General features: G+C 40.4%; 2 protein-coding genes across 6 annotated transcripts; one reads left to right on the plus strand and one right to left on the minus strand.

The window, feature by feature from the left end:
• The first annotated feature begins 16,685 nt into the window (after positions 1-16,685).
• Ociad1 (OCIA domain containing 1) lies at positions 16,686-35,896 on the plus strand. 4 transcript variants are annotated; one of them, XM_048363868.1, is made up of 9 exons: positions 16,688-16,876; positions 18,145-18,207; positions 18,600-18,680; positions 22,896-22,949; positions 24,429-24,476; positions 26,151-26,286; positions 28,393-28,568; positions 32,247-32,399; positions 35,402-35,896. In XM_048363868.1, exons 2-9 carry the CDS (start codon positions 18,150-18,152, stop codon positions 35,437-35,439), a joined length of 744 nt encoding a protein of 247 aa, XP_048219825.1. In that variant the 5' UTR covers positions 16,688-16,876; positions 18,145-18,149; the 3' UTR covers positions 35,440-35,896. The 4 variants fall into 4 exon arrangements, with proteins under 4 accessions (XP_048219829.1, XP_048219825.1, XP_048219828.1 ...); XM_048363871.1 differs by lacking the exon at positions 16,688-16,876 and adding an exon at positions 17,237-17,258; XM_048363870.1 differs by lacking the exon at positions 16,688-16,876 and adding an exon at positions 17,298-17,317.
• Positions 35,897-42,602: 6,706 nt separating this feature from the next.
• Positions 42,603-56,919, minus strand: Ociad2 (OCIA domain containing 2). 2 transcript variants are annotated; one of them, XM_048363873.1, is made up of 7 exons: positions 56,806-56,919; positions 54,746-54,859; positions 53,522-53,618; positions 50,767-50,820; positions 47,728-47,775; positions 45,466-45,583; positions 42,603-43,190 (listed from the first exon to the last, which is right to left on the minus strand). In XM_048363873.1, exons 2-7 carry the CDS (start codon positions 54,809-54,811, stop codon positions 43,109-43,111), a joined length of 465 nt encoding a protein of 154 aa, XP_048219830.1. In that variant the 5' UTR covers positions 54,812-54,859; positions 56,806-56,919; the 3' UTR covers positions 42,603-43,108. The 2 variants fall into 2 exon arrangements, with proteins under 2 accessions (XP_048219830.1, XP_048219831.1); XM_048363874.1 differs by lacking the exons at positions 50,767-50,820; positions 56,806-56,919.
• Positions 56,920-71,646: the final 14,727 nt, after the last annotated feature.

The raw sequence follows: 71,646 nt of genomic DNA on the forward strand, positions 1-71,646 counted from the left end.
ATATGATAGTGTTCTAATTGCTTCTCTTTTCTTAGATAAGAATGGAAGGGATTATTATCTAAAGGTGAGATGATTATTATCTAAAGGTGAAAAGTGGGATAAGAATATTTGAGTTTTGAAGAAAGATGAAGACCTGTGAATTAATTATCTAGGAGAAGAAAAAGACCAAGGAATGTAGCAAGACTGTCAAACAAAATAAAGATTGGTTTAAAATGTATGAATAAAGCATATTTGGAGCCAAGGGTAGAGATGCAACCTGTAAACCCAGCACTTAGGAGGCTGAGGCATGAGATCATGAGTTTGAGGCCAGCCTACATAGACTTTGTCTCAAATAATCTTGCTTTTGTTTTTGTTTTGGTCAGGCTCTGTTGGGGTTGGGGTTCTGGTGGGAAGGGGGAGGGTTAAAGAAAGAGAATGAGGATGAATCTGGTGGAAGTATGTTTGTGTGTATGTAAATAGAAATAGGAAATTTGTTGAAATTATTTTGACAAGTGAGAAGGGGGTAAAGGAGAGTAATGGATGGTGAGCAGGAGGTTAAGCAGCGTACACTGTATATGTGTGAAAATGTTACAATAAAAACCCTTTTGTAAGCCAGATAATGGTGGCTCATCCTGTAATCCTAGCTACTCAGGAGGCTGAGAGCTGAAGATCATGGTTCAAAGCCAGCCCATGTAGTCTATGAGACTCTTATCTCCAATCAAAACCACAAAACCAGAAGTGATATTGTGGCTCAAAGTGGTAGAGCATGGGCCTTGAGCAAAAAGAGCTCAGAGACAGTGTCCAGGCCCAGAGTTCAAGCCCCATGACCACAAAGCAAACAAACAAACAAACAAAAAACCCTTTGTACAACTAATGAATGCTAATTTTAAAAAAGGGAAAACCTGAGTTGGAGGTGTGGCTCAGTTAGTAGAGTGCTAGCCAATGAGAAAGTGTCAGAGAAAGTGTACTGAGTTCCAATCCAGGTTTCAGACCTAAAAAGAAAAGAAAGAAAAGAAAAAAGGAAATCTTTTTTTTTTTTTTTGGCCAGTCCTGGGCCTTGGACTCAGGGCCTGAGCACTGTCCCTGGCTTCTTCCCGCTCAAGGCTAGCACTCTGCCACCTGAGCCACAGCACCCCTTCTGGCCGTTTTCCATATATGTGGTGCTGGGGAATCAAACTGAGAGCTTCATGTGTAGGAGGCAAGCGCTCTTGCCACTAGGCCATATTCCCAGCCCCCCCCCTTTTTTTTTTGGCCAGTCCTGGGGCTTGGACTCAGGGCCTGAGCACTGTCCCTGGCTTCTTTTTGCTCAAGGCTAGTACTCTGCCACTTGAGCCACAGCGCCACTTCTGGCCATTTTCTGTATATGTGGTGCTTGGGAATCGAACCCAGGGCCTCATGTATATGAGGCAGGCACTCTTGCCACTAGGCCATATCCCCAGCCTGGAAGTCATTTTTTAATGCTTATTTTCTGTTGCAACGTTCAGCTGCTTGGTGCTGATATGAGGTAGGTGGAGACTTTTATTTCACTTGTGGTTGGGTTTCTCTAGTAAGTGGGAAAATGAGAAGAGCAAGAGAGTTAAGAGCACATGTACAGGAATGATTGATTACAATAAGCTACATGAGAAAGTCAGTAAAAGAAGTCAGAAGATGGACTGGAAGAAGTGGTAAGCCATTATACTGGCTTTCCAAAAGGACTGATTGGGAGCAGAAATGATGGTAGAAGTAGAAAGCAGTGATTCCTCAAAAGAGTATGGAATTTTAGAAACCAAGATTTTGGGAATGGATATAGTTCTGTGGTAATAATTTCTCTAAAGTTTATGACCACGATAGTATTTTATTGAAAGAAAATAATGTACAAAATATAAAAATTAAGAGATTAAGGGATCAAAGTATAAAAACAAACAGGGAAGGGTATTTATAAGAGTAGTATTGTGGATTCTGAAGTCAACAAGTATAGGAGAATGGGAAAGTGATGAAGAGAGAGAAAACTAGACACTAAATCCTTTTTGAACTACGAAGAGTTAGCATGCAACTGGTCAATGACTCAATAAAGAATAGTAGTGAAGTTGGGTGTTAGTGACTCATGCCTGTAATCCTACCTACTCAGGAAGCTGAGATCACAGTTCAAAGCCAGCCCAGGCAGGAAACTGCATGAGAGAATCATCTCCAATTAAACACCAGAAAACTGGAAGTAGCACTGCTGCTTAAAGTGGTAATGTGCTAGCCTTGAGCACAAGAGCTCAGGGACAGCACCCGGGCCCTGAGTTCAAGCCCCACAACTGACCAAAAAAAAAAAGTAATACACAAGTGAAGGACCTAACCCGGTTAGTCATATCCAGTAGACATTAGTAATCAATGGTTTTTCTTATTATTATTATTGGGTACTTAGTTAATTTGAATTTTTAGGACATCATTTCTGAGGGTGCAGTAAACTAATTCTGAATTTTCTCTAGTGTATGTAATTTTTTATGCTGACTTAACCACTGTGAAAACTAAAGCTCATTTGTGGAGTGGGGAGAAAGCATATTGGCTTTTATGTGCAACTTCTTCCAGTTATTGGATGTATACTAAAATGGAAAAGATAAAGCTTTATGACCTCTTCTCTATGGTCCCTGAGACTCTTATCTCCAATTATCATCAGAAAACCAGAAGTAAAGCTATGGCTCACGGTGGTACTGTGCTAGCCTTGAGCAGAAATGCTTAGGGATAGTGCTCAGGCCCTGAGTTCAAGCCTCATGACAAAAACCAAAAAACAAACCAAAACAATAAAAACAAACTATAGTGGTCTGATTTCTCATATACTTTAGAAAAACTGAGTTTTGTGCATGTTGGTTTGTTTTTTGCCTGATTATCTCCATGCTTGCTTTTTCTGTAGTTACATTTTTTAGGGGGGAGAACAATGAAAATACCCAAAACCAGCAATGAGGAAATAAGGACACAGCCGGTCCTGTGCAAGTGAGATATGGAGAGGTTGAGGAAGAGGAGGAACCACAGATTCCAAACCACACAGCATAAAAGTTTATTTGGTTGGGGAAGAGTGAAAAGTGACTCTGATCAGTGGGTGCTGTAAACTTGATGTGTTACAGATTAGATCTGAAGTGTTCTCCAAAGGCTCATATGTGGAAGGCTTGGTCTCCAGCTAATGGCAATATGAGATCATGATACCCTGATACCAAACAAATCTTTCCTCCTTGAATTTGCCTTCCTCAGGCATTTGTTACAGGATGGAAAGCTGATTTATACACTGTGAATGACAAGGACGCAGGAGGCTTGGATTTTTTGGTATTTGGCTTAATAGGATTGTTTCAGGCAGTTACTTAAGGGAAGGTAGATCTGAGTCTTTATAGCCTCTGCTTTGCCCCTGATTACTGAAGTCCTTTGTAGCAGAGAGGCAGGTGGTTTAGTACTTGTGGACTAGTGGCAGCCTTGCTGACTATGTGGCCCTCTGTTTTATCTTGCTGCAGGTGGAATGACAGCAGGGAGAGGGCTGATTTTACCCAGGCCAGTGGAAATCTCATAGCTTTGTTTAAACCCTCTGAATCTTTTAGAGATAATTCCATTTAGCTATCAAGGACATATTCCCTTAGAAAAGTCTTTCTGTCAGTGCCCAACTGCATATGCTGTGGTTCCAAGCAGCTTACCCACTAGTTTAATGGGTTCTATTGTAGCCTGCATCCCCTAGGAATAAGTCAGTTGAGATGAAAATGTGTCAACCTAGAGATGACATTGGGCTTTCTTAGATTATATAAATGGAAGCTGATGATATAAGGACTCTGTCCTTAACGTCAAAACTAAAAACAGTCTCACAATTGATGTTTGTTAAGCTCCACAATAAAAAATAGCATCTACGAAAATGACTATTTGTTATATATTGTTTTCTTTTTGACAGTTGCAATCTTAATTCCCAGTATTACTGTCAAACCCGTATTAATATTCATAGTCTGTATATAGTTTAAAAATTCAAAGCGTATCAGTGCAAGTGAAATTTAGCAACTGTTTTGAAAAACAAAGCAAAACAAAGGAAGAAAACTTACAGGCTGCTAGATGTTTATCCAACAATGAACTGTGCTGGCTACATAGTCAGAAGAGTACAGTTCAAAAAATTGAAACTCATGTCCCAACAAGCTAAAAGCTTTTAAAAGACCTTGAGTAAGAGCCTTTCACCACTGCCCCAAGCTCTTAACATAAATTCATGACACAGAAGGGTGCCTGGAACAATGACTGTTTTATTTTAACATTTCAAGCCCAAGGTGTTAACGCTTATGACTGCAGTTTGGAATGCCCAGATGGTTGCACTTGAAAACTGATCAAACATGCCCAAATCTTGTCAGGACACAACATAAGGTTAATTCAAGCAATGAAAACAGGCAGTGCATTTCCAAATACACTATTGTTATCATGATTCTAAGTTCTTCATGAAAGCTACGTTCCAAGTATTGTAGGAAGTCAGCTGAAACATACGATTTGATTACAAGGACTTGAACAAGAAAAATTCCAGCACATTTAAAATAGATGACTCTTGTATGCTCAATCTTTTCTATCTTTGCAACTCCACCTATATGAGTTGTATAGGCATGACTCCCCTTGAGAAAAAGCCTCCTCAACATTTTTCCCCTCAAATCCTTTCCCAAAGCTGCTGCCAAAATCAACTTCCTCTGCTGCCATTCTAACAATGTCACTCCCTTTGGAACATTCCCTTTCATGGCGTCTGCTGCTCTTTGTGAGAGGCAGACTTGGTGCCCTGCCTTTAGGACAAACAAATTCCTGCCCAGATTTATTTAAGGCTCTTGCCTATTTTGGCAAATCTACACATCATTTCCCTCTCTATGTAGTCTGACCGCCTTTCAGCTGCTTGATTTCTTTGTGCTCATTAATGTTTCACCTGTAAACATTCATTCTATTTTAGCCAGTAAGAGTTCATTATTTTACCTAGATTTTTTCCTCTTCATTGTTATTATACATATGCCAACCCCACCAATACTAAACAGCCCTGGAGTTGTTTGTCTTACTTATATTTCACTGGAGGAAGTAAAGCTGTGTCCCCAATGGAAGAGTACCAGCCTTGAGCAAAAAAAAAAAGTGTAAAATTCAAGCGCCAGTACTAGCACCAGGAAGGAAAAAAAAAACTCCGGAAATTTCATTAATTTTGGAGAACTACACAAACAATCATCACATTAGATATTTCTGTCTAATACAAACTAAACACAAGCTTGGAGGTGTGGCTCAAGCAGTAGAGTGTTAGCCTAGCGAGCTTAGCCCCTGAGTTCAAAACACAGGTACCATCCCAAACAAATATCAAAACTAAAATACTCCTAAAGGACAAAAATAATTTCCCCAAGAAGTGGAAAGATTTTTCAAAAAGAGTTACAGGGGGCTGGAAATATGGCTTAGTGGTACACATGAAGCCCTGGGTTCAATTCCCCAGCACCACATATATAGAAAACAGCCAGAAGTGGCGCTGTGGCTCAAGTGGCAGAGTGCCAGCCTTGAGCAGAGAAGCCAGGGACAGTGCTCAGGCCCTAAGTCCAAGGCCCAAGACTGGCAAAATAAAATAAAGTAAAAATAAATAAATAAAATGAAATGAAATGCAACCAATTTTTAAAATAGAATCACAGGAAAAGTTAACTCATATTAACCTCCTCCTCCTCCTCCTCCTCCTCCTCCTCCTCCTCCTCCTCCTCCTCCTCCTCCTCTTCCTCCTCCTCCTCTTCCTCCTCCTCTTTCTCCTCCTCTTTCTCTTCCTTCTCCTTCCCTTCTTCTTCATCCTTCTTCAGCATTCTTGCTTGTTTGTTTTATATAGTATCTCACTTTGTGGCCTGCTATGAACTTGAGATCCTCTAGCCTCATCTTTCCAAGTACTAAGATTACAGGATTTCAACATCATGTATGCCCTTCTTTCTTTTTTTTAACCTAGAAGAATCAAATTCAGGCCTCACCTTGGTTATTTGAAAATTCTATGATTTTGTTCTTTATTCTGTTTGAGCATTGTCTTGATGAGAAAATGGATAAACAGTAGTTCTACGAGCCCTTCTGGCAATGCAATAGCATTTGTAGAGTAAAAAGGGCTTTGCAAATGCAAACTGTTACTACAACTTCCTTCAACTGCTCCCTTTAATGCCAAGATTTCTCCTTTCCCATGAATGTTTACCTGCAGGGAAAGATGGTGGCATAGTTATAGACCAACCTTCTAAATGAGAAACTGTGCAACCTTTCAGAGACATGAATACTATTGCTGCTAATGTCTTTTATTATTATAGTCACCCCTTGGTATCAGACTGGGATTGGGTGTAGGACCCCATATAGATACAGATCTGCAGATGCTCAAGTCATTTATATAAAATTGCATAATATCTTCATACAACCTACATATATCTTCCTGTATACTTTAAATCATCTCTAGATTTTCTTATAATACCTAATCCAATATAGCATGCGAGTAGTTCTTATCCTGTATTATTTAAGAAATAATGCTAACAAAAAGAAGGTATCTATGTGTTCAGTGCTGATGCAATTTTTTTTCTAGTCCTGGGGCTTGAACTCAGGACCTGAGCATTGTCCGTGGCTTCTTTTTGTTCAAGGCTAGCACTCTACCACTTGAGCCACAGCGCCACTTCTGGCTTTTTCTGTTTATGTGATGCTGAGGAGTCAAACCCAGAACTTTGTGCATGCTGGGCAAGCACTCTACCACTAAGCCATATTCTGAGGCCTCTGATGCAATTAAAAAATATATATATATATTTTACTATCTGTAGCTAGTGGAATACACAGATGTAGAACCTATAGATACTGAGAGTCAATTGTATTCCTCCAGGATTTAAAAAAAAATTTTGGCCAAAAACATAAAGACATCCTATCTGTAGCTTACATTTTGCTTTTTTGTCTATCTCATTAATGTCTTCCCAAGTCCATTCATTTGTTAGTTGGGATTCTTTCTGGAGCAATCATTAGATACTTGTTTAAAACTGATATTTTTCTTTATTTTTCCTTATATAACTTCAAGGCCATAGGTACATCTATGTTCATTGCAGTTTGCTCCAAGTCCTCTAAAGATAGCATTAACAAATCTGTCTTTTTCTATCTGGGCTCTGCTTTCCTCTACATGGCACCACAGTTTACAGCAAACCCAGGCTAAGGGGTGTGCCCCTGTCCTGATGTAATCTCAGTCTAAATCTCAGAATGGACAATCTTCAGACAGCTAGAGTTATGGACCTATGACTGTAAGCAGGGGGAGAGGGCTGTAGGACGTGCCTCATTCTCACCACATTAACTGAAAATGAACAAACTTGTTTCACCAAGGGAAATTTGGATCTCGTGGCAAAAAGGAGGAAGAAGCCTTCTGGTGGTTCACACGGATAATAGTGGCTATTTGGGAGACTGGGATTGGGAGGGTCACAGGTCCAGGTCACCCTAGGCATAAATGTTTGTAAGACTCCATCCCAATAGAAGGGACTGGGTGAGGTAGCATGTGCATGTCATCCCAACTATAGTAGGAAGCCTAAAATAAGCAGATAATGGTTCATGCATGTGCCTGAGCAGGAAATGAGACCCTATCTCACACCAGTCATCCTAGGGACTCAAGAGGCTGAGATCTGAAGATCATGGTTTGAAGCAATTCTGGGCAGAGTCTTATTTTCAATTAACCACCAAAAAGCTAAAAGTGGAGGTGTGACTCAAGTGGTAGAGCACTAATTTTTTTGTTTTTGTTGTTGTTGTTTTGGCCCTGGGGCTTGAACTCTGGGCGTGGACACTGTCTCTGAGCTTCTTTTGCTCAAAGCTAGCACCCTACCACTTGAGCCACACGCCACCTCTGGCTTTTTCTTTTTTTAGTAGTTTATTGGAGATAAGAGTCTCACAGACTTTCCTTCAAAGCGTGATCCTCAGATCTCAGCCTCCTGAGTAGCTAGGATTATAGGCCTGAGCCACCAGTGCCCTGCAAGAGCACTAGCCTTGACCAAAAACACCCTCAAGCACTCAGGCCCTGAATTCTAGTCCAAGGATTTGCATGCATGCGCGCGCGCGCACACACACACACACACATACACACACACACACACACACACACACACACACACACACACACAAAACAGGTGGGTTAGAGCATCCTCCTAGTTAATAGGAATCCCTGACTTCAAATCCTCATACTGCCAAAAGAAACAAAAGTAAGAGGGAGAAATGAAGCTTAGCAGATGCAGCAATGATAAATGTTTTCTATGGCACATATAGATTGGCTCATGCAGTGTGGTAGTTATTTTTTGAATTAGGCAATAATTTAATGCAGCTATTCTTATTAAATATTCTAAGCCACTGTATTTTATGCTTATGTTATATAATTTTTAAAATTTAAGCTTCTTTGTTATTCAACTGATTCCATATTCATAATAAATAAATCTATATAAATAAAACATCACAATATAATTTCATTATTTCCAATCTTATAAGCTGGCTCATTAATTGGGTAGTACTTTTTTTTTGGCCAGTCCTGGGGCTTGGACTCAGGGCCTGAGCACTGTCCCTGGCTTCTTTTTGCTCAAGGCTAGCACTCTGCCACTTGAGTCACAGCGCCACCTCTGGCCATTTTCTGTATATGTGGTGCTGGGGAATCGAACCCAGGGCCTCATGTATACGAGGCAAGCACTCTTGCCACTAGGCCATATCCCCAGCCCCTGGGTAGTACTTTTGGTGAAAGTAAATACAATTTCTATTGTTCTTTGAACTGTGTTCTCCAAAAAGATGAAATCTTAACCCTCATGACCACTGAATGTGACCTTATTTGCTAATCAAGTTAAATTAGGATTTTAGGATAGACCCTAATGTATTATGCCTGGTGTTCCATGAAAAAAAGAAATCTGGAGTCTGGTGCTGGTGGCTCACTCCTGTAATCCTAACTACCTGATATCTGATGATCTCGGTCTAAAACCAGACTGGGCAGGAAAGACTGTGAGACTCTCATCTCCAATTAACCACCAGAAAACTGGAAGTGGTCCTGTGGCTTCATGTAGTAGAGTGCTAGCCTTGAGGACAGAGAGTGTCAGGGACAGAGCCCAGGCCCTGAGTTCAAGCCCTAGGACTGGCAAAAAAAAAGAAAAAAAGAAAGAAAAAAGAAAAGAAGCCTAGGAAACAACAAGGCCAGTTTGAAAATACCAGAAGTTAGAAAAGGGAAAGGATTCTCCCTTTTCATCCATTCAAGAGAGGATGGTGGGGGCTGGGGATATGGCCTAGTGGCAAGAGTGCTTGCCTCATATACATGAAGCCCTGGGTTCAATTCCCCAGCACCAAATATAGAGATAACAGCCAGAAGTGGCAGCCAGGGACAGTGCTCAGGCCCTGAGTCCAAGGCACAGGACTGGCAAACAAACAAACAAAAAGAGAGGATGATGATGCTCCTCTGTTTCCTTGATTTTGAACTTCTTATCTCCAGAACTGTGAAACAATACATTTTTGGTACTTTGTTAAGTGTTCTTTCCTATCCTGGAGGACTCTACCTCAGCATACCAGTGAACTACAGATCGAAACAACAAGGCCAATGTTACAAAGATTGGCAAAAATTAGAAAGCTGGATAAATGCCAAGAGGTGTTTGGGATGTGGGACATATATAAGAGCCTGTTCTGGAGAACAATTTGGTAGTAGTCTAATAAAAATAGAAATAGCAATCCTTTTTCTAGGTACAAATATTCTAAAATATTCTCACCCAGGCCCACAGGGGAATGGATTTAAGGATGTTTGTTGTACTGTTAAATGTTAAGACACTTGTAATAGACTCAGTGCCCATGCCTGACTGAATTTAGAGGTAAAATGTGGCGCACAGTATGGAGTACTATGTGGTTATAAGACAGTATATTACATATTAAAAATACTGTGCATGGAATTCATAAGCATGCTGAATTAAAAAAGGAAAAAAAACAAAATTATAAATCACAAATTTGAAATGCCAACACATATGAGCAGGAGGATTGAGGACCCACTCTATGAATATATCACAACAGAAAACTAGGAAATGAAAGTCAGGTCAGGAGCCAAAAGAAAGACAACTTCCTATAGGAAGTAGTTGGCAGGGTTGACTATTACAGAGATATCAAGTAATATGTAAAAACTATCAACAACGAACCTTTAAAGAAGGTTAGGTGAGAAAGGGAGATGAAAGACACTAATTTAAAGAGTAAATGGGAAAAATAGATAGAGGAAGGAGATGCTTATTCCAGAAAAAAATTACTTTGTAGACTACCCTGAAGCTAGTTTTATATGATAGAGACAATAGTGAATTTAAAATCTGGCCATGAAGCTGGGTGAAGTAGCACAAGCCTTGGGTTGAAGAGGGATCCCAAGAGTTCAAAACCAGCCTAGAAGCATAGGAAGATACCATCTCAAAATAAAATATGTTCTCAAAGCCTTTGACTATTCCTCTCTTCAAGAGGGTAACTTAATTTTCTTCCAGTCCTCTTGAGTGTAGGTTGGGCTTACTGACTTGCTTCCCTTGATGGGGTGGTGGACAGTGATGGTTTGTGACCTCTAGTAGTAGGTCATAAAAGGCATAGCAGCTTCCTCTCCTCCTCTGTGTCTTGATTCACTCACTGCAGAACCCTGGTGCTCCATCCTATGGACTGTGGAGAGGAACATAGGCCCCTGCCACCAAATGGGTGAGTAAGCTGGTTCAGAAGTGCAGCCCTTAGCCTCAAGGGGAGTCTTTAGATGATGGAATTCCAGCTTCCATCTTGGCATAAAATGGTAAGAAAGCCTGAGACCGAACCATGAAGATGTAATCCACTGCCACACTCGTCACCCTTAGAAGTTGAGAGAAAATAAGTAAATGTTGTTTTAGGGATGATTTGTTATATGCCAATGGAATAAAACTACTGGGACTATTCAGATTGTAAACAATTTGGAATTGTGTGGCTAATACCATAACATACTTTGGATAGGTTCAAAAAAGACATGAAAGATTTATCTAAATCATTTGTCCCTTTTATCTACATTTGCCCATATATCTAAATATCCACAGCTTATGGTTGTTTAAAAGAAAGTAATATTGTTTGAATGAAAGTGATGATCAATTTATTTATTTTGATTGTGTGAGTGTATGGAGTACCATGACTTTATAAATTAATGATCTCCAGAAAAGGTGGTATGCCTTTCCTGTCTTCTAAAAAATTTTTTTTTCTTTTTTTTTTTTTTTTTTGCTGGTCCTGGGGCTTGGGACTCAGGGCCTGATCACTGTCCCTGCCTTCCTTTTGCTCAAGGCTAGCACTCTGTCTCTTGAGCCACAGTGCCACTTCAGTCTTTTTCTGTTTATGTGGTGCTGAAGAATGGAACTCAGGATTTCATGCATGCTAGGCAAGCACTCTACGGCTAAGCCACATTCCCAGACCCTGTCTAAAATTTAAACTCAACCAGTTTTATTCATTCATAGTTTCATGTCTGGCTTTAGCATTTATCATATAAATTTGGGAAAATATTCAAAAGAAAATAATTTATCCATTCCATCAAAATTTTCTCTCTCCAGTATTTTCTGTTAGTCACTGGTTCCACTTTTTGTTGTTGTTTTGTGGGGTGGTTTTTTTTTTTGCCAGTCCTGGGGCTTGAACTCAGGGCCTAGGCACTGTCTTTGAGCTCTTTTTGCTCAAGGCTAGCACCTGTTACTAGCATCACAACTTCACTTCTGGCTTTTTGGTGATGAAGTGGAAATAAGTCTCTCATACTTTCCTGCTTGGGCTGGCTTTGAACCTTGATCCTTAGATCTCAGCCTCCTGAGTAGCTAGGATTATAGGCTTGAGCCACTAGCGCCCAGCTGGAAGTCATTCTTGTCCTTTTCCCTTATTTAGTTGTGAATCCTGGTTTTGTTGTTGTTGTTGTCTGTTTTGGGTCCTTGTACTAGGGTTTGAATTCAGAGCCTTATGCTCTTATTGTGTCTCCTGAGTAGCTGGGATTATAGGTGTATTCTACCTTACTCAGTTTAGATATATAGTTTAAACTTTCAGAGAACAAAAATTTAAGACCTGGGCTGGGGATATGGCCTAGTGGCAAGAGTGCCTGCCTCATATATATGAGGCCCTGGGTTCGATTCCCCAGCACCACATATGCAGAAAATGGCCAGAAGTGGCGCTGTGGCTCAAGTGGCAGAGTGCTAGCCTTGAGCAAAAAGAAGCCAGGGACAGTGCTCAGGCCCTGAGTCCAAGCCCCAGGACTGCCAAAAAAAAAAAAATAATAATAAAAATTTAAGACCTATTCTCTTCAAGTTATTATTATGAAATGAATTGTTCACCTTGTGGTTCTAATTTGATTTTTTACAAATTCTGAATTGGGAAATTGAGCTATAGGACCCAGCTGCAAAAATTTTAAGTTAGATCTACACAGCTGTGTTCTAGTTCCCACAATGCATCTAACAGCTTTTAGTAGGTTCGCTAAGTGACATTAGAAAAGACACAGCAGATGTGCACGATGGCTCCTAAAATCTAAAGTGGGACAGATGGTTCTCTGGTTGATTGACAGCACGAAGAGCACTGTAGCCAGGGTCACCTCCTGTGGAGGATTTTTTTTTAATCTCTCCCTCTCTGCTTCTGCCTGAAAATAAAACTGTACACACAAAGAAAAGCAGGAAGAGCTATTTTAATGCTTTCTTTTCAACTATTTGTTGTAGTTAAAACGATATTCCACCATACAGACTCACCTAGATGTGGAAGAAGTTCTTTTTCTTTAACATTTGACAGTCACCTCTTTACAGTAGATTTGTTATCTGACCATACTAATCAGGATATTGAAGACAGAGCTGAGAGGAAAGAAAGAACAAACAACGTGCTACAATCCAACAAACAATATTTAAAAAAATCATTTCTAGTACTTCTAATCTCTAATAAAATAAAGAACTCATCTTTACTGCATGTAAACTAATGCTTTAAAAATAATTTTGATGCATCTCATAATTTAATCTTCTAAAACCCAAAAAAACATGAAACAAGGTACAAAATATGTCCTATGAGAATATATCCAAGACTAAGTTGAGATATCTTCTAGGGAGCTAGGATTTCTGAAGTCCTTCTAAATCATCTAGAAGAAACGAAGAATGGTTGACGACTCAGAAATGGCAAGATGATTGTAAGGAAAACCTGGGAGTAAGGGTCTAGAAACTTCATTTTCACAAACCTATGCTTATTTGGAATGATCTGCAAAACCCACCAAAGCACTCATATCCCTAGGGAAGCCTGGCTTTTGGAGGGTCAGCAAAAGGTTCTTCATTTTGACAAAAGTCTAGAAACTACAGCGGACCTTATAAGTGAATCAACTTAAATTTTATTCCTAAGGCTTACAAGATAAGGTTCTGACAAGGTACACTCTAATCTCCCAGTTGCTCATTTCCTTCCACTCTCAAGTAGTGTCAGTTCAGCTCTCATAAAATTGTCAAATCTCCAATGGTAGGGAGGAACTCAAATTGTAGAACCCCCAGAAGCCAAATAGCTGCTCTAGTTCTATCATCCCTCTAACTTCCATCACTAATGTTTCAATGATGCCTTTTGTGGCTATATTGTATATCCACTAAAGATAAAATATTTATTCTTGACCATCTAACAACTGTACTTTTCTATCTCTCTTGCATAGACATCCCCACACATACCTGTATTTTTGTTATTGTTGTTTATGCTTGCTTTGCTGGTCCTATGGCTTGAACTCAGGGTCTGGGCTTTGTTCTTGAGATTTTGTGTTTATGGCTAGCATATAACTACCTGTGTTTTTGTTTTATGCTTTGCATAACAGTGACTGTATGGATTTGATACTTGTCTTTAATCCTTATCTGATTGCTATTATTTCTTCCCTACCCAACTTTCAATCCATTGCCTGTGATTTCAATCATTCTTTTGCCAATATCCTCAGTTGCTTTGTCTTTCACAGATGTGTGTGATGTATCTGGACCTTTCATTACTTTCTTCCTCTTTGCTGCAAAAGATAGAAGCAGCCCATCTCCCATTTATCCTAATCTTTGCATCCTTGCACTATCTCATCTCTGCCTGCATGGATATTCTGTATATGTTGTAATATTCTTCTTTTTGTTTTTGGCCAGTGCTGGGGCTTGAACTCAGAGCCTGAGCACTGTCTCCGGCTTCTTTTTGCTCAAGGCTAGCACTCTGCCACTTGAGCCACAGCGCCACTTCTGGCCTTTTCTAAGTATGTGGTGCTGAGGAATCGAGCCCAGGCCTTCATATATATGAGGCAAGCACTCTTGCCACTAGGTCATGTCTCCAGCCCTGTTGTAATATTCTTAATATGTTATACAATGGCATACATAGAAAAATCACAATATTTAGGACTTGGGGCGGAGTTCAGTTCAGAGTGTACTTTTCTAGCATGTGCAACCTCCTGGATGTAACACCCTTCACTTCAAAAGAAAAAGTAAAAGGAAAAAGGAAGAAATAGAAAGAAAGGGAAGAAGGAAAAGAAAAAAATCAGAAAAAGGAAAAATGACAATATTTTGTGTAGTTTACTAGAATTATTGGAGGGGTTCAAGCATCTATATAAGGCTTAATTATATATGTGTACATATTTGCAATTAAAGATACAAAATACAAGGTGATAGATATAGAAGATATGGGACTATTTTTTTTTTGCCAGTCCTGGGCCTTGGACTCAGGGCCTGAGCACTGTCCCTGGCTTCTTTTTGCTCAAGGCTAGCACTCTGCCACTTGAGTCACAGTGCCACTTCTGGCCATTTTCTGTATATGTGGTGCTGGGGAATCGAACCCAGGGCTTGATATAGAAGATATTAGGAGCTGCCTTTTATTAAATAAATATTGTTTATATAAAACTTCCAAATAATGAGGGTTTTTTTTTGCATTTTGTTTTTTTTGCTTTGTTTTTGAGACAAGGTCTTTCTATAGAACCCAAGCTGCCCTTGAACTCTAAGTTACTCCCATTTCAGTCTCTAAGACTCATGTTTGGCTCTGACCAAGACCTTTTAGTGAAAATCTTGCAATATTACCCATCAAGAGAAATTTTGAATGCAATAACCACTTAGATGTTTACCAGTAAAGTATCCAATCTGTTGCAAACTTAGTTTTTCTAATATCAAACTAACAGAAATATAACAATCCATATGGGTTTTAAGAAAAAGTTCCAAAGAAATTTTTAATTAAAAAAAATCAAATAATGCAGCTCTAATTCCCATTGTTAATGCAGGCCCCTTGCATCTGCCCTGGCTATGTCAACAACACATCCACTACACTGAGCCAGATGTAGTTCATAATCCTAGAAGACATTATCTTAAAGACATATTTATATATAAAGACATTTATAAAGTGTCTTTTCTATAGGAACTATGTAATGGAAGCAGACAAGTAAAAATATACATATACATACACACACACACACACACACACACACACACATATATATATAACATAGCCCAGAACTACATTGCAGGGATAGAAATATGTACAAAGTGAAGAGTGATTCATTTTCTGGGACATGTTTTAGAGAAGAGGAGTTCATGAAGAGTGACATAAAGATAGAAATTTGAAATACTAATGCAATTGACATGGAAGGGAATAGGGGATCACAGGAAACTGAAAAGAAAATAGGCCCTTTTTATTTTTATTTTTTGCCAGTCCTGGGGCTTTAACTCAGGGCCTGAGCACTGTCCCTGACTTCTTTTTGTTCAAGGCTAGCATTCTACCACCTGAGCCACAGCACCACTTCCGGCTTTTTCTATATATGTGGTGCTAAGGAATCGAACCCAGGGCTTCGTGTATGCTAGGCAAGCACTCTACTACTAGGCCATATTCCCAGCCCCAGGCTTTCTTTTTCTTTCTTTCTTTTTTTTAAATTGATGTGAGGCTCTAGAGGCAAAGCCATGTTTCTGTGTATGGAAGGAGTTATCAAAAGGATCAAGGAAAGAAACGGTTGAATCTGTGTTTTCTATGGCTGTGTCTCTGAAACAGGTTTGCAGGAGAATGAAGCTGGAACAGCTCGAGAGTCAGTGAGAAAGATGGAACTATGGACAGGGCAAAGGGGTTGGTTGGTTGGGCTCTATCCTATTGTTGAATCAACAATAAACTTTCAGTTTACAGTACGCTCTCAATAAACATTCGTGGAATGAAAGAAAATGAATAAATCTGATGAATCAAAATCCAGAGGCCTGCAATCAAGTGTACTCTCCATCATCTGATTGTTAAATGCCTTTTCGGATGTGCTTATTTTAATCCTAACATCAGGTGTTGTTTTGATCGTGACAACCTCGAGGCAGGGGTCATTACCATGGAGATGAGCACTGAGGCTCGGAGCTCTGCTACTCTGGAACCGGTCAGAAAGTAGACTCAAGACGATCTAACATATTACCAAGTGCCTATGTTTAAGATTTACTTTCTATGGCTTAGTTCAGAGGCTTAAGGAGTGAAACGATCTATTGTGAAGCAGGGAAATCCAAAGAAGGCCGGAAATCTCAAAGAGGAGGTTCTAGGGGTGCCCACCAGCTGGGCACAGAAACTGGGGGAAGGGGCGTCACCAGAACACAATGCCTCCCGAAGCCTCCATGGAGGGGGGGGCGGGGCTTCTGCACAGCCGCAGTGTAACGCTCGAGCTCCGCGAGGCTCCAGTGTGAAGGGCGGGTGGGGCGGGGGGGACAAATAGAACTGTGAAGGGCCAGAAGACGCAGGCGCAAGGGTGTAAGGAGAGGCTGCGCGGTGACATACTCTGGCGGCGGGCTAACGTCATTTCCGTCCTCCGGGGCTACTGCTTCCGGGTCCCGGGAGCTTTTAGCCGTATCTGGGTGACTTCTCGGCTGGCGTGTCGTAGTCCGGCCCCTTTCTCCTGCCTCGGTTTCCCGCGGTCTTTTCTCCCTCACCGGGTTGCCCCCGGGTCTCGGACCCCGGATCTCTTGGGCTCGCCCGTGTTGTCGCCCGCCACTCCTGTTGGGAGGTGAGTCAGGTGGGGCCGAGGCCTCCCTTCCCGCTCTCCGGCCCCTTTGCGTGGCCCTCAGTATTTGGTGTCCTTCGCCATTTTCCCGCCCGAGGGTGGACGGAGCAGGGCCCGGCCCTCCCGTGAGTGGGTGAGGGCGGGAGGCTCGCGGGTCGGGCCCGGCCCTGTGTGTGCGGGTCATGGCGGGAGGCCCGCGGAGGGCTGCGGCCGTGGACTGTCGAGAATCCTGGGGGCGGGGACGGGCCGGTGTCCCTCGCGCCTGTCCCGCTGTCCTCAGGCGTGAGGCCGCACTTTGCACAGGGCGGGAACCGGCCCGCAGGCCTGCGGGTGTCGCAGCTTTGCCAGTAGTCGGTCCGCTCGTCTCTGGAATCAGCGTCCAGTGGTATTGTTTAGAGCGGCCTTGCCAGTCTCTATATGAGGGATGGAATCGTGGTAAATAAGGTTTCTTTTTTCTCGTATGGCTTTAAAATACGAGTGATTTGCTTATCCCCTAATTCATTTATCTTTTATTTATTTTCGAAAAGTAAATAAAAGGGTCGGCCCTCAGTGATGACCTTAATGGCTAACTGAATTTTGGAGGGTCCAGTTGCTATCCTCATATTGCGTATACTATTTTCTGTGTTCGTGCAGTATTAAACGTGGGAATCATCATTGCTCTGTGGTGTTATATAAGGTAGATATTTGATTTGCTGGTCTCTTAAATCCCGTGGCATAGGTTAAAAAAACCTCAAAGAGATAATAGAATACCGCTGCATATTTTAAAACCATGTATTCTTTTGATATTTGAAGATTATTTGAACTGACAGAGGAAGGAGATAGGAGATTTGCTGTCTGCCTTACACGACTGGGAGACGGATATGGCGTCGTTTATTTCACTTTTTTTGTTTTTGAGTACTGCTTTGTGGGAGAGGTGACATGTTTCCTAATTATTTCCTTCTAAAATGGAAGTCCGGAAATGACCATTTTTTTTCTACTTGGAAAATTAACCTGATCATTAAGCACAGATGAAAAAAAGCATCTTGTTTTATTATTTTTATATTTTAACCTTATATTAATCTAATCAGTTGGTGAATATCTACACCTTTTCCATCTAAGGGAGCTAACAGGAATAATTTAGTCCAAATTAATTAGACTTATGACTTGCATTTGGTTTTATTATGTCAAGTAAGATGTCATGGTATTTGTTGTCATGTAGACAAGTAATTTTATTATGTTATATTTTTTAACATATTGTGATAGTTTCTAATACTTAAATGTTTCTAACACAGGAAAGATGAATGGGAGGGCCGATTTTCGAGAGCCGAACACGGAAGTTCCAAGACCAATTCCCCGTAACTATCATATTAAGTATTTATAATTAGAAGCCTTTTCTGGATAAAGAACATTTTATTGCCTGAGTAACAGTAGCAGCTGGGCTAGTTTAATGGGTGTGCCACTTACATAGTCACACAGGGTTTCACACTTGGTTTAATGCTCCCTTGTTGCCAATTTGAAATGCTTAATGATTTGAACAACGGGTTCCACATTTCCATTAAGCACTGGGTCCAACTCCTGGTTCTGACTAGAACTAAATTCTGCTTGGATCAAAGTTTGTTAAATGTTTACAAGTCAATTGTTTTATGAAAAAAATACTAGGGTGTCTTTTGTTAATCTAATATTTCAGTCTTAGGGTTTTTTCTTTTTATGGGCATTTTATTATTTTTCAACTTTTCTTGGTGAAAAGACATAGGGGCTGATTACATTCCAACTGAGGAAGAAAGAAGAGTCTTCGCAGAATGCAATGATGAAAGCTTCTGGTTCAGATGTAAGTTCAGTTTTTGATGAACATGGTTTGCTCCAAAATTTGTACCTAAAATTTTGACCTGAGTTTGCATTTGAAATTATAATTCCATGTAGAACAAATTGCCATGTTACTGCCACAGTGGCTAGTGAGATGTTTTCAGCATGGTGTGGTTGTTGCTCACAAATGTTTTTAAAAAAATGGAATTGTGTACATTTTAAAGGAATTTCAGTATTTTTTTCAAAACCAGGAGACAGTTTTGTCAGTGATAATAATGATAATAATAATGGCATTTCCTGAGTGTACACTGGTATTATAAAAATTCCTAAAGGAATTATAAGGGATGATAAATATTACTATCATTTTAGAGATGAAGAAACTGAGGTTTAGAGATGTTAAATGAGTTAGGTAATGTTGTACAGTTCGTGAGTTATTGTGTCTGAACTTGAAGCCAGATATATCTGAAATACAAACTTGTATTTTAACCCTCACTTTTAACTGTAATAAAAGCTGGTTAGCTCCCATTTTATTATTGTGAAATATTACAGAATTATAGGCTTTGGATTTATCTCTGTTTTCTTTTTTTGCCAGTCATGGGGCTTGAACTCAGGGCCTGGGTGCTGTCCTTGAGCTTTTTTGCTCAAGCCTAGTGTTCTACCAAAAGTGCCACAGCTCTACTTACAGTTTTCTGGTTGTTAATTGGAAATGAGAGGCTCACATCTCACAGACTTTCCTGCCCAGGCTGGCTTTGAACCATGATCCTCAGATCTCAGCCTTCTGAGTAGCTAGGATTACAGGCGTGAGCCACCAGCACCTGGCTTGCATTGTTTTTTTTCAATGTAGGGTCTTACTGTATGCCCAGGCTGGCCTGGGCTTCTGTCCTTCTACTTGAGCTTACCTGTGCTACCATTATGCTACCCTTTGTGCTCCCCTCTATCTAAGGGTAATGGGTACACACCACTGTGCTTAGCCATTCATGGAATCTCATGAAATTTTATATTGATCTGGTCTTGAACCTGTATCTCCTGATGTCTACCTTTCAAGTAGCTAGGATCACTAATTCCTGTTACAAGTATTATTGTGAAGTCATGTTATTCTAGGTATTTAAAATTGTGGCTCAATGTACTGACTAGGATCTGATGTCTCTGATCCCAAATATGCAGGCAGTAAAGACTACATGAGCACATGACTTTTTCTTTTGGGATAGTCATTTGTTTGGATTAGGGTGAGGATTAGATAACCTCTTATGTTCCGTTCAATTTTACCATTATTTATGTGACACAAGTAGAATAATATCCAAGTTGGAAAGAGGGCTAATCTGTTCTTTTTTTTTTTTTGCCAGTCCTGGGGCTTAGACTCAGGGGCTGAGCACTGTCCCTGGCTGCTTTTTGCTGAAGGCTAGCACTCTGCCACTTGAGCCACAGCACCACTTCTGGCTGTTTTCTATATATGTGGTGCTGAGGAATCGAACCCAGGGCTTCATGTATACGAGGCAAGCACTCTTGCCACTAGGCACATTCCCAGCTCAATCTGTTATTTCTTTATTGCATGAGTAGAAGCTGTATGAAGGCATAATGGTGAATCTCATTAACATAACTGTTACTCTTAGCATTGAACAGAAAACCCTGTCTATTGTGGAGATGACTAACACATCACCTTTATCCTTATATAATTCTTCAGTGCTACGTTTTTCAGTGCTTGAGCCAAGGTGGACTGATGCTATAATTAAACAGGATTTGTCCTTTGAAAAACCTTAAATGATAATACAGAAGGCATTCTAACCAGCCAACAATAAAGAAACAGTTTTTCCAGCAAAGGTAAAATCTGTTAGTAGAGTAGTAAAGGGTCAAAATTTAGAATTTCTGCAAATTGTGCCTAGAGGCAAACTTAATGCCCTATCCAAAAGTTGCAGATTTTAATTACAAGGTTTCTCTAGTGACTTATATGTCTTAATTCATGTAAGGTCCGCCCTCCGGAGGCTTACTGAACAGACTTAAACAGGAAGGGGGAGGCGATCTGCACGTAGCCCTCCTGGGACAGACCTTACACTTTAGTTTTTGAATTGTCCATGTATAGGTTAGACCAGAGTTGTGCAAGCTCAGTCCTTGGGCCAAATTTGTTTTTGCAGAGGTAATTGTTTGTGCCAGTCCTATGGCTTGAACTTGGAGTTTGGGCATTGTCCCTGAGCTTTTTTGCTTAAGGATAGCGGTCTCCCACTTGAGCTACAGCACTACTTCCGGCTTCTTGGTGGTTAATTGGAGATAAGAGTTTCACAGACTTTAATGCCTGGGCTGGCTTTGAACCATAATTCTCAGATAATCAGCTTCCTCAGTAGCTAGGAATACAGGTATGAGTTACAGAGCACCCAGCTAATTTTACCTTTTTAAATGATTGAGGAGGAATAGAAGGAAAATCTTTATCATTCCATGCTAAAATGACTTGAAATACTTTTATGCCCATAAAGTTTTATTGAAACATACAAATAAGTTTTAAAAAATACATAGATGTTTTTGTATTAGTTCAGTCTACTTTTTCTTTAAAACAGCAGTTGAGAAGACTGGATAAAGACTAAATATTTACCTACCCTCTGGTTCTATAAAACATGTTTACTAATCCCTGGTCTGGAACAGAACTATTCAGTGTACATCATCAGCCACAAGGAACTACTTAAAATAACTTACAGTGAAAGAATATAAAGCAAAATCAGGAAAAGGATCATGAGGTAAAGTCCAGAGGAAGCTACACTCAGCTTCTAAAGTCTTCTCTCAATGTAATCAGACACAGAGGGCGTCTTTAATATCCTGGGTGTTGGTACCTATCTTGAAAGAGGGTAACTGGAGCCTAGCAGGTACCAAAATTCCAGTCCTCTTCTCTGTGTAAACATAGTTCAAACTTACCAGCACTTAGGTAAATTTAATGTAGAGAACTGTTCACTAGTCAAGTTCCTTGCCAGAGTGGTTGGCCATCATTACAGAATATTGCCAGTGCTGGTGTAAAGAAGGAACAGTAATTCATGTGTTTCTAAGTTATAAAGCACTTTAGAGTTAGGAGAATTTGGATAGTTCACTTTGGATTACAAAGTATATAGCTACAATATTTTCATATGGGTTTTTTGTTGTTTTATGCTGGTCCTGGGGCTTAAACTCAGGGCTTGGGCACTGTCCGTGAGTTTTTTTTGCTCTAGTGCTCTACCACTTCAGCCTCAGCTCTACTTTTTTGTAGTTAATTGGAGATAATAGTCTCAAGAATTTTCTGCCTGGGTTGCCTTTGAACTGTGATCCTCAGATCTCAGCCTCCTGAATCACTAGGATTACAGGTATGAGCCACTGGTACCCAGTTTTTATATACTTTTAAGGAGTATTTAAATGTTTTTTATTCCTCTAGCCACCACGTGATTACGGTTAAACATATATTTTGGTTTATTCAGTAATACAGAATTTAAAAGCTTTAAGACCTGATACCAGATTACATTACAACATGGTACCTGGCATTGCACTAAGTATGGTTTAAGCAAGGTTCTTAACATCTCTAAGCTTCTCTTTCCTTTATCTTTAAGTGGGTGGTGTAATATTACCTAATAAAGGGATGATCAAAGTAACATGTATATAAAGTATTTAGTGTGAATCATGGATTATGCTTAGTTATCATTTATCAGTGACTTTTTAAAAGAAAAGTAGCTTTTATTCATATTCTGTTTTTTGGAAGTAACGTCATTTTTATTCTGTTACTGCAGATGGTAATACTAATGAACTGCTACCTATTTTGGAGCCTAAGATGGATTCTTAAGCATATTGCTTAACATTTTGTAAAATTTTTTTTTGTGCCAATCCTGGGGCATAACTCAATGCCTGGGCACTGTCCCTTAGCTGTTTTTGCTCAATCTAGTGCTCTTACCACTTGAACCAAACCTCCATTTTTGGCTTATTTGGTAGTTAATTGGAGATAAGACTCTTATGAACTTTTTTGTCCAGGCTGGCTTCCAACTGTGATGCTCAGATCTCAGCCTTCTGAGTAGCTAGGATTACAGATGTGAGCCACTGGTACCTGGCTGTAATGTTTTCTTAATCTTTTTTTTTTTTACCATCTGTGTATATAGTACAGCTTTTAAAGATGTAACCATTTCTTTTAAAGGTAATTAAGCAATCTACTTCTAGAAGGTTTTATTAATAGTCACTTCTTAGCGAACTTGAGGCTAATTAATTTTTGTTGTTGATAATGACTTGTTTTTTTCTTCTGTAGCTGTGCCGTTGGCTGCCACAAGTATGTTGATTACTCAAGGATTAATTAGTAAAGGTAAATTTGAATTTATTATTTATTGTCATTCATGGGACTGGAACTTTCCAGGCTTGGGTGCTGTTCCTGAGCTCTTTTGCACATGACTACTCTGCCACTTTGAGCTGCCGCGCCACTTCCAGTTTTCTGGTGGTTAATCAAAGATAAGAGTCTTACAGCCTTTCCTGCTTGGGCTGGCTTTAACTTCAATTCTAGATCTCAGCCTCCTGACCAGCTGGGATTACAAACTTGAGCCACCACTGTTGCCTGGCACATAGTTATATTCTTGTTGAGCTTTCATTTCTTAGTAAGTTGGTTTTTTAAATTATTTATTGTCAAAGTGATGTACAGAGGAGTTACAGTTTCATACATAAGGCCATGGGTACATTTCTTGTACTATTTGTTACCTCTTCCCCTTCCCCCTCCCCCTTTCCATCTCTCCCCATGAGTTGTTCAGTTGGTTTACACCAAATGGTTTTGCAAGTATTGCTTTTGGAGTCGTTTATCTTTTTATCTGTTATCTCTCGATTTTGAGATTCCCTTTCACTTCCCTAGTTCTAATATCAATATACACAGTATCCAGGGTACTCAGATGAGATACAGTGATAGCACAGGGACAACCACAGGAAGGGGATACAAAAGGATCATTAAGAAAAAAAGCTACGTTTTCACATGGCATGTTGAAAGTAATTACAACAGTGATACAACACTAGTTTCCATAACATGGAGTTCATTTCACTTAGCATCATCTTATGTGTTTATAAGGGCATAGCTATTGGGCTCTTGTGATCCTCTGCTGTGACTAGCCTAAACCTGTGCTAATTATTCCCTATGAGGGAAACCATAGAGTCCATGTTTCTTTGGGTCTGGCTCACTTAGCTTAACAACACAATTTGTCATTGCTAAAATATGGAACCAACCCAGATGCCCCTCAGTAGATGAGTGGATCAGGAAAATGTGGTACATATACACAGTGGAATTTTATGCCTCTATCAGAAAGAATGACATTGCCCCATTTGTAAGGAAATGGAAGGACTTGGTAAGTTTTGTAGCTTTCTGTGTAGGTACCTTTCATGTCTTGCATTAGGTTTGCATCTTGTCTTCCATTTATTGTAGTATTGAAAGTTATTAAAGACCCAGGAATGTAGTTAGGTTTAATAAGAAAAAGTAGGGAGAAAGACAAAAGAGTGAGGAACATTTCCTGCTGAAAATGAGAGTAAGGAATCCATAAATGAAATCTTCTGAGAATTGTTAGTTCTTGGTATATAGAAGCACAAGCTATTGGCTCAGAGTCAGATGCTCTTTCTGGATTCACTTCTAATGGTTAGAAGTCTTTAGATTTAAAAATCTATCCACACTGAATTCATCTTCTCAAAAGTAATTTAGCGTTGTCTGGGGTTGCAAAAGAGTTAATATTGGCAGATAATATTTAAAGATAGTTTGTTTGAACTGGGTTTTTCTTCTCTGGCAATGTTACTCAGAAATAACTTTGTTCTTTAGGAATCCTTTCAAGTCATCCCAAATATGGTTCCATTCCTAAACTTATATGTAAGTATGAATAGTACTGCATTTTTCTTTTCCTTTTTTATTTAAATAATTTCTAATCAAAATTTGATACATTTTTGACAAATGGATGTGCTAGTGAATTCAGAATGTATGTGCAGGTGGGATTCAGGTGACAAATATGGAGAAAACACTAAAGCAATCCTGAAATTTTTAAACCTCAAAATGCAAAGGATGACCTTTAAAAAGCACTATCCACCTGAGTTTTAGAGGCTACAAATCAAACATTAAAATTTAGTCATATGAGTACTCATGGAACAAAATCATATGTATTAGGTATAAGTACTTTGATCAAAGACTTGGGAAAACTCATGAACTTTGTTGAGTATAGGATGTTCTACTTTCTGATGGTTTCCATTTCTTCAGAGATTTTATTTCCAGTAACTATGCTTCTGAAATTACAATATTTTTTCATTGTTTTCTAATATCTTGGAATCATTAAATCTATCTTATTTATTTTACCAAAGAAATGGATACATTTTTGACTTACTCATGGTAGCTATGTGATTATATACTCTGATCAGTTTGTTTAAACTTGTCATTAAATGGACTGCTTGTATATTTTATTATTAGCATCAAGATATTAGTTACATAAAAGGCCTTCCTCTCTTATAGTGTAATACAACTATTAAATTGAAAGTTTTGGTCTCTGGGGCAAGTGGGGCAGATACCCTAAGAACTGAACTTAATATTTTTGTGCTGGTCTTGGGGCTTGAACTCAGGGCCTGGGTGTTGTCCCTGAGCTTTTTTGCTAAAGGCTAGTGTTGTACCACTTGAGACACAGTGCCACTTTAAGCTTTTTGGTGGTTAATTGGAGGTAAGAGTTTCACAGACTTTCCAGCCCCAGATGGCTTTGAACCCCCAATCCTTAGATCCTAGCCTCCTGAGTAGCTAGGATTATAGCTGTGAGCTACTTCCTAAGCCTGACTTAAGTTTAATTTTTTTTAAAGAAATAGTTTTAAATTTATATTTTTCAATTTTGGCTAATAAAAAGAAATTGAGTTTCTTTTTCAAAAAAGTAGTTGAGTCATTTTGTGAATCTTTCTAGACAGGCTAGCCTTTCTTTTGTATTAATGATCCATACATGATACAATGAGGATAACCATATAGGTTAGAATTCACAATTCATTATTTTAAGGGATTTGTTAAATATACTTAGTTATATTTTTAATGCAACCTTGTAAAATTGGCTTAGTACCTAACAAAACTAGTGTATTGAAATTGTTTTATCTTTATTGTTTGAGGGGGGAGAGAATTATATCCAAAAAGTCTTTCTATGATCTTTTGAGCATTATTTAATATATTTTTATTATCATGTTATGAAATTTGTTTTTCTAAAACCAAATGGATATGGAATTACTCTTTTAAAATATGCGCTTTTTTTTTTTTTTTGCCAGTTCTGGGGCTTGAACTCAGGGCCTAAGCACTGTCCCTGGCCTCTTTTTGCTCAAGGTTAACACTCTACCACTTGAGCCACAGCACCACTTATGGCTTTTTCTGTATATGTGGTGCTGAGGAATTGAACCCAGGGGCTTCATCTATGGGAGGCAAGTACTTTACCAGTAGGCCATATTATCAGTCCCAAAAATATGCTTTTTAGTGAAGATTTTTGTCTAAAAAGACTTTTTCAGTCATACTGTTTTGTTTGTTTTACAAAAGTTGCCTGTATCATGGGATACTTTGCTGGAAAACTTTCTTATGTGAAAACTTGCCAAGAAAAGTTTAAGAATCTTGAAAATTCCCCTCTTGGAGAAGCTTTACGATCAGGACAAGCACGGCGATCTGCACCAGCTGGGTAGGCCTCATTCTGATCTTCACTTAGTTTCATTTTTAAGAAAAGAAACTGGACATGCTGTAACTCAGTATGCCAGTCATTGCATTACTGAAAAACCATGAGAAACTTGCCATTTGCTATAGGCTAAAATAATTTGTTTAAAATATAAAAACAAGGCATATTGGCTGTTGCCCTTATTATCTGTATAGTTTCATTCTGTTGCAAGTCGGGAGTCCATGTCTTAGAATAAAGGATTTTATCTTCAGTTTGGCAAATGCTTTTGGTTTACTGAATTTGGACTTTTAACTTAAATTCCCAATTTGGTCAATACTATCTATAACAAATTACAGTTTTTATTGTTTTGTGGAAAATGAACTATGCAGAAAATCGTGTTTGTTTTTTTTTCTCTGAGATTCAGCACATTAATCTTTTGTTTTGATTACGTACTGGGAGCTGCAGTTCTTTTTTAATTTTGCTTTAAAATTTTAAAATATTTTTTTGATGACAGTTCTGGAGTTTGAATTGTAGGTTCTGGGTACTATCCCCTGAGCTTTTGTGCTCAAGACCAGCACTCTACTCCTTTATTATTTTTTTTGAGTGGTTTTTGAGCAGTTAATTGGAGATAAGAGTCTCAGGGATTTTTCTGCCTGGGCTGGCTGAACCATGATCCTCAGACCTCAGCCTCCTAAGTAAGATTACAGGCATGAGCCACTGGTGTCTGGCTTCCTTCTGGCTTTTGGGGTGGTTAATTGGAGATAAGTTTCATGGAGGTTCCTGTCTGAGATGGGTTCAAACCTCAGTCTTCGCATCTCAACTTCCTAAGTGCCTAGGATTACAGGCATGAGCCACCAGCATCCAGCTATTTTTATTTACTTATTTTTGTATTTTTTTGCCTGTCCTGGGGCTTGAACTCAGGGCCTGAGCTCTGTCCCTGGCTTCTTTTTGCTTAAGGCTAGCACTCTGCCACTTGAGCCACAGTGCCACTTCTGGCTGTTTTCTATATATGTGGTGCTGGGGAATTGAACACAGGGCTTCGCATACAAGGCCTGCCACTAGGCCATATTCCAAGCCCCAGCTATTTTTATTTTTGAGACTTGGTTTTGCTGTGTCCTTAAGACTTGAAATATTCTCATTTCCTCAGCTTCCTGAATGCTAGGATCCCAGGCCTGAGCCACCAGGTTGCTTAATTTTTAAAATAAACTAAATTCTGCTATAAATTGGTATAAGTTTAATGGATAGTATTTTTTCAGTTACATATTAGAATGTATAACATTTAGAATCTTTTCAAGTATATTTGTGCTAAATTCTGTAAATTAGATCAAAATGAAGTCTATAGGCAAAAATTTGTTTACAACTTTTATTTTGATGATAATTATTGTTGTTTTTATGAGTTTTTTGAGACAAAACCTTATTGTGTTGCTTCAAAACTACAGTCTTCTTCCCTAGACTCCCAGTGCTGGGAATACATGCATGTACCACCATGTCTGCCACTTGAGCCACAGCTGTTTGAGTCTGGCCGTTTTCTGTATATGTGGTGCTGGGGAATTGAACCCAGGGCTTCATGTATACAAGGCAAGCACTCTTGCCACTAGGCCATATCCCCAGCCCCAGCTTTAAGGTTTTCTTAAAGACTATAGTTTGGCTATGTTATAGGTGGATAAATGAATTTGGATAGGTAGACAAAAAAGTTATAGTCATTAAATAGGTTGATAAATTATGTTTTGTTGGCAAGCAATGTAAACTTTGTTTAGAGGTAGTATTTGTGTGAATGTGCTATAGCATATTTAAAAATTTATATGGATGCCTAGTGGAAATACCTTCCTCAGTAATATGTGAAAAGATATACCTATTAAAATTAAGACCTGAACTGTAGTACTTTTTCTTTCCAATAATTTTAGTATACATTAAAATTATCTTCAAAGTTAGATATTTAGGAAATTAGATGATGTGTTCTATTTCCCTGTATTGGGTGACATTTTTCAAGTTGTATAAATCAGAACATTTTTAAAAAATGCTTTCTGTGGCAGAGAGGCAAATTAGGATTTATTTTACCAATTCGATAACTTGTTTTCATACCTTAACAATTGAGGACAATGACTCATCTTTCTTACATGTATTCTTTTACAGGCACTATTCTCAAAAGTCAAAATATGATACAAATGTGAGTGGTCAGCCCTCTCTTGTGCCATCTTCAGCAGCAGACAACATAGAAAAGGAGGTGCTTCCTCGTTATGAGCCCATTCCATTCAGTTCTTCTATGAATGAATCCACTCCTACTGGTATTAGTGATCATATTGCCCAAGGTAGAAACTTCTCTTGAAATGAATTTCAGCATTTTAGGGTCCAACGTATGTATAAACTTTATTTGATGACCTTTCTGCTGGATATATATCACCTGTGTGTTCCATCATCAGCCATCCACCTAAATCCATCCATCAGCCTACTCAGCATGTTTGTTACTTTCTTTATTTGTTTCTTCATTCAGTATTTCATGAAGATTAGTAGATGCCAGTCTTGCTAGGTATGGAAAAAGTTAAGATGAATGTAGACTTTGGTTCTCCTCTTTTGGAAATTATCGATATGGTAAAATATACAGAAATGTAAAAATAAATTGCACGTTGGTTTATCCATTTAAAATACACATTTAGTTGAAAAGCAGAGAAGTGGTGAATTCTTTAGGAAGTAGAGGGGTCAGAGAGGCTACAATACAGTAGATAGGTTAGTCTTAAAGTTTGTCAGCTTTCTTGTCTGTAATGTAAGGAAGAATAACGTGTGCCTTATAGAACTTTTGTCAAGTGAGAAATCCATGTAAAAGTGCATTGTAAAGCCTTAAGTACTAACATGGAAGATTATACCTAGAAGTGAAAGATCAACAACTTTGGATTAGAGACTAGATTTGACAGTTGCTAACTATAGGATTTTGTGGCTAAGTGACAACTAATATGCAATAGTCCAGTTTCTTCCTTTAAAAAAAATTTCTTCAGGTGGAACTAGTGTTTGAACTCAGGGCCTCCAGCTTACAAGGCAGTTTATTGCTGAGTCATATTGCCATATCTCCAGCCTGAGTTTCTTGGTCTCTTGAATGGCGATAATACCAAAGAACTATTAGAATTAGATGCACTAGTCAGATATAAAGCCTATAGCAATAGATTCAGCATATATTAAGTTCCTTCTTTCTTTCATTCTATTCTGCAATAGGTCATGGGGCTTGAACTTGTGGCCTAAGTGCTCTCCCTGAGCTCTTTTGTTCAAGGCTAGCACTTTACCACTTTGAGCCACAGCACCACTTCCGGTTTTCTGGTGGTTAATTGGCAGCAAGAGTCTCATGGACTTTCCTGCCCATGCTGGCTTACCTGATCCTTAGATCTCAGCTTATTAAGTAGCTAGGATTACAGGTATGAGCCACCAGTGCCCAGTCAAGATGGGAGAGATTTGATTAAAGCAAAGGTAAGGATGCAATGGGAAGACCAGTTGATTACAAGTTAAGGTTTGAGAAATTGGGTTCTGGTGGCTAATGCCTGAATAGCCATTCAGGCGACTCAGATCTAGTTTAAAGCCACCCTAGGCAGGAAAGTCCATGAGACCCTTATCTTCAGTTAATCACCAAAAAGCCAGAAGCACTGTGGCTCAAGTGGTAAGAGTGCTAGCTTTGAGTACAAGTGCTCAGATACAGCACCCCTTTCTCCCCAAACAAAAATGATTTTCAAAGATGCAGAAAGGGGATCTAGATAGGTCAGTGTCTACTAGCTGAATGTGGCTGTGCAAATTAAATAAAATTCAGTTTCTCAGTTGCTTTGGTAATATCAATAGTTATTGGATAGTCATGTGTGTTGGTAGCTCCTGTGTTAGACAGTGCTAGCATAGATCATTCTTACTGTGCGAAGTTTAGTTTGACAAGCTACCATAAGTTGTTACGACTCTCTTAGTCCTCAGTGTGCACCCTCGTTGGAACAAAAAAAAAGACATCAAATTATAATTAGAAGTGGGTAATAGTGGTTAAAGTCACCATCTTAGCTCCAGAGATAGTCCTTGTCTTTCACTGTTTAATTCTTCCAGTCTCAAGTTCAAATTCATTCTTCTGTGTTCTAGACATTCAACATCACTTTCCTTGTAATGACTTGTATCCTTCTACTAATTTCATTAGAAAATTTTATGCTATGAAACTTGCATATAATACCAGAAACATTTCTTTGGTATCTACCCAAAGGAATCAACAAACCCCATATTTAATAATATTTTAATACCCTCCACAGCAGCTGTGTTCACTTCTAGTGTGGGGGATTTTTTTCTCCCTTAAAATTTAGGACTTTTTACTATTTCCCACACGAACATCCAGTGGTTTGTTTTGCCTCAGATGCTGCCCTTCCCTTTTCTCAGAGCATCATCTTCTTTTGTCCTGTTTACCCACTTTAGTTTTTCTTCCTTTAACTAGGAATCCACTGTTAATAATCTTTTTCAGAATAGAAAGCACTCCATCATACCTACTAGAAGACTTAATATTAGTCTTAAGTTAAAATGGAACTTACAGTTAGATTTAAAGCAGTGCCATTTTATATTTTATTCCTTCCAGCTCTTTATAAACTTCATAAAATAGTAAAACATATTCTTTACATGATACTCATTTGGCTTTGTAAGTGCAGAAAATTTTCCTCAGTTTTCTCTTTGAGTATGCTTTCATTTACCACAGAATTTCAGAACAGTAAAGTATTTTTTGGATAAGAAAAGATTTAGACCTGGAAGGAATTCTAGAGATCATTTAGTCAAGGTACCATATTTCACAGTTGGAGAGCCAAGATTCAGAGAAGCTTAGTAATTTGCCCAAGGACATTCACTGATTGTCAGTGTCATTATCACCTTCAGAAAAGTATGGTGAAAAGACATCAGGTCAGTTGTTAATTACTAATACAATGCAAAGTGTTTCACGACCAGTGTCAGATTCTGTTTTTCTTTACATATTCTTTTGTATCTAGAAAAAGTTTTCTACCATTTTTAGAACTAACTAGAATTTAAATTTTTGCTTTGTATCAGTATAATACATATTTACTAAAATAAAAGATGAGGATTGAAAACATTCAATGTATAGTTAATGCTGCTTGGAAAATTATGAATATTCACTAGAACCTTTTCACTGAATTCTAAAAATAAGTACCTTTTATTATTTTAATGAATATGATTATTAAGGTGATATGGCTGATTTGTCTCACTGAAAAATACTTCCAATGTGTGTGAGAGTAGTAGTTCATTGACTTATATTAACAATTAATTTAAAAAGTTTATATGACTTTCTTGCTGTTTATCCATTTTATAAACTATCTGCAGGATTGTAGAGTGTTTTGTAGTTTGTCATTAGTATTTGATGCTTGATGAATGGATTGTTCACACTTTGACTTTTCTTTGGGAAACAGAATAAGTACGGGTCTCAGGGTGAACATAGTGTGAGACCAGAGTGAAAGCAGTGCATCCTTTGGTTAAAAGTTATTTGTGTTCAAATATCATAAAGATGATAATTCTTTGTAAGTAATTGGAGTTATTGGCATATAAACTCTGACTATGGGAACATTAGCTATGGAATTGTTAATAAAATATGTGTATCAAATTTTATTCTGTTGATACTAGTAGAGTCTTAATTTTATACATACTATGAATGATTTTCCAGTTTAAAGTACTACCATTTCATTTGTTTAAATGGTAGTGTAGTAATTTAATTTTATTGTTATCCTTTTTCTCTGATGATTTAGTTTTAAAAAACTTCGTTAATTTTCAGTTATAGGCATAAAAGTTTAAAAGTATAAGAAGGAATAGTCTTCAGTGTTGCAGTTTCCTTGGAGAAAGTGTAGTAAGTACCTTTGGAATGGTGGTAATTTGATCCTTCATTTCTCCTTATTCTGTTTTGATTGAGCTAACAAGTATTTGCAAAATTTAGTTGCTTTGGATTTACCCAAATCCTTTTGTCTCCACTTATTAACTGTTTGTTGTTTTAGGACCTGAGCCCACCCTTGAAGAAAGTCCCAAAAGAAAAAGTATTACATATGAGGAATTAAGGAATAAGAACAGAGAGTCATATGAAGTAACTTTATCACAAAAGACTGATCCCTCAGTCAGGCCTATGCAGGAAAAAGTGCCAAAAAAAGAAGGTATGATAGTTTAGTCTGAATTATGTAACTTTAGAATTAGAAGCTACAGCATTAGTTTAAAACAATCAAAATAGTATGTCATCAAATTATTCCAATTAATCTCGGTGATTTCTTAAAGAATAATTTATAGTTATGCTTTCCATTTTTAAAGAGTTCAAAAGGCCATTTTGTGTTAGAAAATAAGTTGATACAGCAAGACACATGACAGTATACTTTAATTTTCAAATATAGTTTAGAAAATCCACACTTTACAAAAAGCCACCTTGGGAATTGATACATTTTTCCTGTGGTGCGTCACATACATATTAAGATTTGTTTACCTGAGGTTGATTGTTGGACTGTACTGTTACTTTAGGCAAAACTACAGATTCATGCATGATAGGAGTTACATGCTGTGTAAATCCGTTTTTAGGGCATTTCCAAAAGAGCAGTCTTGACTTTTTCTCAACACTATTTTTCTTTATAATTTGGTAGTAAATTTGTAAATCACAATTTCTTAAGTCCTTTAGGAGAACAGGCACATGTTACCCAAAGTGAATTTTTGGACACAGAAATTTACCTTTAAAGTGTTTTAATGTTTTATAGTCATTTAAATGTAAAGTTTTATGCACTCTTAAGAAATTCCAGAGGATGTGTCATTGTTTCAAGGTTTTCTGTTTACTAATTTAAGCATCAGGGAAAGGACGGGTTAATAATTAGTTCAAGGATAGAGCATTTGCTAGATGTATAAGATCCAGTGTTCAATCTTTAGTGCTACAAAAAAAAAATTCTAAAAACTCAAGGGTAAGTTGGGAGGAATGGGTGAGAATGTTGAAAGGGGTGATAGTGATCAAGATGGATTATATTCAAAAACTGCTCCTTTGTACTACTTAAAGGCAGATAATAACAAAATCTCAAAGGGTAGGTAGGGATAGATCCTTTGTGCCTTCTGGAGGAGCCATTTGCCATAAAGAGTGCAAAAATACATAAAAATCCCTAGCATTTACTATTAGGAGATTTTTAAGAGCCCAGGTTTTTTTTGTTGTTGTTTGTTTTGTTTTGTGCCAGTGCTAGGGCTTGAACTCAGGGCCTGGGTGCTGTCTCTGAGCCTTTTGCTCAAGCCTGGGCTGGCTTTGAGGCATGATCCTCAGATCTCAGCCTCCTGAGTAAAGATGAAAAGCATGAGCCACCAGTACCTGGCTCCCAGTTTCATTTTTAAATGGTAGTGTTTTTTTCTCTTAGAACCACTTTTATAATAAGGATAAGTAATACTTTCATCATAAAAAGAACCTATCTTTGAAATAGATTTGCAGTAATGGTTGATGCTTATAATCAAAAAACATTTGCATCCAGTGGCCATTTCTCTGTAAAATGTCAAGACTTGTACTTTTTCCTGTTAAAGATTTAGACTGTAAGCTCCATGAGGGCAGGAAGTAGTATTTTTCTCATTCTTCTTTTCTTATATGTTTCCAAGTATATATGTTTGTTCTGTCAAAAATGGAGTATATTGCTTAGGCCTTTAGGTAGTAATAGAGTCTAGATTTACTGGATTTGTGCTTTTGTGGTTTTAACTAAACAGAAATTCGGTTATACTGTAGTGTGTGTGGGTCTATGAACTTTTTCTTTGTAAAAGAAAATTGATTTTTTTTGTGCTTTATGTAATTTAAAGAAAAGACTTAATGAGGTAGTTTCATTGATTTTTCTAAAATGTTCTTCAACCTAGGCAGAATTCGACAGTGTAGTATAGATTCATAGGGTCTGAAAACATTAAAGTGCTCAACTTTATTTTGTCAATTTTATTTATTGATTAACTGAGAAAGTATGACAGCAATTTTAAACTCACAAGTGTGTATTTGTCAGCAGTGTTACTACTCTCACACTGTAATTTCTAAAAACAAAAACTCTACCCTGAAGTTGTGAGGCAGTGAAGCATGGTGGTGAATAGCCAGCATGTAAGGGCCAAGGAGTATATAATGTCAGTAAAATAAAGTAGTTTTGACTTTTGACCCTAAAAGGTCCATACAGTACAGTGACTATTACTTCTTTACATTATTAAAATCACTTGAGACTTCTGAAGAGGAGTTCACAGATGGAGGCTTAAAAGTGTAGTGGCTTAAAACAGATGCTTAAAGTACAAGAGAGCCTGTCAGTGACTCACACCTATAGTCCTAGCTAGGAGGCTAAGATATGACTATTAGAGTTCAAAACCAGCCTGGGCAGGAAAGCCTGTGAGACTCCCAAAAAAAGCCAGAAGTGAACTTTTGGGCTCAAGTGCTGGACCACTAGCCTTGAGCAGAAAAGTTCGAGGACAGCACCCAGACCCCAAGATTTGGCACCAAAAAAAGGGTAGAGGGCCTGGTCAGCCTGTGGCAGACCTTGGGTTTGATTCCTAGCACTGCCTACCAGAATATTGGAGACCTTTTCCTTCTTTGTAGTGTGACAATTCATGAGAGAGAACATCGAGTTACAGTCTGAACTTTTGATCGTTTTCTTGCTATTCCATGAAAATAAAATTCAGATTAAAAAATTATTGATAACTCTTTGGTATATGCTATCTTATTTATAACATGTACAAAGTAGTATGGTAAAGTTGTAAAGACACCCAGGCTTTGAACCTTAAAACTTTGAAATCTGGGCTGGGAATGTGGGCTTAGTGGTAGAGTGCTTGCCTAGCATGCATGAAGCCCTGGGTTCCATTCCTCAGTACCACATACACAAAAACTTTGCAATCTCAGTTTTGCTTGTACCTTGGGCAAGTTACTAATCTGTTTTCTCACCATTAAGAATTGTCTTAAATCATAAGCTTGTGTGAGGATCAATTACTTAATATAAAGTGCTTGATACAGGACATCTATAATTACAAATCACTCCTAGTGCACCAAAATCCTCCCAGCCCTTTTATAATTTGACTCTAGTGTTTTTCACATGATACACATAATTCATCATCATTACTAACATGAAAACCTAAGACACCATTTTTCTTTTACTGTTTGGAGTCATCAGTTATTTGTGCTTTTTTGTAGTAAAAGTAAACAAATATGGAGATACTTGGGATGAGTGAAAAATTACGTCTTTGGACCTACTGAAGGAGTTCAAGATCCAGCTTCATCTAGGTGGTCATGAATACCTGCATGCCTTGAGCTCAGCAGCAGTCATCATAAACACATTTAAAACTAAATCCTGGGGTTTTGTGGTTTGACTTACGTTTTTAAAAACACCTATTTCAGTGTTTAAGATTGTATAAATGTACTGACCTTAAGGAACTCTGAATGATGGTATTATACCATGATTGTGTATAGTTAGAAATTGTTTTAGGTTACAAGGCAAGGATACTCATGAAAGTATTGAGACTTTGATGCTCTACAATCAGCATATATGAAGATAAGTGAAATTTGCATGCCGAAGTGGGGTGGGGTGGGGTCGGGGGGAGCATAATTTCAAGTGTTTAGCTTTATGCCAAATTAAGCCTTTTTCATTTGCCGTGTTTTCATGTTGATCGTAAATAAAATGTAAAGGAAAATACAGTAGATCTCATCTTCGTTTTATGTTTTTATTTGCAATTTGTTAATTTATTTGCAATTTGTTAATTTATCTTTAAGTCTCACAACCACTTCAAGGGCACAGTGCCATTGACCTCTGAGGACTTTCTGTCAGGCCCCAACTCAAGATTTCACCACTCCCAGTAGTGCCACTCTGAGGACCCAACATGCCTTGAACACAGAAGGCCTCTATGGGACATTTAAGATGCAAATTATATAGTCACATTCCCCAAGTAGGCAAATGCAAGAGCAATTTCATATTTGTGGTTCAGGTGACATGTTCCAGCTAAATACTGCCATGAATCACCCCAGAATTGAGTTACTAAAAATATAGCTGGATCTGTTGATTCTTCCTATAATCCTTGCACTTGGGAAGCAAAGGCAAGAGGATCACAAGTTCCAGACCAGCCTCTAGGATAGAAAATGAAAGCTTGACTCAAAACCGTCATTTTTTTCTGTGAATAAAACTAAGGTGGCATGCACTGAGTTGGCTACAGGTCTGGTTTGCAGTTAGGTGCCGGGTAGAGCTGGAACAGTGGATGTCATAGCACCTGGGCCCTGGCCAGGGCATGTCTACATTTAGTTTCAGGAATTTTCCATGTTTGTCGATTATTGTGGGTTTTCTCAGCACCGGGCCACTGGAGTGGGGTCCTAGTACAAGGGTAGAACTTACACTGAAAGCTGCATTACCTTTCATGCGCAAGAACTTAGGAAGTCACTAGCATTGAGCTCAGCACAAACTTGCCTATCAAAGGGTAGGAATATGGACTCCCCACCTAATCAGTTAAAACTGAATATGAATAGATGATACAGTCACCTTCCCATTCTACCATTTGGCCTCAGTTCATACTCCTAGGACCTTCATACCATGTTGTAAAACTAAAGTTGAAAGCTCATCATTTCTAATCAGGTCTAGGTGTGAAAGAGACTGCTTAGATATTCCTTGAGTCTAAACCACTAAATCTGAAGACCTGCTCCTGCAAAAATTAGTTAAAAACTTTACCATGAATACTATACATTGAAATACCAACGGGGAAAACAACACTTTAGTGCAGTTGCTACACAATACTCAACTGTTCCATCAGATATTTTGGACTGAGAACAGTTGGGCCTGGGAAAAGCCATCATGAAATTAGGTAAGTTTGTAATATGCTATGCTGAAGTTCACAATGATCAGGTATATATAATCATAAGATGGGGATATAACTTAGGTCATGCAGCCAGTGCTGTTGGCTCATGCCTGTAATCCTAGCTACAGGTGGCTGAGATCCAAGGATCAGGGTTCGAAGCCAGTCCTGGCAGAAACATCACCAGAAACAAAGTGGCACTGTGACTCAAAGTGGTAAGAGTGCTAGTAACCTTGAATGAAAAGGCTCATGGAGGGCTGGGGATATGGGGATATGGCCTAGTGGCAAGAGTGCTTACCTCGTATACATGAGGTCCTGGGTTCAATTCCCCAGCACCACATATACAGAAAACGGCCAGAAGTGGCGCTGTGGCTCAAGTGGCAGAGTGCTAGCCTTGAGCAAAAAGAAGCCCCAGGACTGACCAAAAAAAAAGGCTCATGGACAGTGCCCAGATGCTGAGTTCAAGCCCTATGACAACAAAAATAGGTCATGTGAGCTGGATGCCAATGACTGACATCTAATCATCACTACTCAGGAGGCTAAGATCTGAGGACTGCAGTTCGAAAACTGCCCAGGCAGGAAAAGTCCACACAATGTGGTTCCAATTAAACACCAAAAGAAGCTGAAAGTAGAGGTGTGTGGCTCAATTGGTTAGAGCACTATCCTTGAGCAAAAAAGCTCAGGGACAGTGAGCACTCAGATCTAGAGTTCAAACCCAGGACCCACATAAAAAAAAAAAAATGAAGGTCACAGATAAAAACCTAGCTTGACCCCAAAGTGTTGACACCATGACATGTTCTTAGTAGCAATAGGACCACTAATAGGTATCCATTGAGTGCGAGCATCAGTTCTCATCTGATGATGAAACAGCCCAGGAAGCTCTGGAGCTTGGATTTGAAGCACAGGTTCTATTGTAGTGCCATGCTTGCCGATCGTTTGTTTCTGAAACAAAAGATGATCATCCCAATCTGTTCTGAACTGTTCGTTTCCTTACTCTGCATATGTGAGGACCCCACAGACCACAGTCTCCAGAGGCCCACATGTGGCAGGCTGGAAATCCACTCTAGTGGTTGGGAAAACTCGAGTCCTTTAACTATTTTCAAGACAAACATGCTTCTTGGGATGTAAAGAACATTGGGTGGGAGAAGAGAGAGAATCATAGTTTGTAGCTACTGGAAAGTCACGGATTTACACTGGCCTTTGTGAAACTCTACAACTGTAAGGACTGCTTGGAGATTGGAAATAAAAATCCAGCCCAAATCCTTTTCTTCTGAAGGAGTTACTCTACTGTGGAAGTGAGTGCACCGGGGCTCTGCAGAGGACCTTTCTCCTCTGATGGGGTGCTGGACTTCACAGTCTTTGGGCTAACCGTGGAAAGAAATCTCTGCCAACCCTAAGTGTCTACAAAATTGAATTGGGAAGGTTTTCTGTTGACAAGTTAAGTGAGCATTAAGAAACTTGAATAATGTTTGTGTTCAATTTCATTCCTTAAATCATTCAAGATAAATATTTTCATAATGCTAGCGGAATACAGATGAGTCATCTATTCTGAGAGCAAGGAGAACAACTTTAAATGAAATTTTAAGAAACAATAAGCATTCTATGCAGTGCATCACATAACATGTATAAATATAATCATGTAATTATGTAAATCTCCAAGAAGGGGGGGGTGAATATTCTGGTAAGAGAAATAGAAATAAAAGGATTATCCCACTAGTTATTTTAAAGTATGAAATACACATTGCATGTATAATCCTGGGATAACTTTGTAACTCCAAGATCACATAATCTGGGGCAAAATACAATAATCACCTTAACTAAATAAAGTCAAATGGAAATGTTGGGCCAATGGTTGAGAATGTTAAGGTAAAAGTTCTAAAAGAGTTTTAAAATCAAAGCAATCTTTTGTAGCCATCTATTTATGTAAGCTGCAATTTAGAAATGCACTTCTAAGGCACCACTGGAGTGACCAGAATGCATCTGACTCAATCCTTTTGATGTTCTCTCTCTGGATGAGGATCTTTTTATTAATGTCCTCCTTAAGAACATTTTATTGTGTTGTCTAGACTTCAAAAGGAGGAGACAGGCTTGTTGCTATTCGATGTCCAGTTTGTCTTTTCTTATAAATACATGCATGGGTAAAGTAGGTTCGTTTTAAATTCCGTTAATCAAAATCAAAGCACAGGTAGTCTCCAAGTTATGATGGTTCAATCTATGATTTTTTTTAAATTACAAAGGGGCAAAAAAAAATACCCATAGAACCGTCCTGATCTTCATGCCAAGTACTACATTCAATGAAGGATATGAGATATTGAACATTTTATTATAAAGGAAGCTGTGCATTAGACGATAGTGTTCTGAACATGTTCAAGGAAGGGTGGGCCAGGCTATGATGTTATGCACAGGTTAACTGAAATAAATGCTTTGTGTGTGTGCCAGGCCTGGTCAGAGGCTAGTGCTTTACCACTTGAGCCACAGCTCCATGTTTGGCTTTTTGGTGATTAACTGGAGATAAGAGTCTCATTGACTTTCCGTCCTGGGCTGGCTTTGAACAGCCATCCTCACCTCTCAGTTTAGCTAGGATTACAGGCATGAGCCACTGGTGCCCAGCCACTTGTTTTTTCTTAAACAAACAAAACCCCCAATAAAAAACCAGGTTCCGCTTTTGTCAGCTCATGACTAGCTCAAAGGCGAGTGTTGAGAGCTGTTAAATGATAGAGGCTGTTCCTGAAACACATGAAGCTGATCTCTCCTCCAGAGACGCAATATAGCAGATGTACTGTACAATAATCAAGACTTGTTGGATGACTTCCAATTTTCTCCTTATTGATTTTCTCTCACACTAATTCTGTGGTAACCTGCTTCAACAGATAACTTATCCATTTAGGATAAGTAGAAAGCCCAAGCAATAAATAAAACTTGATTTTAAATTATGAAGATGTCAACAATTTTTTTAAAAGGTGGGTGCCAGTGGCTCATACCTGTAATCCTAACTACTCAGGAAGCTGAAATCTGAGGATCGAAGTTCAAAGCCAGCCTGGGCAGTCTATGAGACTCATTTTCAAATAACCAGCACCCCCCCCCCCAAAAAAAAAAATGCTGGAACTAGAGCTGTAGCTCAAGTGGTAAAGTGCTAGCATTGGGGGAAAAAAGCATAAGGATAGCACCTAGGCTATGTTCAAGCCTGGCATGTGAGTGCAAGCGCACACCACACACACACACACACACACACACACACACACACACACACACACACCCACAGGTTCCTATTCAACAGTAATAAGTACTTTTTTCCCCCTGTATTCTGAGACTTTTTTTTTTCTTTTGATGTAGTCCTTGAAGGTTTTTCTACTCAAGGGTAGCATTCTACTACTTGAGCCATAGCTTCACTTCTGGCCTTTTGGGTGGTTAACTAGAGATAAAAGTCTCATAGATTTTACTGCCCACGCTGGTTTTGAACCTTGATCCTTAGATCTCTAGTCTCCTGAGTAGCTAGGATGACAGGCATGAGTTACTGGTGCCTGGTTCAGAGACGAATTTTTAATACTACATGCTGTGCTTATTAACATTGTAAAAATGTTCTGGTCCTTAGGAAATTCTGGGATGCAGGAAATAGCTATGCCTAATTTAAATTTTTTACCAATAGCTGAGAGAACCAAGAGTCATTGTCAGTTGTCACAGCTGAAATTAAACTGCATTTAAGAAGCCAGTAAACTAGTAAACACAATGGATGGTAAAAGACAAAAAATTACACATGGTTATGATAAATTAAACAGGACTCTAAACATTCACACAATGAGACCAGAGGAGGATGTTCTTAGGAGAGGATCACAAAGGCTTAATCAGCTATGTGCATGTGATCATATAAAATGATGTTTATCGAAAGGAACTCCAAGAAATGAAAATGAGGGTTTTTTGGTTGTTATTTTACTCCTCTCCCCTTTGTTGCTGTTCTTTGTTTCTGTACTTTTTGTCTTCTATGTCAGTTTATCTGTTTGACGGAGGGTAAGAAGAAGCACAGAAATGATGGGACCAAGGGTGAACTAACACAGCAGTGACACTAGACACTATGTTGAAAATGAACTACAACTTACAGGGGAGGAGGGTTGGGAGCAGAAAAACTAGCAGAAAATGAGGGAAGAGGTAACACTATTCAAACAGAAATATACTCATTACCTGACTTATGTAACTGTAATCCCTCTGTATATCACATTAATACTTTAAAATAAATAATTTTTTAAAAAGAAGCTAGGCCGGGGCTAGGAATATAGCTCACTGGTAGACTGCTTGCCTAGTCATGCATGAAGTCCCAAGTTCAATCCCCAACATCATAAATAAGAGATGGGGGGAAAGGATAATGCCTCTATATTCAGATTTACAGAAATAGAACTTTATTGGCTGAGAAAAACAGGGTATATATAATATAAAACAAAGCCAAGTCAAACCACTCCATTACATACACTTAATGTTCACACATAAAAAGGAAAATCTCCATGTTTTTGATGCTTCAAATATTTCACATTAAGTGGTAATTTTTAATTAAGTTCCTTCCACATTTTTAACCTCCATTATATAGGGTTTAAAATGTATTTAATAAAACACATCTATGTACATACATACCCTTATATATTAATGATGACATATGTAAAGCATTTTCCTGAGACAGTGTAAAGAGACAAGAGATGATATTGTGTAGGTCTTGGCCAGATGGCCATAATACAAAGGGCCTCCAGCAGAAGGATTTACTTTATTCTCATGCAACATAGCTGGCTAGAGAGAATAGGAGTCCAACGATTGGAATTGCGTTGGCTGCCTCTGAGCTCCATGAAGTTCTAAGCTTACCACTCTAAGAATTGATTCTTCTAGGGATTCTTCCTACAAGTTGTTCTCTGGGAGAAGAATTCATGAAGCTCTCTTTATACTTTCAGGTTACAGTCTATAACAGGAACTCCATTATTGAGTGCTGCTGATGAACATCTATGTAGAGCATGTATGTACCCAATAGCTGAGCAGATGACCCAAAGATAATGAGTGTTTTTATAATCTACCAGAGTGGGCTATGGCTGTGGTTAAGTGGTAGAGCGCCTGCCTAGCAAGTGCAATGTCCTGAGTTCAAACCCTATCAAACATGCTGGGCACAGGTGGCTCATGCTAATCAGGAGGCTTAGATCTGAGGATTGAGGTTAGAAGCCAGCTTGGGCAGTAAAGTGTGTGAAACACTTACCTACAACTAACCAGTAAAAAGTCAGAAGTACAGCTGTTGATCAAGTAGTAGAGCACCAGCCTTGGTTAGAAAAAGCCAAGCTAGAGTACAAGGCTTTGGAGTTTAAGCCCCATTACTGACACATGCACACAAAAACAACCATGATTCATGAAGTCACCTCAGTACTGAAATAATACATTTGATTCACCTTGTAACCCATTCAAAGAAAGCTTTTCATTAAGTTAAAAGTCATGGCTTTGGGCTGGGTATCTGGCCTAGTGGTAGAGTGCTTGCCTAGCATGCATGAAGCCCTGGGTTCGATTCCTCAGTACCACATATAGAGAAACAGTCAGAAATGGTAGAGTGCTGGCCTTGAGCAAAAAGAAGCCAGGGACAGTGTTCAGGCTCTGAGTTCAAGCCCCAGGACTGGCAAAAACAAAAAAGTCTTTGCTTCTACATTTTAGGAAGCATTTCTAATATAAGATGTAGTCTTTCTTGTCTCACATTTCTGTTTGAATATTACATGAAATTTTCTTTGGATCATGACTTCTTATCTTTGTCGTCATTCATTCTTGTCCTCTGCCAGAGAAATTAAAACACTGGGGGAAAACACAGAGGAAAAGACTGAGGCTAATATATGTAGCTGTAAGCAAGGCAGGGTGCAACATCATTTCCCTTTTGGTCTGTGAGGGCTTCCTGTATGTTTTTAAGAAGCATAAAACCACATCATGCTCAATTCAAAGGAGACCCTTCTACAGAAAACAGTTCAAAAGAGAGGATCACAAAGTTTCCATCTTACTACTAATAAATGTACATAAATTTAGAGGCTTAAAAATACAGAGATACCCCTCCCCCCTCAGCCTAGGAAGCTGAAGGCTGAGAACCTCCATTCTCGCTCAATCCACGGGTTGTTTTGCATTTCTCACAAGTAAGCAGGCAGTGCCTAGAAGAAAAGGGAGAATGGGTGGTAGGTACAATGGATGCTCTAGTCTTAACACACTATCACCTAGGGACATTTTGTAAAATTCACTAGCCTGACTTTTTCAGGACTAATTCTCTCTCTGTCTCTGTCTGTCTCTCCCTCCCTTTCTCTCTTTTCTTTCCCTCCTTCCCTCTCCCATCTCTTTCCCTTTTCCCTCCCTCCCTCTCCCCTCCTTCCTTCTGTCCTTCCTGTCACTATTGGAGCTTTAGGGCTTGGGTGTCATCTCTAAATCGATTATCACCTCCTCCAAGAAGTCTTCAGGTGTGCCACTTCCCTAATCATTTCCTCAACCTCAGCTTAGGTGCTGTTCTTTCCTTTCACTACAAAACCCAACTGCTCTGTGAATGACTGTCTCTAAGATGAGCAGGTAATGGTCCTTTATGCAAGGCTTACTCCTGGGTCACCAGCTGCCAATGTGAGCCGGGAGCGCAGCTCTGTGGCTTCAAGTGTGTGGCAAAATAGTCACAGAACACAAAGCTCTAAAGGACCCAGGAGACAGTTCACTAGAGCCGCCATCTCCATGAAGCACAGAACAGTGGAGATTGTCTGGGAAATGTAGATTCCAATCTGTCTGTGATGGATAGTAACACACACACACACACACACACACACACACACACACACACACACACACACACACACACTCCTAGCTGGGCACCGGTGGCTCACATCTGTAATCCTAGCTACTCAGGAGGCGGAGATCTGAGGATCGCAGTTCAAACCCTTCAGTTCAGGCAGAAAAATCCCTATGAGACTCTTAACCTCTAATTAACAATTCAAAAACAGAAGGAGGAGCTGTGGCTCAAAGTGGAAGAGTGCTTGCCTTGGGTGAAAAAGCTCAGGGATAGCACGCAGGCCCTGAGTTCAAGCTCCACGGCCAACAAAAAAACAAAAACAAAGAAACTCCTACAACTGAAGAAATGAAATTTTCTCCTTTGCCGGCACTGCCTTCTCCCACTTGCCCCACACACCCCGGCATCCTGCAGTCACTGGCTCTCCAGGAAGTTGCTCCTAAAACACAGCTGTGCAAGGACAGGCTGCAACTCGAGTTGTCTGTAAATACAGAGGGACTGCCTCTCTGGCAGTTGGCTGCTGTAATAGAAAAAGTTAAGGATGTGGGGGCTGGGGATATGGCCTAGTGGCAAGAGTGCTTGCCTCCTATACATGAGGCCCTGGGTTCAATTCCCCAGCACCACACATACAGAAAATGGCCAGAAGTGGCGCTGTGGCTCAAGTGGCAGAGTGCTAGCCTTGAGCAAAAAAAGAAGCCAGGGTAACCTCTCTGTAATTCAGTTTGATAATAAAAATATATATATTAAAAAAAAAAGAAGCCAGGGACAGTGCTCAGGCCCTGAGTCCAGGCCCCAGGACTGGCCAAAAAAAAAAAAAAAGTTAAGGATGTGGAAAAGACACTGGCTAGGTTGGAGTCCCCATCTGCCTGTGGCTAACAGCATCAACTCTGCCCGGCTCTGGGCCACAGGTGGCTCCGGAGGAAGTGACGGAGGAGAAGGTTCCGCCCACTACTGCAGGACCACAGGACATGGCTTCTCAAAGTCGCAGGACTAGAAAGAGAACTTGGGCACCCTGACTTCTAGCCCAGCGTTGCTTTCAAACAGAATCCTCTGTGGCAAGTAAGGGCTCTTTAGATAAATGTGTCCCCAACAGTGAGTGTCATGATTAACCATTTCGAGTCCTTACATCATCCCATGGAAACAATGATTCTGGTCATCATTTTATACATTTGTCCATTCAAGAAAACTGAAGATTCAAAGGTTTAAGAAATGTGTCTCAGGTTCCAGACACGTTTAGTCAGCAGAAGTCAGTTAGAGACACAGCTTAGTTAGCAGAAGTCATTTGCAACCCAAGTACTCTAACAGCAGAGGACACAATCTTATATCCCCAAGGGAGAGCCACAGAACTTATTATGGCTCTGAGAAGCTTTGTAGTAAAGAAGACTTTAAATTCTATGTAATTCCGTGCTGATAGAAGCCATATTTGCTCATTAAGGTAAGTTCCCCCACCCCCAGGGCTAGAGTAACTAGGATTTCAGGCATGAACCATTGGTACTCAGCTCATTAAGTTGTATTTTTAAGAGACCTCCATAAAGCCTTCAATACTGTCAGCACACATTGCTCATTACATATTTGATGAGTAAACAAAATAGGTACCTAAGTTATATATTTATTATAAATAGTCATCTAATTTCTTATAAATATCTTCAATATGTATTGCAAACCTGTTATGTTCTGGCCCAAACCCAGCCCCACGCAGCTGATCTTCAAAGGAATGGAATTTTCTCTGGCATACTCCTATGTATGATGCCTTTCCCAGGCCAAATCCTATGAGTCCAGCAACTAGAAAAAAGGTTAAAAAATAAGATTACTGAGAGGGATGTAATCTTGTCCACTAATTATCTTTTAGAACTTTCTCATCAACATTAGTTATTTTTATATTAAAAGTAACACGATCAACCAATGAACAAAAAAGTTCTGAGAATGACGCCCCTATTAAAAAGCAGCACTAGGGGCTGGCAATGTGGCTTAGTGGTAGAGTGCTTGCCTAGCATGCAAGAAGCCCTGGGTTTGATTCCTCAGTACCACATAAACAGAAAAGGCTGGAAGTGGCACTGTGGCTCAAGTGGTAGTGCCTTGAGCAAAAAGAAACATAGGGACAGTGCCTAGGCCCTGAGTTCAAGCCCCAGGACTGGCAAAAAAAAAAAAAAAAAAAGCAGGACTAGCCGCGCACCAATAGTTCATGCCTGTAATCCTAACTCAGAAGGCTGAGATCTGAGGATGGTAGTTCAAAGCCAGCCCAGGCAGGAAAATCTGTGAGACTCTTACTTCCAACTAATCGCCCAAAAGCTGTAAGTGAGCCACAGTTTTGTGGCTCAAGTGGTATAGCATAGCTTTGAGCACAAAAGTTTAGGGACAATTCCCAGGCCCTGAGTTCAAGTCTCAGGGCTGACTGGGATGCATGTGTGCACGCACACACACGTGCACGCACATGCACGTACATACACACACACACACAGAAAACAGGAGTAGGACCTGGATACTTTCTATTCTGATCTCTGCTTTGAGGTGAGATTAGAAAGCCCAGGCTTGAGTAGGAGAAGGTGCTATGCCATAGATGGGCAGCTGGACCATGACCCAGCTGCAAAACAAATGAGGGAGGCTGCTAGATGAGGGAAAGCGAAGTCTACGTATGGCTATATGGAGCTTCCAAGTCACAAGTTATGGGTATGGAGAAGTGGGGAGCTTCAGGCCATCTTGTCCCTAGAAGAGACGTCATGTTGACAGGGATCTCCAATCTCTTCCTTGGGCTAGGAACTAGATTTTAGACTATAAAATGACTGCACTTGGGGCTGGAAATATGGTCTAGTGGTAGAGTGCTTGCCTAGCATGCAAGAAGCCCTGGGTTCAATTCTTCAGCACCATATAAACAGAAAAAGCCGGAAGTGGCGCTGTGGCTCAAGTGGCAGAGTGCTAGCCTTGAGCAAAAAGAAGCCAGGGACAGTGCTCAGGCCCTGAGTTAAAGTACCAGGACTGGCAAAAAAAAAAAAAAGATTATATTCTCCTGGCACATAAAAACTCCAACCAAGCAGAATGAGATGAAACTCCAAGTTTGTTGCAAATTAGAATGTTCTTGGCTAGGCATTGGCAGCTCACACCTGTCAACCTAGCTACTGGGGAGGCTGAAATTGAGAAGAATATAGTTCTAGGCTAGCCTAGACAGAAAAAGCCATGATTTTCTACCTCAGTGAAAGAAACTAGGTGTGGTAATGACACCTACTATTCTAACTACCCTGGGAAGCAAAAAATAGGATGACTGTAGTCCAAGCACACACCTGGGCAGGACGTGAGATGCTATCTCAAAAATAACAAGTTCAAACGACAACAAAAATAGTTTCTGATTTAAAAAAAATGTTATTAAGTAGTTTTAGATAGTAAATTGAAAAGATTTGCCAGGCCAAAATAAATAAATAAATGGCTCTGCTGCTGCTAATTTTGTGACAGCGCTCCACATCAGTGGGCTCTACACCTGCAGATTTTCAACAGTGGATTGACAATACTAGGGGGAAAATTTTCATCTGTATGGATTTTTTTCCAATATTCCTTTAGTAATGCCAAATAACAATCAGTATAAGCATTATAAATAACCTCAAGATAGTTTAAGGCATACAGAAGGATGTGTATAGGTTATGTGAAAATAGATTTCAGCATCTTCATCATCCTGGAACCAGTTTACCCATGAATACTGAGAGGCAACAGTGTACATCTTGCCAGTCTCTGTTAGATCATGCTTTAAAGAGAAGTCTATTGTTAAGCTGTACTCAGAAAGAACTGAATGAACTCAGTACATTGTAGTAAAAAATGGTGATTGATTTTTCAGTCAGTATGGGCAATTTGGTTAGGCTGGACTTTCATTATCTTCAGTTCTTATAGGCATCTCTTTTTTCAAAGTATATCTCCTTTTTCATTTTACTTCTATGACTTACGTGCAACTTTGGGCAATGATCCAAATCTTGCATTAGCTGACAAGTAACCTAAGAAGTAATATATGTACAACATTATTTCATTTCATAATATATTTAAATTTATAAATAAAACTTCAAAACTTAAGACACAACATACTTTATTAAATGTACATATATTCTTAGAGGCAAGCACTCTTGCCTCTAGGCCATATTCCCAGCCCCATATGTACATATATTCTTATTTTAGAAGAATTATGATTCAATTTTTGGCTGAATTTATAACTAACAGCAATTTTAGATGAACAGTAGCTTTAAAGTTAGAAAAGAATAGAAAAACTATAATTCAAGACTGATTTAAACTGAGTTCAAAGAACTTAGTACTCTTTCCTCTTTCAAAGCTACTCAATTTAGAAAGTTTCATTTAGAGATTCACAATATGTACATCACAAATTTAAAAAATAAACATGTTATAATTGTGGTAGACAATTAATTGTGGTAGACAAAAGAGGTCCACATCAGAATTTCTTTTTGTGGGCTGGTCCTGGGCCTTGAACTCATGGACTGGGCACTGTCCCTGAGCTTCTTTTGCTCAAGGCTAGCACTCTATCATTTAAGCCACAGTACCATTTACAGCTTTTTCTGAGTAGTTTATAGGAGATAAGAGTCTCATAGGCTTTCTTGCCTTGAACCATGATCCTTAGACCTCAGCCTCCTGAGTAGCTGTTATAGGGATGAATCACCAGCACCTGGCCATAATTTTTAGAAACTGAACATGTGATATTTCATAAAGGGGAGTAAAGGCAGAAAAGGAAGATGGTTCAGGTAGGGTCAACACAATTCAAACGATCTTTAAATGTAGAAGACACTGAACAAATCAGAGAGATGACAGTGACAGAAAAATCTGACTCAATATGACTGGCTTTGAGAACCTAAGAAGCCACCAGCTAAGGAACAGAGGTGGCTTCTAGCTAAAGAGTGAATGAAAACCTAAAAGCTACCAAAAGAAACCCAACTGGGTCAACATCCTGATCTTAACTCAGTGAGTCCCACAATTTGGACTTCTAGCCTTCACAACTGTAGGATGATAAATCCACATTATTTTAATTGTTTGTCCTTTCTGGAAGCATCGGGTATTACACTCAGTGCCTCATGTTTTCTAGGCAAGAGTTCTGCCAGTTGAGCCATGCCCTAGTCTGAATCAGTGTTGTTTTAAGTCACTGTGTTTAAGTAACTTGTTATAGCAGCTGTATAGAACTAATATACAATACTGAAAAAATATACTTTTGCAGATGTAAGAGGTGATAGATTTTAGGTAGTTTAATATTTATATAACAGTTTATAGGTCATCTGGCCACACTTCTTCTTTGTGTAAAAAATGGTCTGACAAAGGCTTGCTACTGATTAATGATTTCTATAAAAATGCTATCTTGGGGCTGGGAATATGGCCTAGTGGTAGAGTGCTTGCCTCATATACATGAATCCCTGGGTTCAATTCCTCAGCACCACATACGTAGAAAAAGCTAGAAGTGGTGCTGTGGCTCAAGTGGTAGAGTGCTAGCCTTGAGCAAAAAGAAGCCAGGCTCTGAGTTCAAGAAGCCCCAGGACTGGCAAAAAGAATTGCTATCTTCAGTTGGGCACAAATGTAATTCTAGCTACTCAGTAGTCTGAGACCTAAGGACCAAGGTTCGAAGCCAGCCTGGGTAGGAAAGTTTGTGAGACTCCTATCACTAACTAATCACCCAAAAGCCCCAGAAGTAGAGCTGTGGCTCTAGTAGTAGAGGGCCAGCCTTGAGTGAAAAACCCAAGAGTGCCCAGCTCCAGAATTCAAGGCCCAGTACTGTCCTCTCCCCAATGCTATCTTCAACTTATAAACATAATACCATATATAATGCATAACCTTCATGAACAAGAATAGTACTAGATTATTCTAAACACATGGCTTATAAGGTCTTTGAAATACTACACACACACACACACACACACACACACACACACACACACACACACACACACACACACACAGAACCAGGATTTTTTCCCCCCTCATTCCTTTTAAATCTAGGTAATTAGCAGCACTCAATAAAATGGGCTTCAACTGAGTGAGGTAGTTTATGATGTGGGTGCTTTATTATGTGAGTTTGCTGGCAGGGGAAGATAGGAGAAAGGTGGGCGTTGATAAAAAAGCTTAAGAGGCAAGCTGAGTTCTTGTGGGGAGACGCAAGGTGGTGGCCAGACCTTAGAGTCTTGGGTGCAAATTAGACAGGGTGCCATTCCTCAGGGAATGTCACCTCACCAAGACAAATGGCTTGGTGGTCCAAGCTTTGGATGGGTTTCAGGCCCACTCACCTCTCTGCATGGAGCACTTTTGTACAGTAAAAGATCCATCTAGCCAAGAACAGAGGGCCTGGGAGACACAGTGACAATACAGAGATAGAAGTTTCCTGTGGCTACTCTAACAAATTATTACAGACTCTGTGGCTTAAAACTGCATACATTTATTACATATGGTTCTCGAGTTTAAAGTCCAAAATCAGACTCACTGGATTAAAGCAAGGTAGTAACTAACCTTATTCTTTAAATGAGCTGTTTTCCTTTCTGGAGACTCTAGGGTTTCTGTTTGTTTTTTTCCCCCCAGTTTTTAGAGAACCCCCATATTCCTCAACTTGTATCTTCATTCTGGATCTTCAAAGCCAGTCGATTCCTTGAGGTGTCATCTCTCTAGTTCTGCCTTCTGACCCCGTGTGTCAGCTTTAAAGGTCCCTTCCTTGATTATATTGTCCCCAGGATACTCTCCCCATTTTAAGATCAACTAATAATTCCATCCCAACTTTAATTTGCTTTTGCTGGGAAACCTTATATAGTCACTTATTCTGGGTTAAGACCTCTTTTGGGGGGTGTAAGAGGATGATGACTTAGGCTAAAAATAGGCAAAAGCATATATGAAAAAAACCCTTTACCAAAACTAAAACCAAAAAGTGCCCAATGGCCAAGAAGCTACTGGGAGAGTCACAACAAGCTGATCTCTTGGAAGTTTAACTATGTAAAAGCATTGACTCTTACCTTGGTGGACAAGTCCCTGGGTGACAAGCATGCTTAGAAGAGAAAAAGGCAGAGCTGTAAAACAAAAACATCCTTCAATACTGGTAGCTTAAAATATGGCCCTTCACTTAGAAGTCAGAGACAGTAAATCCCAGCCTTTCCCCTTGCCTTACTTGGCAGTGAGTCTTAATCATTTTCTGTTTTACTAATTCAACACATATTTTTGAAATCTTGTATGGAGAATTTTCTTGGGATCTGACCCAGTCACTCAGCCGAATGCAGTGCACTATCTGACCGAATCTAAAATCATTTTCTATTGCATCTCTGGCATTCATGTTGACCAAGTACAGGAAAAGCACTTGATTCTCATCACCACATGTGCTGTAGGCATCATAGGGCCCATGTTGTCACTTGACAGCTGCAATTGAGAATTATGCTTTTTTTTTTCTTTCCTCTCTCCTCCCTTCCTCTCTGCATTCTTTTCTTTCATTCCTTCCTTCCTCCTTCTTCCCTTTTCCTTCCTTCTCTCTCTCTCTCTCTCTCTCTCTTCCTCCCTTCTTTTTTGTGCTGCTCCTGAGACCTGAACTTGAGCTCTTACTTAGCTTTTCCACTCAAGGCTGGCACTCTATAATTTGAGCCACACCTCTAGTTCCTTTTTTATTGTTTATTTCTGATGCTAGAGATTGAACCCAGAGACTTGTGTTTGTAACCACTTGCTCTATTACTTGAGCCATACTGCCAGTCTAGGAGTTGCCTTTATATAGTTTGATACTTTTTATTGTTTTCCTTTCCTCTTTTCTGCTCCTCTCCTCTCCTCTCCTCTCCTCTCCTCTCCTCTCCTCTCCTCTCCTCCCTCCCTTCCCTCTTTTCCTTTCTCCATCCCTTACTTCCCCTTTGCCTCTCTCCCTATCTTCTTTCATTTTGACAGGGTCTTACTACATAGCCCAGCAGGCTTTGAACTCAGGATCCTCCAGTTTCACCTTTCCATGTGTGAGGATTACTACTGTGTACCACTGAGCCTGGATGATTTTGCACTTTCAACCCTACAAAAGTCTATATACAATTGTTAAAAAGTTAGCCAGCAAACTCCTAAAGAACTTTATCTAAATTCATTAATTCTGAAAAATCACCTCTTCATATATAATCTCTTTATACATTAATTTATCCATTTCCCCTTTTCATCTCTTAGTCATTTAAAATTTACCAACATCATGGATTTTCATCACTGAATATTTCAGCAGATAATTTCTAAGAACAAGGTCATTCCCCTGCATAATCACAAACCATTAGCATACAAAAAAATGTATGTTCCTTTGACAGCCATACTCATGAAAAAATGATATTGATGGATATAAAAATCTGTGCTTAAATTTGTCCAACTGGCCCAGCAATGTCTTTCATATCTTTAAGTTTTTCTAAGGCAAAAAAAAATAATCAAGGGTCATGCATTATATTTGCTACCTAATTTGCTTTTATCTAAGACTGCTCCCCGTTTATGTTTCAATTTTTGTCTTTCATCCACAATTTGGATTTTTGCCTGGAGATTACAAGAAGACTATGCTCATGTTAAACATATGCAGTGCTTAGCTATGGTTCATTATCATAGGTAATTTAGTCTGTAAAAGTCAGTTTCTAGTTCTGTAAAAATGTGTTGAAGGATTTTTCGAAAAGCAAAGAGAAGTGATAAACATCTATCTGTTTCTAGCAACCAAGATATGTCACACAGAAATCCAGTTTTCTACTCACAGTGAGCAGATGGTGGGCAAATGGGTCACACTGATGGGAAAACAGTTCATCTAGGGCTCAATTAAAGTATTTGCTGATAGGTGTTGGGATTCATTTCTAGAAGCACAATCTATAAACATGGCAAGTCTAGAGAATACCCATTTCTAGAGAGGATTACTCCCCAAACTGTTAGCAATGAATTTGAATGACTTATGAAATTAGCAATGTTGTGGAATTTTGGGGCTGAGTTTATAGACTTTATTGTACGATTTTCAAATGACAAATCATTAATTTTTTAAATTGGAAGAAACCAGAATGTATAGCTTGCATTCAAGGCTTTGTCTAATAGAAGGCCATCCCAGAAAAGGAAGCAACTCAGCAGAATTGAAGATTCAGAGATAACAGAAGATAAATGTTAACAAAACACTGCCACTTTCCATTTGGTCAATAAATATTTATGAGGTGTTTTCTATGTCTAAGACACTGTCCAACGTGCTGGTATAAAGTTCCAGATGAACTTGACATTATTTCTGAGCTGTGTGATTGGTAGTTAAGTTCTATATAATATTCTTGGTACATGTTCCTTTTCATGAGAGAAAGTTATGTGTGCCTCATTTTTTGCTAAGTGAGGTAAACTGCTCCATAATCAAATATTATCTCTGCCCCCAAAAGAATCTCAGCATGGATTTAATTCTCTAAATATCTCTAAATGTGTAAGTTCTTTAGGGACTTACACAAAAATCCCTGCTCAAAAACAAATCCTCGGGCTGGGAATGTGGCTTAGTGGTAGAGTGCTTGCCTTGCATGCATAAAGCCCTGCGTTTGATTCCTCAGTACCATATACACAGAAAAAGCCGGAAGTGGCACTGTGGCTCAAATGGCAGAGAGTGCTAGCCTTAAGCAAAAGAAGCTCAGGGACAGCACCCAGGCTTTGAGTTCAAGCCTCAGGACTGGCAAAAAAAAAAAAAAAATCCTCATTACAATCATAACAACATACAGTTAGAGCAATTTACTTTAGAGTGTTAATTAAGATGAAGAAGAATGCAATTACCTCTCTTCCAGAAACTTTCTTCCTGACATTCTCGGATAATCTTGACGATTTCTCCTTTATGGATGTGCATTTTTGATTTGGGACAAAACAACAGGCTCTATAGGGATAGATGTGGTCAGTTAATGGAGATGTGGCACACTCTGATAATCGCCATACTTGGGAAACTGAAGGAGAAAGATCCTAAGTTCGACTTCAGTGAGATTCTATATGAAAACAAAAACTAATAAAAATCACCAACAACAAAATCTAAGATCACCCGAAAATCTTTGTTTTCTCTGAAGCCACTGGTGCCCACCTGGCTTAAGTGCGTTTCTGAAATTTTCAACTACGATGGGTTTATGGAGATATAACCCCATTGTAAGTTGAGGAGTAGCATCGTATTTGTTCTTGCCCTGGCTGTGGCTACAGCAAAAATAAGTCTTACACACACACACACACACACACACACACACACACACACACACACACAGAAACAGTCACCTATCATAATTCCTATGAGTCCTGCAAGCAGGATAAGAGTTTTTGCAGTCTCTTTTAAGGTGCTCTGGTGACTGTTTTTTGTAGAGCCATAAATGTTTCACAGTTCTCCATTTCAGAGGCAGCTCAGGTGTTCAAATTCTCCTTCTTGTTACCTGTTATCACTTGTTTGTTTGCTTCACCTATATTTTGCTCCTTAAGCATATCTCTTCTATAAGACAATAAGAAAAGTTGACTCCAGAGAAACCACAAATTCCATTTGCCTAGCAGCTACTTGTATGTTTTTCACTTATATGCTCCTAATATCCTTCCCTAACAAGTTGGAAAAATGTGCTCATGTTAATATTTGGTTCTCCATCTGATGGCTAATTAGTAATTAAAGATTCTACTTCACTGACAGCAACATCTGCCACCAGCATATGCTCAGCATGACTACCTTCAGTAACCAACATGTAAAATTAAGTACAGTGTATCATTCTATTAGAGACAACCAAGGGCTTGGCTCTGCCACAGAAAATCTTTTCTATCGTCAACAGCCTCCATGAGTTCCTAGACTCTGAACAGCAAAGACTTTGTAAATAAGAAAGTAATCTGTAGATCAGATTTAAAAGGCTTCTTGTCAAGATAGCACCCAAATCACCTGTTCATTTCATTTTACCAGTTCCAATCCAGCTCAGGTTGATAAAAAACAAGTAAGGATACCCAGTAAGGTTCCACAAGATGGCAGACCTTCAAGTAAAAATATACCTTCTTGCCTAGTGGTGGAAAATGGTGATCTTTCTCTTGGTTTCCATGGGTAGACACTGAAGCCATGATGATTCTGTCCTCACTTCTCTTCTTGTTCTGTCCTCTGGTCAGAGTCTAAGGAAAGGAAAGAGAAATACTGTGCTATGGCTCAATGTCTGTATATCAATAGTCTATATATCAATGTCTGAGCATCAACAATACTTATTTGGAGAACTTGTTTGCATTTTTGCATCAGTCTTAATCTGCCACCATCTACAAACTTGATTTCTAAAATTCTCTCTTGCTTTCTCTCTCTCTCTCTGTCTCTCTCTTTCTCTCTCTTGGTGATGGATCAGGCTTCAAGTGCAATGAAATGTCACACTCTACATGTGCTTTACTGCCTATAGATTGTGCCCTAAAAGAGATTTTAATTTATTGCAAACTCATTAGCTGAACAATATTGAACAGGACCTATTATGTACCCAACCTGAGTATGCAAAAGGTAATCAAGATAAAGTCACTGCTGAAGGAGCTCACAATTCAAAGGTGAAGATAGCAAAGTCAACAGTTGTTCAACTGGAGAATGGCTGCCAGTATAGGAAGGAGAGAAAGAAGGTCTGTTCTGTTACGATTAAAGACCCCACAGAGGCTAGGACTCCTGAGGGTTCCAACGTACACAAAGGGGTGGGTTTGGGACAGGAAGACCAATTTGAAAGGCAAAACACCAGCCTAGGCAACTTGTTGCAGACACCTGAACATTACCTTTGGGTTCAGAAAGGTTAGATTTGGCTATCTGTGGGGGCAAATCCTGGATTAAACCAGCAAAGACTAGAATACTGGAGGATTTGGATCACAAGTCACAGTGTAGGGGTGAACAGCAGAGATGAGTTTGGGAAATGCCAGCACAGAGAGGAGCCATTAAAACAAAGAACCTGAACAAACCTGTCTCCACAGATTACTGGAGAATGTGAACACTGAGCCCACAAGAAGAAAAAGCGCATAAGCCAAGGAAATGACTGGGGAGGAGCTGCTGCAGAGGATAGGGAATTGCAGAAGGCGGGGATGAATCATCCACGGGAATCCCACGGTTCAGGGAGCAGATGGCAAATATGGACACCCTGTGGGTGGACAGTGACCCTGCCCCCCTCTCCTCTGTGACCACTGCATCCTGGAGCCCTGGACTGTCTCTGACTTTCTGCGAAATGAACACTCAAACACAATTCTGTCCCCCACGAATTCCTCAACTGCGAGGCAGATGAGCCCAGGATGGCAACTTGCACCAAATTCCACCTTTCCCTGTGCAGTGCCCTGCGGTGGTGGCGGCTGAAGTCGGGTGGACCCCGGGTTCTCAGTCGGACTCTGCGCTTGTCTCCCAGCAAGCAGCACCATGTGTCTGCACCTCACCTTCTCCACCTGTTCAGGGCACAGCAGTTCCCTGGTGGATGGGGCTGCACCCTGCCTCGGGTGGGCTCCCGGGCAGGGAAAGGGGCGGAGCTGTCAGGTTTCCCCGGCAGTCCTTCCTGATTTACAGCCAGATTAGGTTGTTTTGGCTTAGCCAGTCCTCAGGCCTTTACGGAATCAAGAAGCTGGGTCCCCGTGACCCAATTCGCCCCCTCCCCCAACCCACATCCACCGTCCACACTGAAGCCCTCGAGGACCTCGCCGCCCAGGCCCACGCGCAGGTGGGTTCGGCGCTGGAAGCGGGGCCCGGGGCGGCGGGGGGGGGGGGGGCGGCGGGAGGGAACGGGGATGCCCAGGGACGGCGCTGGCAGATGGGCATGGGCAGCAGGATGGGGGACGTGGAAGGACGGGCCAGAGGATTGAGGTCACCGCGCCTCCGTATGCGGGCGGGGAGCAGTGGGGCCGGAATCGCCGCCAACCCCAAGCCCCCCTCCTCGGCTGGGCCAGAGGGGGTCGGTGGTACCGGGAGCCCGAGCTCGCCGGTGGGCTGGGCGAGCCGCTGTGGCGGTCCCGAGCACCCCGGGCCGGGGAAAGCCAGCCGCAGAGGCCGCCAGCCCAGGCCGCCCCCTCCGCGACCCCGATCGCCTCCCCGGGCCCCAGGGTCTGTCCCCGGCCCTCACCTCCCTCCGCGGCCGCAGTCAGCTTCACCGGCCCGCCTCCTCTGTCCTTCCTCGTCCTCCTCCCTCCCAATTATTTTCCCTCCTCTTCCGGCTCCGCCTCCGCCTAGTGCACCCCGCGCGTGACAGCAAAGAGGGAACTCTGTCCTGTGCGTGACAGCAAAGGCTGGAAATCCCCTCTTTCTAGACCCTCCCGCTCCTCCCCCTGGCTCTTGTGGACACCTAGGAGATCCTCCTCCCCCTCCCCCTCCTCTCCCTCCCCTCCTCCCCTGTCTCCTCCCCGTCTTCTTCTCCCCTCTCCCCTCCTCTTTTCCCCTTTGTGTCTGCTGGTTCTGGGGCTTGAACTCAGGGCCTGGGCACTGACTGTTCCTGAGTTTTTTGTTTTTTTTTTTAACTCACGGTTGGCACTTGAACCACAGCTCCACTTCTGACCCTTTGGCGGTTAACTGGAGATAAGAGTCTTAACGGATTTTCTTGCCCAGGCCTGGCTTCCAACCAAGATCCTCAGATCTCAGCCTCCTGAGTAGCTGGGATTACTAGCTAGAGGGGCCTACCTCTATCATCTCCCCAACCTCACCTAGGACTTCTTTCTGGGCTGAGCCCTTGAATCTCCTGACCTTGCTAAGTTGGAAAGAGATTGTGAAGCACACACATACAAGGGCCCTCATAATGGCTCACCCTTTCCTGTTAGCCCCCAGGCCTCTGGCCCAGCCCTACCTAAGTTCATCCCTCCATTATGCCCCCCTCCCCACTCTGGTCTCTTTTTTGTTCCTCATGTTTGTTAGCCTACATGCTTCTTTCCCCTGATGGGCTGACAGAGGGCCCTTTTGGTGCAGGCAGCTGATAACCAGCTCCCTTGAAATAACATTGCATTTGGTCAGTCACAGCCATAAATGGTACCAACAGGCACCCTTATCTCTATTGGGGCAGCTGCCATAAATCTTAGCCCACCATAATAAAATCCTCTGCTCTCACATCCACGTGAATTCCTGCCCTTAGCTCCTCTATGAAACACCTCCTAAACTCAGGACAGGTACCATTTCTCCCTCTCCCTTGAGGGAAATAGCCTTGTCAGCCCCTGCTGACAATAAACTCCTTTTGGTGTAGTCATTGTGTCTCTGTGGTCTTCTGGGATGGATGCTCTCAGGGTTCACCCAGGTTTTCTGTTTTGGTGCTGGTACTGGTCTTGAACTCAAGATTTCCCCCATCTTGCTTTTTGCTTAAGACAGGTCTTGAACCACTTGAGCCATGCCTCTGTTTCTGGCTTTTTGCTGGTTGACTGGCTTCAAACTGTGATTCTCAGATCTCAGCCTCCTGAGTAGCTAGGATTGAGTAGCGGAGCTCACTCAGCTCTTTTCTACCTGAGGCCCGGCACTCGAAGCCCTCTCACCACCTAGATCCTCTCATGTGGGGCCTGTCCAGGTCTATTCATACTTGTGCTTCCCAATTTTTCCTCAGGATGACCTCCCTTGCCCACCAGCCTGGCTCAAAGCAGGCTGCCTTTCTTCTCTCTCATAACACAGGACTCTATTGTTTTCTCTCATAGCACTTGTCACGTATGGTTATTATATATTCATTCATGTGTATGTGTAACAATGAAAATCTAAATAAACTCTCTTAACCTCCCTGGCTTTTAATGAACTTCAAAAAAAATCACAAGTTTTCAAAGTCCCACAAATGACCATCTGTACCTTAACCTTTGCATCCGATTTCTGCTCAGTTCCATGTTAATCATTTAAGAAATGTTTGGAATTGGTCATATACAAGATTGTTTCCTCTTGATAGAAAATGAATTCCAAACATGCACCTTTCCCTGCGAGCCATAAAACTGCCCTTGCTACAAACCTTGCTGCATCTGAATCATTTCACACCCCTCTCCCTCTCCCAAATATAACCGGTGGTTGTAAAAGACATAACCTTTGAATTGAGGGTCCTACGGTTTGTGCACATGTCTGCTAAAAACAGATACTTCTGTATAACTCAAGGTAAGATTCAATCTCAGCACAACAGCCCCCTCCCCTCTTCCCATCCTGCCTTCTTCCTGTGACAAACTACCCTTAGACCCCTGCCTTGCCTGACTTCACTCTCTGCCTAATAAAAGGAAGCCTCAGTTGTAAGACAGCATATCATTGTCTCTGCTGGAACACTCTAATGTCCCTCTTAGGCTTTTACCCAACATAAAAGTCAATTGGTCTGTGGAGTTTGCTTTCTGCCCTTTCTTTATTCTAATAGCCTCATGATTCAGTTTCCTTACACCCCTAACTTTACCTAAAACAATAGTCTGTGTTATTTACCATTGTGTTCTTAGCTTCTCAGATATAGAGAGGCATTTGTAGAATGAACAAACTAATAAATGAGCCTAGGTTACGAAATACTTTTGTTTTGTTGGACTTGTGTTTCCCAATAGGTTTCTAATTGGTAATTTCTGGCTTATAGTCTTTTGTTTTCCTTCTATCTCTTTTAATTATGAGACTAAAGGAGATAGAGTTCTGTTAATTTTCTATTGGCTTACCAGAAGTCAGAAGTAAATACACCTTCGCCATTTTGTGGTCTGAAGGGATCAGCTTTCTAATTGGTTTTGTGTCTTAAATGAGCAATCCTCCATTATATAGAAATCTAATTTGTAGCAAATACCCTAAGTGGCATTTGTCCTACAGCATCTTGCAGTATAGTGTATGCTCCACTTCTTTGTCTATTTCTCTCAGAATGTTCCAGAAAATTACCATCAATAGCTGGAAGTAACCTATGCAATGTGTGAGGATTGAGTCTCTCAGTTGGTATTTGTTGGGCATGTCTGATCTGTTCAAGCATTGTTGGAGGCACAAGCACAGGAATATAAGCAAGAAAAGGCATGGGCCCTTCTCACAAAGGATGCCTTGCATCCTGAGGAATTAGCATCATAGAGCCTAGGCTTGCCCTTACAAGTCTGTAACGCTGTGCTGAACGGAGTCTGGCAGACTCCAGCTTAAACTCTTTCTGTATTTTTACATCATCCTCAGGCAGAATTCAAATTCATTAGCAGCAACTGCCAAGTCAACACTTAGGACCGCCCAAGGCTCTGTGGAAAGTTCTCTTCTCTCATGTTTTTGCATGTTTAGCTAAGCCTTAATCAAACTGTCTTTGCTTCTCTACATTTCTATTACTTAAACAGAACAAAACAAAAACCCAGCCTGAGGGTTACCTCCTCTTGGAAGTCTTGCCTGGACACAGTTTGGTTTGCTACCTTCTGTGCTGCCCTGGCATTCAGTAATGGATGCCTGCTATGCTGTTCCTGTGCATATATGTGGAGCTACTACATGTTACGTTCATAACATATATTAAGGCACTTTTATTATTGTACTTTCCTTTGTACTAAGACACTGAAAGGTGGGTGCCGGTAGCATAGCTACTCAGAAGACAGATCTGAGGGTCATGAATTGAAGCTAGACCAGACAGGAACATCTATGAGCCTCTTATCTCAAATTAGTCCTTAGTTCCCCCCCCCCCCAAAAAAAAAGCCAACAACCACAACCAGAAATGGAGCTGTGGCTCAAGTGGTAGAGCCCTAGCCTTGAGAAAAAAGAGTTCAGAGACAGTGAACTTGGGTTCAAGCCCCAGTACCAGTACCAAAAACAAACAAAATAATAAAAGAAACACAGAAGGCTGGATACTTTGTGAAGAAAGGAAGTTTACTTAGCTCACAATTTTGGAGACAGAAAGTCTAAGATTAGACAGCACAATTGGTTCAGCCTCTGGCAAGTGCTTATTGGTAGGTAATATCATTATGATGAGACTGGAAGCTGGAGAATTTAGAAGCCAGGTCTGCAGTATCATAACAAGTTACTATTGTGGGCTTAATTGGGATCCCAAAAGGACTACCTTAATCCCTTCCAAAAATAGTACCATCTCCCAACAGGCCACATTGAAGACCAAGCTTCGTACACACACATCCTTGGGAGCGGGTAGACACTTAAAATCATTCCAGATCACGGCATCACTCTTCTGGCCCCTTGTCATCTTTGAGCCGCATCCCACAGAGTCACATGAACCGTGTCCAGTATCGGAACCTGTGCTGCACAGCAATGGCGCCCTGTTGTCACTCAGCACCGGGGGTGCTCCTTGCCACTCCCTCTTCATGCATTCTCCTGGATGCAGCTGTCACAGCAACTGGTACCTCATAGGAACACATGAAGAATGATGAGGAGTGGATTTAATGAGGCGTTTTTAGATAGGGTCTGTTTATGTAGCTCAAGCTGGCCTGAAACTCTCAGTTTGCTGAGTGCTGAGATTGCAGGTATATACCACCACACCAGGCCCTTCTCTTCCCTCCTTCCCTCCCTCCCCGCCTCCTGTCTTTCTTCCCTCCCTCCCTCCCCTCCTCCTCCTCCTTCTTCTGAAAATACCTTTATTCAAGTAACTCTCTAAGAAGACAGTGCAATTGCCTGCCTTCCTTCCTTCCTTCCTTCCTTCCTTCCTTCCTTCCTTCCTTCCTTCCTTCCTTCCCTCTTTTCTTCCTTTTCCTTTCCCTTCCCCTTCCCTTCCCTTCCCTTCCCTTCCCTTCCCTTCCCTTCCCTTCCCTTCCCTTCCCTTCCCTTCCCTTCCCTTCCCTTCCCTTCCCTTCCCTTCCCTTCCCTTCCCTTCCCTTCCCTTCCTTTCCCTTCCTTTCCTTTCCTTTCCCTTCCCATCTCTTCCCTTCCCTTCACCTCCCTTCCCTTCCCTTCCTTTTCCTCTGTTTCTTTCCTCTGTCTTGTGATCCTGGGGATTGAATTTACAGCCTTGACCTTGCTAAGAAGTTCTCTACCACTTCACAGGAGAAGAGATAAAAATGGCAAAGAAACATATGCAGAAATGTTCAACATCCCTGACAGTAAAGGAAATGCAAATAAAAACAACCCTGAGATACCACCTCATTCCAGTTAGAATGGCCTATACTCTGAACTCAGGCAACAACAAATGCTGGAGGGGATGCGGGAAAGAGGAACCCTTCTCTACTGTTGGTGGGAGTGCAAATTAGTACAACCACTTTGGAGAACAGTATGGAGGACCTACCCTATGACCCAGCCATTCCACTCCTAGGAATCTATCCCGAACAACAGGTCTCAGGATATCAAAAAGACATCTTTACATCCATGTTTATCACTGCACAATTCACAATAGCCAAAATATAGAAACAACCCAGATGCCCCTCTACAGATGAATGGATCCAAAAAATATGGTACCTATACACAATGAAATACTACATAGTGATTAGAAATGATAAAATATTGGTATTCGCAGGGAAATGGTCAGAACTTTAACAAATAATGTTGAGCGAGACAAGCCTAGAACACAGAAAACAAAGGGGCATGATCTCCTTGATATATGACTGTTAAGGTGGGGGTGGTGGGAGGGAACACTACAGACCAGGTCTGCGAAACAAAAAGCTTCTTGTCAAATGGTATTTCCCACAGGTTTGGGTCAGCAACCTTACATTATGTAACTAAAACCAAACAACTACTAAACATAAAAAGGTCTAAAATAGACCTCTCAGTGGATCACAATAGCTCAAAAGCTATGTATGTATGACCATATAAGACAAGGATAAGCAAACTCTATTGTTGACGTTATATTTAAAGTTCTAGGTGAATTTCCTTTGGCACATGCCATGTGGCTACTGTATATGTTTTTGGTACACTGGGTATTGTATATATGCCTACCTGATCTAGGGAAGGGAAAGAAAAATGAGGGTGTAAGATATTACAAGAAATGTACTTACTGCCCTATTATGTAACTGTACCCCTTTTGCACAACACCTTGTCAACAAAATTTAATTAATAAATAAAAAAAGAATTTCTCTACCATGTTCCCAGTCTCCCTCCTTAAAAATAAAAATCGTTGTAGACCCTTTTAAACAACCCTAACATACGTAGTGCTATTCAAACATTACATGTAAGAAAATTGGGGCACAGAAAAGATAAGTAACATGGCCAGGGTTGTATCTGGGAAGAGGCAGCACCAGGATTCAGGCCACAGTGGCCTGGCCCAGGCCTGTGTTCATAATTTGTACTACATGTTAGATATACACGTCATACAATTTAGTCTGTCTCCTCACATAGACTGAAATATAACAAGAGGTAAGATGGATGCCTAAGCAGCCCAGCAGCTTAGGGGAGGGGGGGAGGGAGACAGAGCTGTCATGTGGCTTGTTGAAGTGTAGTGCAGGGATGGATTAAAACAAAATTCAAGCCTGGCTGGTGGCTCACACCTGTAATCCTGCCTACTTGGGAGGCTGAAATCTGGAGGATTTCACTTCAAAAGCCATCCCAGGAAGACAAGTCAGAGAGATTCTTATCTTCAGTTAACCAGCAAAAAGCTAGAAGTGAAGGCATGGCTCAAGTAGTGGAGCACTAGCCTTGATTAAAAAAAAAAAAAAAAAAGGCCAGAGTTTGAGCCTGTGAGTTGGGGTCCTGAGTTAAGTATTGGCAAACAGATATAGACACACACACACACACAGACACACAGACACACACAGACACACACATACACACACACACACACACACACACGCCTCCTGGGCCTCACAACCACCCTGATGTTCTGTGAAAGGACTCTGACTGGTTTCCTGGCTGAGGGGCGGGGGGGGGGGGGGGGGCGGGCGGGGGTAGTTTCAGGATGAGAGACCTCTCTCCCTTGGGCATCTGCAGTGAGAAGAGCAGCCCTGGGGTTGCCCTCCTCACTGCTGCCCCAGCTCCCCACTGAGCATCTGCCTTACTCTGCACAGGGATGGAGAGTCATTTATCCCCTTTCTGAGGAATCCATAACATCAAGTCTCACAAATGCAGCACAGTGGGGTTTAATGAAGTGTCGGATGAGAGGGGCTCGGGTTCTGCTGGCTGAAGAAGCAGAGCTGCTGTCAGACAAGGCTCACTGCCAGCAGTGTGCTTGACTTTCACACCATCACCCCCAGCTCTGCCTGCTTGAGTTTCATCTGGAGTTGATGTTCAGACTGCCAGACTTGGCCAGAGGCAAGGCAAGGCCCCAAAGATCATACTTTTGGCCCAAATAGGGCAAGTCTGAAATATGAAGACATGCCCACATTGATTTGCTTGTGCCTCCAAGTCTTTCTTGAGACAAGCCTATCCTTTATTTCCCTCATAAATGTGAAAATAGACATCCCTGAATCAAATTTACTTCTTTAATATTCCAGAAGTGCTTTCCATAGCCTGTAAAATGCAAAGCCCAGGATGTTTCTCTGGTAGCCAAGAAAATATGGGTTGGGGGCGGGGCAGAGGCCAGCAATATCTCATGGCCTACTTAAAAAAAATAATTTACTTTATTGTTATTATAGAGATGCCATACAGAGGGATTATAATTACAGTGTTATCTGTTCCCTCATTCTCTCCCTGTCCCTCCCTCCCATCTTCACCCACAGTTGGACAGTTCACTTTCATTAGAGTCCAGTGAGTTCACTGCTGCATTTTTTCATCCTTTTCCCCTTGAGTTCTGTACTCTCCCCCAACCCTCTTGAAGATGAGCCTGTGATCACACCATACATAAGGGAATGAAGACACAATCATCAAAAACTGAAAAAGAAACAAAAAGTCTTTTGTTTCTATATCTTGGAGTTTGTTTCAGTAGGTATATTATTTACATAAGTGCGAAGCACTTAGGCTTTCCAGCTTTGTGTGTCTCTCCTAAGAGTATCCTCTTTTGGTCTCACTGTGTGTGAGTAGCTAGAACCATGTAGAAGTTGTCATATCCCACCGCATTTCAGATTTAACTTCGGCATATCCAAGAGAACATGTACAGATTAAAAAAAAATCTCGCCCATGTGTTGATTATTATCTTGCCCCAAGTCTGTCCCAAGTTACTGCCAAGAGCTGCCTTCCCACCTCACTAGGAGAAGTGCAGGAGAGAAGCAGTTTAATTTTGGTGAAAATTACAATAAAGTATAAATGCTAGTTTCAGACTGAGCTCCTTGTAAGGGAGAATTCCACTATAGAAGAGAGACTTGTTAAGCTAAATTGAATTGGTCAATGGTTGAGGAAAAACTAGTAAAACTCCTTAGAAAAAGACTAAATCAAAGTCTAACAAAATGAGTACTAGGAAATGGCTACTTGCAAGGGGGGGAATGAAGAGAAGAGGGGTAGAAGAATGAATGGGGGAAATGAGTAAAATGCAAGCAAAAATGCATTGCACATGCCATAGAACTGAGAAAAATAGAGAAGGGGTGGGTGGAAGGGGTGTGAGGATGTTGAAGGGATGACACAGATTAAGATGCACTGTATACATAAATTGTTTTGTTAAATGATTAAAAAAAAAAGTTCAGGGGCTGGGGATATGGCCTAGTGGCAAGAGTGCTTGCCTCATATACATGAGGCCCTGGGTTCAATTCCCCAGCAGCACATACACAGAAAACGGCCAGAAGTGGCGCTGTGGCTCAAGTGGCAGAGTGCTAGCCTTGAGCAAAAAGAAGCCAGGGACAGTGCTCAGGCCCTGAGTCCAAGTCCCAGGACTGGCCAAAAAAAAAAAAAAAAAAGTTCAATACGTAACCTAAAAATTAAGAGAAGTGAGTACAGGGGTAGGGTGGAGGGGGTGGATGAGATTGTTGAAAGTCTCATTGATCAAGAGACGCTGTATTCATACACTGCTCTGTTGAATGGCATCTCCTTCATACAACTACCTAAAGAAAATAAAAATATATTGAGAAAGACTTCCTTTTAGAAAAGAATTTTTAGAATCACTGGTGCCCTCAACCAGCGGTCTTTGATTCACTCTCCTCAGTGTTGAAGAGATGTATCAGTACCCCCACTTAGGTAGCACTTAGGTAGCTAAGGGGGCTCTTTTTAATTTTTTTTAATTTAAATTTTATTGTAAGGGTGATGTACTGAGGCTGATGTACAGTTACATGAGTAAGGTAATGAGTATATTTCTTGTTTTGGGTTTTTTTTTTTTGTTTTTTGTTTTTTTTTTTTTGCCAGTCCTGGGTATTGGACTCGGGGCCTGAGCACTGTCCCTGGCTTCTTTTTGCTCAAGGCTAGCACTCTGCCACTTGAGCCACAGCGCCACTTCTGGCCCTTTTCTGTATATGTGCTGCTGGGGAATTGAACCCAGGGCTTCATGTATAGGAGGCAAGCACTCTAGCCACTAGGCCATATTCCCAGCCCCTCTTTTTAATTTTTTTTTTTTTAAAGCAAATGTGCTGGGTTTGGGTTTTTTTTTTTTTTTGGTTGTTCTTTGTTTTCAAACTTAATATTTGTTTAGGTGGTACCAAGGAATCAAACCCAGGGCTTTAGGCATGCTAGGCAAGCACTCTACCACTAAGCCACCTTCTCAGCCAGCTAAGGGTCTTGAAGTATTTGCTCCATTTCCCTCAGGGAAGGCCCACTCGACCTCCCTATGTGCTGCACTCTGATGACCTCTTAATTCAAACTCTAATGACCTCTTAATTCAAACTCTAATGACCTCTTAATTCGCCTCCACCCTAGATACACAAAAGGAAGCAGGAACTGGGTTCTTCACTGTGCCTGGAAAACCACACTGAGCTATCCAGTGTTGTTGTGGGTTCTCTGAGTGAATGGTAAGTTTTCTCCCTGCCTCATTTCAAGGAAGTTGGCACGGATGCTTCTATCACCAGCATATTAATGACCTGGGCACTGTAGGAATATGTAGAATTCAGAAATAAAGTATGAAAGTAACATTTGAAAACCCCCCTCTATGTAGTATTTTTATTGAGGTAACCTCTTCCGCAACTGAGAAAAGTGGGAGCATACTGGAGGGAAGGTTTTGAAAGTTGTTTGGGAGGCTGAGAAGGAGGTACAGTCATGTGGGTCCTGGAAGAATAAAACCCAGCCCTTCACTCAGTACCACTGCTGGCCCGAGGCAGAGCCCTGAGTGAGCACGTTCACTACAACCTCCAAAGACCTGCCCTTGTGTGCTTGTCTGGGCATGGGATACTTTATGTATCTATCCACTGCTGAAGAAGGTCTTGGTTCCGTCTACTTTTTTTTTGGCATTATGAGTGAAGCTGCTACAAACATCTGGGAGCATGTTTTGTATATTTTGCAGTCCAAAGTCTTTTCCTTGTAGTTTTTTGTAATTGTTATTATGACAGTGATATGCAGAGGGGTTACAGTTACATGAGTCAGATGAGTACATTTCTTTTTGGACAATGTCACCCTTTCCCTTGCTCGCTCCCTTTCCCTCTCATACCCATCCATAAGTTTTATAGTTCATTTTCAGCATTGTGTCTAGTAAGTCTCACTACTGCATTGGTCACTCTTTCCCCCTCCCCCATTTCTGTGCCTTCATGTTCAGCCCAAAGTCTTTATATTAACCAATGAGCTGTTTTTGAGCTGACCATGAAAGTGGCCCCTGTGTTGAGAAAGAAAAAGAAAAGAAACCCTCTACTAAGGAGGTCCCAGTTCTGACTCTGGGAAACCTCACTAGATGTTTGCTGTAAAACTGGCCTTGAAGTATGATCCTTTTTGATTTCCACTCCCTGGTCATTCACTGCTTTCTTGAGGATATGTAGTGATATGACCAACTGGTGATTTCAGAAGGAGGAACTGGGTAAAGTGGCTGATTCTTCCTCTTGAGTCCTGTTGGGAGTTGTTGTGCCAGTAGAGAAGGCACCCACACCTGCATCTCCAGGTTGTGTGCTTACAGGTTAGGGATGCTGCTGAAATCTGTAGTCACCCATGGGTAAGTTTCTCTCGTTCTAGATTTTAGTGTTAGGAAATCCTGTTGGCTCTTGACTCTAAGCAACATTCTGCCACATTAGAATCCTCAGTAGTAAACATAATATTGTGATTTCTATGTGTTTTTATTTTTAGTCTTTTTCTCATGTGATTCAAACTCGGATGAGGTGCTATCTTTGTAGAAGTTCACTGAAGTCACCATGAAGAATATTAGATTGTACTTAGAAGAGACTTTGACCGCGAACTTCCTATCATAGGTCTCTGCCAGTCTCTGTGATCTTTGCTAGTCCTTGACAACACCTTACAATTCTGGCGAGCTGAATGCCAGAGATCGTTAACTTAGTCAATGATCACAAGGCTACATGCACTTATGCTTATAAAATGGAAGTCACATATAAGACTATTGTTGACATATTGTCTACTGTCGACATTACATTTAAAGCCCTAGGTGAATTTTCTTTGGCGTAGGCCACGTGGCTACTGTATATGTTCTTGGTACACTGTGTATTGTATATATGTCTCCCCGGCCTTGGGAAGAGAAAGAAAAACAGGATGTAAGATATCACGAGAAATATACACACTGCCCTACTATGTAACTGTACCCCTTGTGCACAACAACTTGTCAAAAATTTTTGTTTAATTGATAAATAAATTAAAAAAATAAAATGGAAGTCAAATATTTAACCAGTTGTTGTGTACCATTATATTGGATGTGTATTGCATCCAGTTTATCACAAAGCTGAATTAAGACAGGGAAAGGAAAGGTTCTTATTCCATCTATGTGGTTGAAAAGAGAAGACTTGGTCTACTTCATTGTAATTTGTTTTTTCCCTTGAATCTTGAAGAAAGCATTTTTTTTTAAATTTAATGTAATGAAGGTAAGTTCTATTTATTCATTTTAAGAAATAAAATCTTTTTTTTTCTGGCTACATGTTTATTTAACACAAAATGATCCTCTCCATCTTCACTGGGGTGGCTGACCACGTCCACAACCAAATCCACCTCTAAGCCCCATTTGTAAGGAAATGGAAGGACTTGGAAAAAATTATACTAAGTGAAGTGAGCCAGACCCAAAGAAACATGGACTCTATGGTCTCCCTCATAGGGAATAATTAGCACAGGTTTAGGCAAGTCACAGCAGAGGATCACAAGAGCCCAATAGCTATACCCTTATGAACACATAAGATGATAAGTGAAATGAACTCCCTGTTATGGAAACGATTATTATATCACTGTTGTAACTACTTTCAACGTGCTATGTGTAACCATAGCTTCTATTATTGATGATCTTCTTGTATCCCCTTCGTGTGGTTGTACCTGCACTCTCTCTGTATCTTATCTGAGTACATTGGAAAACCGTGTATACTGGTATTAGAACTAGGAAACTGAAAGGGAATACCAAAATCAAGAGAAACAGGGTAGAAAAGACAAACGACTACAAAAGCAATACTTGCAAAACTGTTTGGTGTAAATGAACTGAACAACTCATGGGGGAGGGAAAGGGAAAGGGAGAGGGGGGAGGGGGAATGAGGGAGGAGGTAACAAACAGTACAAGAAATGTATCCAATGCTTAACGTATGAAACTGTAACCTCTCTGTACATCAGTTTGACAATAAAATTTTTTTTAATTTTAAAAAATTAAAAAAAGAAATAAAATCTATACATTTCCCATGATGAAGCATGAACTCCCACCACAGTAACCAGTTTCTTTGACAGTAAGATAGATTTTAGTATAATTTCTACTTTAATTCTTTTTTTTTTTTTCTTTTTTGCCTCTCCTGGGGCTTGAACTCAGGGCCTGGGTACTGTCCCTGAGCTTCTTTTGCTCAAGGCTAGCGCTCTATCACTTGAGCCACAGTGTCACTTCCAGCTTTTTCTGTTTATGTGGTACTGAGTAATTGAACCCAGGGCTTCGTGCTAGGAAAGCACCCTACCACTAAGCCACATTCCAAGTCTCTCTGCTTTAATTCTGATGATACATTGCTATCTACCTTGGAGAACTGAGGAGAAAATTCATCCCACTATTCAGCATTGGTTGACAGAAATAAAATAACCTATTACCACAGATCCTGGAGAGACTCCCTGAGATGTTTTCTTCACCTATATGTGGTTCATACTCAGGAAATCAGTTTTCTGCTATCACGGCTGCATCCACTTGACTTTTCTGCATGCAGTGGTTTATGTTGTTAAGAGTGCTCAGCCCCTGTAAGGTTTGCAATTCTAATTTTTTTTTCAAGCAAAAAGATGGGTTTATTGGGGAAGCATAAAGCCAACTGATCAGCCAGGAACACAGCACAGACTTGGGGGCTGAAACTGCAACTGTAAAGAGGCAGGCTGACCGGCCTGGGACACAGTGCAAACTCGGGCACTGACACCGTGACCCCGAGCAGTCCTCAAATTGTTTTGTTTTGTTTTGTTTTTTTTGAAGAAAGTATTTGAATACAGAAAGTATATGTTAGTGAACATGTGGGGGCAATATGAGTTCATGTTCTGCTGTTAAAAAATTAAAAAAGAATGAAATATTGGAAGTTGGATGCTTTATAAGAAAAAGAGCTCATTTATTTATTGAAATGGGATCTTGCAGGCTGCCTTGAATTCCTGTGTTCTAGCAAGCTGGAAAGAACTCTGTTTAGCTGACAGTTTTAGAGACTGAAAGTTCAAGGTCAAGTGGGATCCAGCTGTTCACCCTCTGGCAGGACTTCCTTGGCCATACCATGACCTGGCAGAGGGCAAATTGTCTACAGAGAGAGAGAGAGAGAGAGAGAGAGAGAGAGAGAGAGAGAGAGAGAGAGAGAGAGAGAGAGAGAGAGAGAGAGGAGAGAGAGAGAGAGAGAGAGAGGAGAGAGAGAGAGAGAGAGAGAGAGAGAGAGAGAGATTGTGTGTGTGAGAGACAGAGAGAATTACATAGTGAGATAGAACATCAAAGAAAAATTCAGGTTAGTCACAGCTTTGTGAAAACTCACAACTAATGGTACCATGAGAAGGTCCTTCATCTCTTCTGAAGGCAGTGGCCCCAATGACCTAATCGCTTCCACCATTTTTTTTTGTATGTACCAAGTATCAAACCCAGATGTTCATACTTGCTAGGCAAATACTATTCCACTGAGCTACATCTCAGCCCTAGGATCCACCTCCTAAAGATTCTACTACTTCATGCTACAGTAATGACCAAGCTTCCAACATATGAGTTCTTTTTTTTTTTTTTTTGCCAGTCCTGGGCCTTGGACTCAGGGCCTGAGCACTATCCCTGCTTCTTTTTGCTCAAGGCTAGCATTCTGCCACTTGAGCCACAGCGCCACTTCTGGCCATTTTCTATATATGTGGTGCTGGGGAATTGAACCCAGGGCTTCATGTATAGGAGGCAAGCACTCTTGCCACTAGGCCATATTCCCAGCCCAGCACATGAGTTCTTAAAGGACAAGTCGCATCTACATCATGGAAATGACCTAGTAATGGTACCTGGACTGTCTAGGTGTTAAGGAATAGAGCAGTGGATTGAAAAGACATAATGCACATCCTTAAGGGACTTGTATCTTAGTGGAAGATATACAAAATAGCCAACATTAATAAGCAAATGTGCAAACAATAAATGACTAAAGCAAATAAATAGCTATCCTAATGTAGTATAATGGTGCAGGAGCTGGATTCAGATAGCCAAGGGTCAAAATTGGGCTCCATGTTTACCTGATGCTTGGCATGAGTCACCCCGCCAGGCCCTATCATGGTTCTTTTATCTAATGTCCAGAAAGCTCTGATAGGTTCGCCTATACCAGGGCTGGTTAGGGACTTGTGTTTGGGGGACCTTCTATCCACCAGGCCTCTGATTGTGTAAGGCCTGGTAATGAATTGTGTAAACTTGGTAATAAATATCTCTGTAAAACTCACAATGTTCTCACTTCCCTGATGGAACTCTACTGTACAAGAGGGAAATATAATTATCTTGATCTTACTATATTTCCAGGGACATTTTATCATTCCTTTCAGATTGTCACATGAGTCACTTTCCTGGCTGGCTATGCTTAAATGTAATCAGTATATAGTAATATAATCATGTCACAATGAATATAACTCCAGTCAATACCTGGCAAGACAGCACCACGAACTCTTTTCGGGAGAATTATCTATCTAACTATCTATCTATCTATCTATCTATCTATCTATCTATCTATCTATCTATCTATTTTTT

This window comes from Perognathus longimembris, chromosome 16 (assembly GCF_023159225.1).
Source record: "Perognathus longimembris pacificus isolate PPM17 chromosome 16, ASM2315922v1, whole genome shotgun sequence".
Classification (NCBI taxonomy): Eukaryota; Metazoa; Chordata; class Mammalia; order Rodentia; family Heteromyidae; genus Perognathus; species Perognathus longimembris.

What these genes read in the sequence shown, in the direction of transcription:
- Ociad1 (XM_048363868.1), top strand. Translation starts at nt 18,150, where the DNA reads ATGAATGGGAGGGCCGATTTTCGAGAGCCGAACACGGAAGTTCCAAGA. An exon ending in AGTTCCAAGACCAATTCCCC is followed by an intron (nt 18,208 to 18,599) that starts GTAACTATCATA and finishes CTTGGTGAAAAG; the next exon opens with ACATAGGGGCTGATTACATT. An exon ending in TAGTGATCATATTGCCCAAG is followed by an intron (nt 28,569 to 32,246) that starts GTAGAAACTTCT and finishes TTGTTGTTTTAG; the next exon opens with GACCTGAGCCCACCCTTGAA.
- Ociad2 (XM_048363873.1), bottom strand. Translation starts at nt 54,811, where the DNA reads ATGGCTTCAGTGTCTACCCATGGAAACCAAGAGAAAGATCACCATTTT. An exon ending in ATCATTGCCCAAAGTTGCAC is followed by an intron (nt 45,584 to 47,727) that starts GTAAGTCATAGA and finishes CCTTTTTTCTAG; the next exon opens with TTGCTGGACTCATAGGATTT. An exon ending in TTTGGGCCAGAACATAACAG is followed by an intron (nt 43,191 to 45,465) that starts GTTTGCAATACA and finishes CTTTTCTTCTAG; the next exon opens with GCACTGCCTGCTTACTTGTG.